Source organism: Arachis ipaensis, chromosome B1 (genome assembly GCF_059453495.1).
Source record: "Arachis ipaensis isolate K30076 ecotype BB chromosome B1, ASM5945349v1, whole genome shotgun sequence".
Classification (NCBI taxonomy): Eukaryota; Viridiplantae; Streptophyta; class Magnoliopsida; order Fabales; family Fabaceae; genus Arachis; species Arachis ipaensis.
In genome coordinates this window covers 8,327,853-8,390,899 of record NC_142436.1, presented here as the reverse complement: position 1 = coordinate 8,390,899, position 63,047 = coordinate 8,327,853, and the positions used below count along the sequence as shown (strand labels likewise).

General features: G+C 38.1%; 3 protein-coding genes and 1 pseudogene across 3 annotated transcripts; all 4 read left to right on the top strand.

Annotated features, from left to right (window-relative positions):
• The first annotated feature begins 19,505 nt into the window (after positions 1 to 19,505).
• Positions 19,506 to 21,055, top strand: LOC107645575 (uncharacterized). The gene is made up of 2 exons (XM_016349631.1): positions 19,506 to 20,180; positions 20,228 to 21,055. Exons 1-2 carry the CDS (start codon positions 19,506 to 19,508, stop codon positions 21,053 to 21,055), a joined length of 1,503 nt encoding a protein of 500 aa, XP_016205117.1.
• A 5,951-nt stretch (positions 21,056 to 27,006) lies between these two features.
• LOC110265093 (uncharacterized) lies at positions 27,007 to 35,117 on the top strand (annotated as a pseudogene).
• Positions 35,118 to 36,294: 1,177 nt separating this feature from the next.
• LOC107616938 (RNA-binding (RRM/RBD/RNP motifs) family protein) lies at positions 36,295 to 40,965 on the top strand. The gene is made up of 3 exons (XM_021116976.2): positions 36,295 to 36,429; positions 36,554 to 38,945; positions 40,533 to 40,965. Exon 2 carries the CDS (start codon positions 36,573 to 36,575, stop codon positions 38,748 to 38,750), a length of 2,178 nt encoding a protein of 725 aa, XP_020972635.1. The 5' UTR covers positions 36,295 to 36,429; positions 36,554 to 36,572; the 3' UTR covers positions 38,751 to 38,945; positions 40,533 to 40,965.
• A 1,889-nt stretch (positions 40,966 to 42,854) lies between these two features.
• LOC107617084 (uncharacterized) lies at positions 42,855 to 43,756 on the top strand. The gene has a single exon (XM_016318913.3). The coding sequence runs from the start codon at positions 42,987 to 42,989 to the stop codon at positions 43,635 to 43,637; it is 651 nt and encodes a 216-aa protein (XP_016174399.1). The 5' UTR covers positions 42,855 to 42,986; the 3' UTR covers positions 43,638 to 43,756.
• The last annotated feature ends 19,291 nt before the right edge of the window (positions 43,757 to 63,047 follow it).

Sequence of the window (63,047 nt, the reverse complement as noted above, 5' to 3'; positions counted from 1 at the left end):
GTGTTCAGAATTTTTTGTTATCCTCTAATTCTCTATTTTCATCTCCATCAAAACTCCAACCACCCCCCCCCCCTTTTGCACCATACCGTACCATACCAGCTCTTTCCTAGCAATTCCATCGAAGACCACTGACTTCTCTTTTCATTGAGTTTCAGTTTCTGTTCAACCCAGCTCAAATATTTGTGTTGCTTCAATCCATATCACCACCTCCACTTCCCGTAACCACCGTTCTTGTTAAATGGTTTACGTTCTTACTTTGTTGAGTAAAAATTCAATTCAATTCTTGTCAAAAACAAAGACTTTTTGGCCTTCAAATTTTTTTATTTTAAGACAATATGATTTTCTGTTGAAAAAATTTGTTAAATTTTAGGATAATATGATTTTTCTGTTGAAAAAATTTGTTAAATAGTAACAAAAGTTATTTTTAAATTTTTGTAAATTATTAATAAGTTTATTTTTGAAAAATTCATTCACTGGTGGTAGTTAAGTGAAGAAAAAAGTAATTATAGTACTAGTACGGAGACCTTTTAAAGGAAAAAAATAGTATCGAACAAGAACAAGAAATGAAATAAGATAATATTAATGATGATATTTATATTGGTGATGATGATAGTAGAGGAGATAATGATGGTAATAAAGTATGATTTGACAATAGAAATAGTAGAGGTAGAAGTGAGAATGATGAGAATGACAAAGGTGGTCGTAGAAGTGATCAAAGTTGGTTATATTGGTGAAAAAAATTTTGTGGGGTTTAAAATTCTACAAATTATAAATAAAATTTTCACAAATTTTTTTTTTTGTTACTATTTAAGTTGAGAGGCGAAGTTCCTTTTTTTTTTGGACAAAGACGTCTTATCCTGAGTAAATCCTTAAAATGGCCCCCCAGATTGGGACCGTGCACCAATGTTACCATTCAGTTTCTAAATGCTCTAAATGCACCCTCCAATTTGAGCTTCGTGCGAAATCTTAGTCTTTTCACCCAATTCCGGCATGACTCAGTAGCCGGAGCACTGAGCTGGCGGTTCCAACGAAGCCACTACCCTTCTCTCTTCTTCCAATCCTCCTTCCCTTTCTCCCTTCCTCAAGCATTGTAGCCCTTTCCTTCTCTCAGTTCACCAGCCTTCAGACCTCAGAACCACCACCGTAACCCTTTCTCTTTTCTTCTTCCTCTCTTCTTTTCTCTTCTCCTTTTTCCATTGGCCTAAAGCTGAACCACCACCGCGAGCCACCATAGCCTCCACCATCTGTGACCACCGCATCCAACCTCCTCCCTCTACCCTCTCCTTCCCCGTCAGGTCCAGAGACATCGAACTTTCTTCTTGGCGAACCACCTCCATCGGGCCCAAGCTTACTGTCGCCGCCAATCAGCCATCTTCATCACCCTCTTCCACGCACCGAACCCTAGCCCTATCGCAGCTTCCAGCATCTCCATCGCCACCACCATCACCTCCGGCCTTTACCTAGCGTCGCCACATCTTCCTCCCCCATTTCCTCTTCTCAGCTAAAGAGTCGGGTACCTTCATCTTTGTTCCTCATCACCGAACTACTGCTATCGCAATAGCCGCTGCAACCACTACTCTGCCGGTGTCCTCCCCTCGTCTGCTTCTCCTTGTCATTTCCATCACCCACGATGACTAACCCTCCTCTCCTTCCTCACGTTTCAGTTTGCCTTCTTTCCCTATCTGACCACCCCAACTTTCCCTATTAGTTTAGGTTTATTTAGAATTTAGTTTTAATTTTCACCAGTTTTAGGCTTAGTTTAGTTTGATTTTTTGTTTTAATTGATTTTAGGTGGTTATGATAGGTTAATTTAGTTTGTTGGATTCTGCTTGTTGCTGAAAGTGTATGGAAATATTCTCCAAGCAACCGTTCTGATTCATCCACCCCCTCCAATGGACAGAGGAGAAGAGAAAAGAAGAGAGGAAGAAGAAAAGAGAAAGGGTTGCGACAGTGGTTTTGAGGTAGTGATCTGAAGGCTGGTGAAATAAGAGAAGGAAATGGCTACAATGCTTGAGGAAGGGAGAAAGGAAAAGGAGGATTGGAAGAAGAGAGAAGGGTAGTGGCTCTGTTGGGAGAAGAGGAGGAACGATGGTGATGATGGAGGGTGATGAAGCCTACGTGGAGGTGGAACCGCCAGCTCAGCACTCCGGCTGCTGAGTCATGCCGGAATTGGGTGGAAGGACCAAGATTTCGCACGGAGCTCAAATTGGAGGGTGCATTTAAAGCATTTAGAAACTGAGGGGCAACATTGGTGCACGGGCCCAATTTGAGAGACCATTTTGGGAATTTACTCGTCTTATCCTTTATGAAAATAGAGAATGACTGAGTTAGGTCTTTACTCTACTTTATTTATTATTCCCTTGGCTCCTTTTGATGCATTGTTTTGGGGCATAGAACTTTTTCAATTTTTCATGTGCCAAGTTTTTGTTGACATATAGATTTAAAAATAAATTATTAAAATAGTATTCAAAAATTCATATAGCTAACAAAAATAATTTTGAACGATAAGAATAAAAAAAATAAGTTTTCGAATAATTTAAAAACATGATAAAAATAAAAAATATTATATTATTTTTATAAGTGGTAAATAACATTTGTATTTAATACATAATTTGTCTATTTGATTTAAATTTTTGTGTACACATTTGGATAATTAATTTAAAATGTGCATATAAAAATTGGAACAAAATTCAACTTATAGATTTTTTAAAATTTTTTTTAAAGCATTCCAATGATTAAAAGATAAAGTTAACTACTAATTCGGTATTTAAAAGATTTTGTCGCTTACAAAAAAGTTTCTAAAAGATGTTATCGACCTAAATGTCCCAAAAATATTTAAAAATATAACAAAAAGAATTAATAAATATTATAATTTTTGTAAATAATAAAAAAAATTATATTTAGCAAAATTTTATATTAAAAAATATTTACTTTGTGTAAAGTCACCAAATTTTAAATAAAAATGTTTCATTGACTTCAAATTAAGAGCAAATCAGATAGGATATGAATACTTCATTGGTGTCATTTTGTCCCAATTTACAGTTAAAAGGTTTTCCTAATAATATTTGTTACCAAAATATATACTTTTTTACATACTTGTCTAATTTTACATTCTTCTATTTGAATTCTAAAATATTATTATAATATAAGCCTTATGAATCTTATAATGGTGATTCTTTGACATGACAAGATTAGTATAATTGTTAACCCAAATAAAATTATTGATACTGCAAGCATAAACTTTAATATCACTCAATCAGTTCGATGATAAGATAAATAAGTTATTTACTTAAAAATAAGGGCAAAGCAAATTAATAAACTCTTTAAATCATAAAATTACATAGATCTCCTAAAATAAAAAACGTTACGTGTATGTTCTCATAGATATTTTTATATAAATCGAATTGATTAAAATTGACTTAGCCATTATAGTAGTAAATCGAATCAATTAAATTCGAACTATTAAGATTTTGTATAGATCGAATGAACTATATTCGATTTAGTTAATTTTAAAGTCCATCCATAGTAAATCGAAACTATTAGTTTCGAATTACACACAGTTTTTTACTTAGTAATTCGAATTAAGTGAATTCGAATTAAGCACTAGTAAATCAAATGAACTTATTTTGATTTACATTGAACGAAATCTAGTAGTAAATCGAATTCACTAGCTTCGATTTAATGTTTATATACCTATATAAAGAATTCGAATCCACTTGCTTCGAATTACATTTCACCAAACCCCACCGCCCAAAAATGAATTCCAGAAAAAGTTTACGCCCAAAAAATCGTAGGATTGAAACTGTGGAAATGAAAGACGACCCGAACCATATCTATCGGTTAGATGGCGTCGCCTATATTACTGGTTCCATCCATGAAGAGGTTTGTTTTTTGAAATTGAATATCTGTAAAAAATAAGTAATAGTCTGTGATGTTAAGTCGCTTAGAATTTTGTTATATGCGCTACTGAAATTTTTAAACTACAAATAGTATTTAGAGTAGTGGTTTAGTGTTTTGCTAGAATTTTAAAAGTACAAATATACGGTGGAATAGTTATTAACAATACTTAATTAAAATAGTGATTAACTAGATTAGAAATTTTTTAGAAGTCTAGGTAAATCTAATTTAGGATTTTAATGTTAAATTAAATATGCAGTAGAAGTTTGGCAAAGATGTAAATTAGTTTAATTTTTATATTTAATATAATTCCTAAATATTAGGTTAACAAGCCAGTAATTTAGTTTATTTTTAATTTATTAAAAATTAATTTAGTTTGGGTTGTTTAAAATTTTTATTAATTTAATTTAGTTTAATTTATCTAAAATTAATGTAATTTAATCCATAAATGTTAATGATTAAATTAATGCAATTTAATTTAGTTTAATTTTATACTCTATACTTTAGTGTAATCGAATTTTGTTGAATGCAATTTAATTAACTTATTGAATGTTAGGTAGACTATGTCCTAGGATGCAACATAATTTACATTAAAGTTTATTCATAGTAGAGTTATCTGTTTTAGGTGATTTTTGGTATAACTCGAATATGATTTTGTTAAAGGGTCTGCATTATTTAATGGTCTTTTGGTGAATTAGTTTGTTACTTGTAATGGTTCTAAAATTTTTTTTTATCGTGCTGCAGCCACATCGATGTATCACCAGCATGAGAAGGTAGCATGGTATGTTTCTGGATGACAGGATCATACCACACCTGCAGATGGCCGGCTTAGCTCACCTTGCGAGACTCAATGACCACTGGTTTAGGTTGGATGAGCCACTGGTTAGTGCATTTGTGGAGCGGTGACAGCTCGGGACTCATACTTTTCATATGTCATTCGGGGAGTGCAAGATCACGCTTCAGGATGTTGCGTACCATTTAGGCCTTCCCATCGACGGACATTATGTCAGCGGATGCCTGACGAATTTCCAGCGGTTCATTGATGGCGAGCATCTTGCATGGAGTTGGTTCCAGGAGTTGTTGGGTGTGTTGCCTCCGAGGGACTGCATCGACAAGTTCACGGTGAAGTCCACTTGGATGCAGGAGACGTTCAGTCACCTTCCTCATGACGTAGAGGAGGAGACAGTTAGGAGGTACATGAGTGACATCAGATGGATAGGGTGCTACCACAACTTGGTGGAGTACAGCATTGCCCACAGGCCGCACTCGAACATTGATTTTTTGATGTCGAAGGATGGCAAAGGCAGGGTCCGATGGTTTCCGGACACTCTACAAAGTTGGCACGAACATTGGACCAGGTGTCAGATGTTCCTGACGGACATCGAGTGCAGCAGAGATGTCATGTTGGTACACGAGCCAGTGATTGTGATTGGAGGTTGCTCGATGATGTGATTGATGCCATAGAGGGGGAGGGGTCGAGGTCGTCGACGAGGTAGAGGGAGCAGTCGAGAGGGAGAGATGGGTTGACATTGAGGTAGAGGTCGACGTATTATGAGAGGCGAGTATAAGGTGGTGATGTTGGGGATGATGGTGGGGATTGTAACACCTTACCACACAGAGCTTTATGAATAAGTCGTAAAACAGAAGTGGTGAGGTATTACGACATCTAAAATAAAATATACATACATAATATACTTGAAGGAATATAATATTCGAGGAGTCTTGAATGGTGGTTAAGTAAAAAATTGCGAAAAGAAAAGCGCATTACACTCAAAGACGTAAAACCGGAAAAAAGATAAGGGTAAGACATGAGTATATATAAAGAGTCGAGTACCAAAATACAGAATATCAGGCTCCAGACGCAACTTACGAATCTAAGGTTGGCCGGAGTATAAATACATACATGAGCATAAGTATATATCCCAAAATAACCCAACATGCATAAAGAAAACACCTAGTTCTCCAAAAAGCCTCTAAGAGGATTAAACATCATTTATTTATATATATACATAGGAGAATCTATGAATAAAAAATACATAATAGATAACTCCAAAAATATAATTTCTCAATTTCGCTTGCCAGAGAAACTTCCAGATGCTCACTGAGGCACATCTTGACCTGCATCTGAAAACAACAACATAGATATGGAATATGAACCGGAGGTTCTCAGCATAGTAATGGTGTCCACATACATAATATATAAGGTCCCAGAAAAGTCAGAGGCGATCCTAGGACTCCAACACTCAGATTTAAATCTTAAAATTTATAAATGGAGAACCATAAACAGGGTAGGTTATCTAAGATTCTTGTTTCTAATTCCTTTCTAACTTAAGCCATAATTTCTGCCTTCCTCCAATCCTCCAAAACTCCGGTGCACAACAAGCAATACAGACAAAGCAAACACAAGTAGGATACAGATACAGTAGATAGCAAATATAGAAGGTAAGCATAATATTCACATAGGCAAGCCCAATTAATGCACAATCAAATAAAATACAGATATGCATATGATGTATGTTTGCCCTAAGACTGATGAGTCTCATCTGTCGGTTATAAAGCCAACCCAACATATTTGGTAGCTAACCCGAATATCATTCTCTTAAAAACTGGTGAGCGATACAGCACCACGATCTTCACCATCTGCGGGCGGTAAACCACCTCGATCCCCACAGACATTTTCAATTGGAAAATAGCACACACGTGGGCGGTAAATAACCACGATCCCTACAAAATAATTTCTTATCAAATCTGATAGGCGGTAAATAAACACAATCCCCACAAAACAATTCTATATCAAATTCATTCTCATCATCATTCAATTCATTCAATAATTATCATCATCACACCTCCCATTCCGTTCATCAATAATTCACACTGAAAATATAATTCTCTTCTTAACTAAATAAAACTCAAAACATAATACTTTTCTTGATAAACTGAAACTCCAACATAATACTTTTCTTAATAGATCAAGTTCCAAAACATAATGCATTTCTTTTCATTATAAATCGAAGTCAAATAATATAATTTTTTTTATCTATATTTGTCTAAATAATACTTCAAACCAAATCTTCAATTTTTATAAAAATTTCAACAGTATCTCCTTTAAAATTTGGACTTTGCCACCCTTCTTGGGTCCCAACAAAACCACCTTTCAAACCCTTTTCAAATTATTTTCAATAAGCCAAACCAATTCCAATATCAAAATTATTTCAACTCTCAATTCATTCATTATTCAGTAAACACATAACTCAATCTTTCATCATATACATAACTCAACCAATCCTCAATCTTTCATCATAAATACTCACATTCATCAATAATCATTCATCAACTCCCATCAACAACTTTAATTAACACAATTCCTACAACCAACTCAACAAAATTATCATTCATCAGCTCATTCCCAATATAATTTCAAATTTCCATCAATGTTACTAGCATTAATATATTTCCACATTTCCAACCTATCCTGTGGTTATCTAGCCTATATTTTCACAAAACATTATATATTATCTATGAGAAACCAAAATCATACCTTGGTCGATTCCTCCCTAAACTCGGAACACCTCAAAAACTTTTTCTTTCACAAGCTCCAAGCTTCCAAACATCAATTCCTCAAGTTTAATCACCCGGATTTCGTTTTAGACCGCCCAATTGAACTCCAAATCAACAAGAACATAATCTAATTCACACAATATCACTATAATCATTATAAGGTTCACTCATTCAATAATTCACAAGGGTTCAATAGCTTCTTACCTTATCCATGGATTAAATGGACAAAGTCCAATACTATCCACGAGAATTCGACCCTAGAAAATCAAAACCACATAATATCTCAAAATCAAAACCTAAAATTTCGAAATTAGGGAAGAGTGGATGAGTAAAAAATTGATAGATTCTTACCAAATTGATTCATGGGTTTTGTAGAGAATTTCAAGATGAGCACGTGGCCGCTGATGGCTCGTTAATCGGAGCTCTGAATTGAAAGTTATGAACGACGGAAGCTAACGGTGAATATCGTTTCCGTTTCCTCCAAAACCCGCGTACTTCATGTTTTAAGAATGGGAAGAAGAGAGAAGCTCTTAAGGGAGGTGAAAATGGGTTGGACCTTGGGCTTGGTTTGGATTCAGTCTAACCGGTTTGGCCTGTTGGTCCGTTTGTTGGCCAAAACCTTTAAAATTAGTGTCAAAATTCGTATTTTAATTATTTCCTCCATTCTAAACTATTAAATTTAATTTTCTAATTTCTTTAAATAATAATTAATTTATTAGCTAATTATTTATTAATTTCGCGAATTTTATATCCTACCTACCTAATTGGAAATTTTGTCCCTAAAATTCAAGTTCAGTTACCTGATAAAAGTTATGCATAGTCACTTCTCATTCCGGATTTCAAGCTCTCAAGTGTGTTCCTCAATTCCAGATCGACTCCAAGAGACCTTTACTAATGGTACTACTCTTCCGCGTAGTCACTCAACACTGGTTTTGTTCATTCTAACCGAAAGTACTTGAAACGTTAAATCTTCTTCTAATTGAACTGATACGGTAGTAAAACTATTTGATATGTCGCCGGCCACCAACCCGTCTTAATACTTCAAACGGCTCGATATACCTCGGTTTCATCCCTTTAGTCTTGATTGCCCCTCGATTCCAACCTATTGAAGCAACCTCGAAGAATGCGTAACTTCTTTCCTTAAACTATCTAGTATTCTCTCCCGGTCCGCATAACTTTCTTATCGGCTTTGAAGCTCAACTTGAATTCGCTTAGTTTTTCTCCGTTGTCTTGGCTTTCGATTTAGGACCTAGGACGCTTGAGCTTCAAAGAAATAGATTTCCCTATAACCTGTCAAACGTTGAGTTATGTGCACCGCTACTTCATCTTTCGTGATATATCTTAGTAACTTTAAGGTGAATCAAAGGTTCGCTCATGTGTGCTTTGGACAATAGTTTACGTGTCTACTTTCGACATTCGGCACACTAAGTCTTTTTTTATACATTTAAATTCCATTCTTGTTTTCTATTGTTCTCTTCTTGATTCCCTTACCCAACAAGCTTCGATATTCTTGGTAGCTCCTTATCCTCTTACTGCGCTCTACGAATCCTAGCCTCACAATTGTCTAACATTTGCAATTGATCTAGTCTGACACCTCCATTCACTTTTTCATCTTCCAACCTAATATTCAAAACTTACTTAATGGTTCATTCTCCTTAATTGTCCTCCAAATAATACTCAAAGACTTCCTGCTCAGGGCATCCACCAATATATCATAACATTGCATCTGCATGTCTCCTAAGCCCTTTGGAAATATATCGTAGTAAGCCTTAAACGGTTCGTCAGGTTCAGGTAATCGCGAGTACTGGCGTTGTAGTTAATTCCTTTCTCTCATGGTTCGAAAGCTTCATTCGCATTCAGGCATCCATACAAACGGTGTATCCTTACGGTTCAATCTGCGAAAATTAAACTTCAAAATTCCCCATGATCCTGCACACTCTTAAGCTTCATCTTCTGCGTCCACCAATCATGTTCTAAGGAACTAAAGCTCCGAGGGTTTTATCTAAGAATTGTGCGCGATATAAAATCAAGCTTGAGTTGATTTCCGAAAAGATTCTAAGCTCAAAAGACGAGCGAACAACCCAAACGGTGTTCGCAAGAAATCATAAGGATGGCTTGTGTTCTGATTAAACAAAGTTGTAGAAAATTTTTACGAAATGCACAGGATAAGAATTAAGATGTTTCTCAAAGAAGGAAGCCAAATTGAACACTCTGATTAGAAAGAAGCAAGGCATATTGAATTAAGTAAGTCTCCGTCGATTTTGAAGAAACACAAGTTCACGGAGAAAAGCAATTCAACTGCAACTTCAAGAATCGCATGGTTGTACCAAAACAAAATTAGGCTCACCTTGGAAGGTACAAAGTTCATGCACGATTACGTGAGAGTAAGAAATAAAATTGGGGAGACAATTAAATCTTTTGCAAACAAAGAATTCGAGACAAAACCTCGAGCAAGTTATAAGGGAAAAAGAATCGATCGGGTCACGAAGGTCCATGAATACTAATCCTATTGCACAATCAATCTCTCTCCATTATAGCTCACTATCATAGAATTCAAACACTACCCCTTGCGACCATCATCTTTTTTAGACCCTTCGGACATAAATCGATTTGTATATTCAAAGTAATCCAGCAACATGTGTTGCATTGATAACCAGTCCAATCCTATCAGCGGCAAGCAAGAAGAAACCTCGAGTCTAAGTATTAAAAGTTGAGAAGTTGGTATATGCACACTAGAGTCACAACTAAGTCTTAACACTTTCAGCTCTAAATCCTCACCTCCGTCATACACTATGTCTAAATGCGACACTTCCAATATCATATAATGCAATTAGAATTCTATTAACATTTTTCAGGATTACCTCCACCTTGTGGTCACGATTGATCGGCGTTCTGAGCCTTTCTCCGGGAGCAATTTCTAGAGATATGACCCGGCACCCCGCACTAATAACACATACCTAAACACTTTCGTCACAGCCTATTCCCATGAAAACTTTTGCACCTTTGGCACCTTCCATCCTCCGGGTAGGGCACCACTTGCTTCCTTTTATCATTCCCCTGGTGACTGTCACTCCTTTTGAACTTTTGGCCCCTCGGTGTGAAATTCTGGTTATGTGGTCCCTTCGACGGAACTCCCAGCTTTCACCCCTGCCACAACAGCCTTCTTTAAATATTCTTCCACGACCCTGCTCTTGTTTACCAAGTCTGAGAAAACTCTGATTTCCATCGAGCCCACAGAACTCAACATATCAATTCAAAGTCCTCCTTCGTATTTGATGCACTTTTACTCCTCAAAGTCTCCTGGAGCTCCCTGACAAATCCTAAAAAATCGGCACAATTCCTCAAACTTGTTCGTGTATTCAACGATCGACATCTGACCTTGTTTCAATTGCAGAAGTTCAAGCTCCATAGCTGTTTTGACCGAGTTGGGGAAATATTTCTTATAAAATTCAGTTCGGAATGCATCTCAGGATATAGCAGCATCACCCTACTGCAAAAGGCGTCGCGTCCCTTGCCACCAATATTGGGCTTCACCCGCTAACTGATAAGTTACAAACTCAACACGTTGATCTTCAGGGACTTGCTATGCTTGTAAAGCCCGCTCGATTGCTTGAAACCAGTTGTCCGCCTCAGTGGGGTTCGTGGTTCCTCCGAAGATTGGTCCGTTATCCCCATTAGCGCCATTCCCATTTCCAGCTTGATTCCCTAGCGCTTCGGCTGTTGCCTGCATAGCCGCAACCATATTTTCCAGGACAGCCATAAAGTTCACAGGGTCGTTTCCCATTGTTTCAGGGTCTGCAGTACCTATTCTACCTCTGCCTCGCCTGCGACCGCGTCCACGATCCTCACAAAATAATTTCTTATCAAATCTGGTGGGTGATAAATAACCACGATCCCCACAAAATAATTTTCTTTAAAATCTGATGGGTGGTAAAAAACCACAGTCTCCACAAAACAATTCCATATCAAATTCATTCTCATCATCATTCAGTTCATTCAACAATTATCATTATCACACCTCTCATTCCGTTCATCAATAATTCACACTCAAAGCATGATTCTCTTCTTAACTAAATAAAACTCAAAACATAATACTTTTCTTGATAAATTGAAACTCCAACATAATACTTTTTTTAATAGATCAAGTTCCAAAACATAATGCATTTCTTTTCTTTATAAATCGAAGTCAAATAATATAATTCTTTTATCCATATTTGTCTAAATAATACTTCAAACTAAATCTCCAATTTTTATAAAAATTTTGGCAGCATCTCCTTTAAATTCGGACTTTGCCACCCTTCTCAGGTACCAACCAAACCACCTTTCAAACCTTTTTCAAATTATTTCCAATAAGCCAAACCAATTCCAATATCAAAATCATTTCCAACTCTCAATTCATTCATTATCCAATATATATATATACATAACTCAATCAATCCTCAATCTTTCATCATCAATACTCACATTCATCAATAATTATTCATCAACTCCCATCAACAACTTTAATTAACACAATTCCTATAACCAACTCAACAAAATCATCATTCATAAACTCATTCGCAATATAATTTCACATTTCCATCAAGGTTACTAGCATTAACATATTCCCACATTTCTAACCTATCCTATGGTCATCTAGCCTATGTTTTCAGAAAATATTATATATTATCTACAAGAAACCAAAATCATACCTTGGCCGATTTCTTCCCAAGCTTGGAACACTTCAAAAACCTCTCCTTTCACAAGTTTTAAGCTTTTAAACATCAATTTCTCAAGTTTAATCACCCGGATTTCGTTCCAAACCATCCAATCGAATGCCAAATCAACAAGAACACAGTCTAATTCACACAATATCACTATAATCATCATAGGATTCACTAATTCAATAATTCACAAGGGTTCAACAGTTTCTTACCTTACCCATGGATGAAATGGACAAAGGCAACACTATCCACGAGCTAATTTGACCTTAGAACATCAAAACCACATAATCTCTCAAAATTAAGCTTAAATTTTGAAATTAGGGAAGAGTGGCTGAGTAAGAAATTGTTATATTCTTACTAAATTAATTGTGGATTTTGTAGAGAATTTCGAGACAAACACGTGGTCATTGACAGTTCGTCAATCGGAGTTCCAGATTGAAAGTTATGAACGACAGAAATTAACGGTGAATATCATTTCCGTTTCCCCCACCTGCGTACTTCATGTTTTAAGAACGGGAAGAATAAAGAAGCTCTTAAGGGAGGTGAAAAAGGGTTGGACCTTGAGTCCGGTCCAACCGGTTCGGTTTGTTAGCCTGTTTTTAGGTCAAAATTTTTAAAATTAGTGTCAAAATTTGTATTTTAATTATTTCTTCCATTCTAAACTATTAAATTTAATTTTCTATTTTTTTTAAATAATAATTAATTTATTCACTAATTATTTACTAATTTCGCAGATTTTACAGGTATGACAGCAGTGGAGGTGATGATGAGGGTGGACCTGGAGGTGGTGGCGGAGGCGATGATAGTGGGGGCGGTGGAGGTGATTTAGGGTTTGGATCTGATGCCGATGGAGGTCATGGGATTTATGGAGGTGGTGGTGGAGATCACGAGAATGCCCGACTGAGAAGTGACGTATTGCCATAAATGAGACAAGAAAAAAGACAATGACTCCGCATGTTCTCCCTCCACTAGGACAAATGCAATAGGAACGATATTATAATTTCCATCCTGAGCTATCGCAACCAACAAAGTTTTCCCATATTTGCCATACAAGTAGATCCCGTCAATACTGGCCAACGACTTACAATACTTGAATTCCTTAATGCATGGTGGAAATAACCATCAAAGTTAGTGAAAAATTGTTAACTCTCGTCAACCTGGCCTCCAACTCACACAGAACTCGTCTTTAGAACTGCGACACTGTCTGTCATTGTTATCTGCACACCAAGCACCTATCTTGGGAGCTCATTGTAGGCCTCCTCCCAATCCCCATATATCTGTGCGATGACCTTCTGCTTAGCCAACCACGCCCTCCTGTACATAGATCTGAATCCAAAATGTGCCTCAGTTGCATTCTGCAGAACCTTAACGGACATAGCCGCATCAGCTCTGATCATAGGAAGGATGAAAGCAGATAGATATCATATGATAGTCAAGCTTCCTGTGATCACTTGAGATCGAGGTCGCTAAACATGTATGAGGTCCGTTATACGGTTTGACCTCCCAGATACCCTCCCGCCGCCGTAGAATGATCTAAATCAACCATCTGCAACTATTTTCAAACTCGTTGCACTTGTCATAGTAATGTCATGGTCCGATTCCATCACTTTATACTCAACCCCACGACGGATGCTATAAGTCTTCACACATCAGACGACTTCTTTTTTATTTTGAAACTGCTGACCGACTTAGAACTCATCTAGACCTGCGGTGTCCTGTGAATCTCTAGCGCCAAATCCAGATTCTACATCTGGTAACCCCTCCGTTCTCATCGCATCCAAGTCTAGAGTAGAAAAGTGCAGTGAGTACTGCTGAGTTCCCGACTCGATGCTCCACCAATCCCAACAGGAATACTCTTCCCTATATTATCATTGTTGTCATCATCAATTGTGGCGGACTCGCCATCATCTTCATCCCCAAGGACAACTTCCACCGCATTCGATTCTCCAACCGCCTCCAGAAATTGAAATCATAACATGGGTATTTATGTTAGCACCTAGTTCTGCGGTCTCATCGCGGTGTAGATCACCTGCAAAAGATGGAGATGCCACCAAATATTCCACAGATGCAATTACAGAAAAAGATGAAGACGCAACAATAGAAGTTGAACTGGAGGCCGCTGGAATTGGTATTGATTGATGATTCCCTTTCGATCTTCCTGAGTTAGAGACGACATCCACAACCTTGGCCAATAGTTCAGGGATTCTCACATAAGAAAACTGGCGATGATAGTGAAATAAAACTTATAGATTCTCGTCACTATCTATCACAAACAAGTCGTACTTCATCCCTTCGCGAACTACAGAAATCAAACTTCTGTAATATAACTTCTCTATCCGTTTCATTTTCTGCAGACCCAATTTTTGTAGAACGGTATTCTGAAAATCAACAAAACTCATAGAAACTCTAATAAAGACACTTAACGGATCTTTATCAGTAAATTTTATACCCGATCATGTTTTTTTTAATGGTGCCTTTGTAGTGCACAAGAACTAGAAAATTCTCTTCACTAACTATTGTGAATTTACCTCAATTCAACACTCTGATTCTATTTATATAGCACACGCTCCTTAAGTAAATCGAATTAAATCAGTTCGATTTAATCATATGCATTGCTTTCTTAGTAAATTAAGGCTAATAGCTACGATTTTCCATGAGGAACTCTTTGTGTAGATCGATTCATATAGATTCAAATTACATGTATTGGCCTTCCACAATGTAGATCGAATCATGTTGTTTTGAATTGCATTATACCCTAGTAAATCGAATTATATTGTTTCGATTTATATGAAGTGAGTGTAAATCGAAATAACTTATTTCGATTTACATAGAAATAGGGTATGCAATATTTTTTACTTTAGGAGATCCATGTAATTTTCTCCACCAATTCATTTGTTTAAGTGATTTGTCCTAAAAATGACAAATGAATTTTTGGTCAATGATATAAGAAGTCTTCAAAGGACCATAAGTTAAGAAATTTTTTAATAACTTCTAAGTGGTTAAAAATTTTCATGTGTCACGATTATGATATTTATTGTGTCATGGTTAAAAAGTTTTAGTATTATTGGCTAGACCTCTTGTATATGAGTTCAATTAACACTGAGACGTCGTTTGTCTCACTAACCTTGGCGAGGTTAACAACCCCACTGTGGTTAACCCCACTGTGGTGAAAAACTGAAAATAGCCATGAACCTACCTTGCTTGGCCAAGCCAAGAATGCACCTCTCTCAAAGAATCTTGAGAAAAATAAGTACACAGTTTATTTCATATTCAAATCAACTTCAACTTCATTTTACAAACAAATGGTACATGAGTTATTTATACTAGTGAGAAAAGGAAAAACCTTCATGACTTAAGCAATGTGGGACTAATAGATAACACAAAGTTCACTATCCTAAATAATATGGAACTTGTATTCCCTTATTACAAGTAACTAATATAATTAACTTACTAACTCTACTTGCTCCCGCGTCATTTTTCCTGGGTTGGAAAGAACTTTTGCGAAAAAAGACTTGTGACAGTAGATGATCTCATTGGTAAATCCACACCAAAAGATCCTATTGGTGACTCCACACTAAAAATTTGCATTCACAAATCAGATAAAATTTTACAAGACCTGTGGCAGCAGACGATCTCATTGACGAATCCACACCAAAAGATCCCATTAGCAAATCCACGCCAAAAACCTACACCCACAAATCAAATCAAATTCTACTAAAGCAAGGTGAAGGCCGCGAGAACAGACCTTGCTTTGATACAAAATTGACTCCAGGACGTCGTTTGAGTCATCAATCTTGACGAGGTTAACAATCCACTATGGTGAAAATAGCTATAAACTCACTTCGGATAACCAAATGATACATGAGTTATTTATACTATGTGAGAAAAAAAAAAACTTGTATGACTTAAGCAATATGGGACTAATAAATAACATAAAATTCACTATCCTAAGTGTTAGAAACAAGAGACTAAACTGGAAAAAAGATTTGTATATTATTGAGTGTGTTCAAGTTGCCTATTCAAGTTGTGTGGAATGATACAATATAAAAGGATATTTATAGGGGCTAAGAGAATCGTAATAATAAAGACGTAATATTCTATAATAAATATTCAAATATACTAAATAATTCTAATTGATCCTAATTATATTCTAACATCCCCCCTCAAACTCAAGTGACAACTTGAGTTTGAAACTTATTTAAAATAACAAAATAAAGAGAAAAAAACTGCATAAACTGATAAAACAGGTGCAGACGGAACTGCCGGAAAGAAGCGCAGATGAAACTGCCGCTTGTCTGAAGGAAGCGCAGGTGGAACTGCCGCTAGTCTGAAGGAAGCAAAGACGGAACTGCTGCTAGTCTGAAGGAAGCGCACACAGAACTGTCGCTTGTCTGAAGGAAGCGCAAACGGAACTGCCGCTTTTCTGAAGAAAGTGCAGACGGATCTGCCGCTTGTCTGAAGGAAGCGCAGACGGAACTGCCGCTTGTCTAAAGGAACTGCAGACGAAACTGCTAGAAAGAAATGCAGACAAAACTACCACAAGAAAACACAGACGAAACATAGACGGAACTGCCACGAGAGAACACAAACGGAACTGCCACGAGAGAACGCAGACAGAACTGCCACGAGAGAATATAGACGGAACTGCCAAAAGAGAGCGAAAACTATATGATTTCTTCATGAGAATAGGTAAGTAGCGGATGACAATGGCGTTTGATCATTCGACTCGAAAAAACACAAGACAGAGAAAATAGGCTAGTTGGTGAGGTGAAAAAGCATCAAAGGAGTGACAAAAGAGAAAGAAAAATGGCATAGAAAAAAATGCAAAAACTACGGTGATTTCACTGCAAGAAAAACAACCTATCATCTTCAAGGAGGATACCATGGCTCTGATACCATGTTAGAAACAAGAGACTAAACTAGAGAAAGGATTTGTGTATTATTGAGTGTGTTCAAGTTGCCTATTCAAATTGTGTGGAATGATACAATACAGAAGGATATTTATAGGGGTTAAGAGAATCGTAATAATAAAGACGTAATATTCTATAATAAATATTTAGATATACTAAATAATTCTAATTGATCCTAATTGATCTTAATTATATTCTAACACTAAGCAATATAGGACTTATATTCCCTTATTACAAGTAACTAATATAATTAACCTATTAACTCTACTTGCTCATAGGTCATCAATACTACATAACTAGTTCAATGAAAAGAAAAGCATATAATTTAATTGGAAATGACACATGAATTTTTAGTGAATAATATAAGAAGTGCTTAAAGTTGCGTTTGGTTTTGAGAACATGACAATACAAGACACTGAGAATATGACACAAGGCAGAGATACAAAAATTAGTATTTTTATATTTTGTTTAGTGAACTGAATATAAGATAGAACAAATAATAAAAAATATATTTTATTTTATTTTTTTACAAAAAATTTAGAATAAAAAATAAAATGATAAAAAATATAATTATGAAAATTTAATAATGATAATAAAAAAAATAAGTTATGTCTCTATTCAATGTCTCCGTGTCCTTCCTATTAAAAATGACACAAAATATAATAATTCAGTGTCTCATAACACAATATCTTTTTTCATGTCTCACATGTCAAACACAATTTTGTATTCTAAGTCCATATCTCAGTGTCCTGTTCTTATAAACAAACATAGCCTAAAAAATCACAGATTAAGAAATTTTTTCATAACTTCTAATTGGTTAAGAAATTTTATATGTCACAATTAAAAAATTTCTTGTGCCACAGGTTAAGAAATTTTAGTGTTATTTTTGTTTCACATAACTTCTAATTGATTAAGAAATTTTTTATGTCACCACTAAGAAATTTTTTATATCAAAATTAAAATTTTTTTTGTGTTACAGTTAAAATATTTTGGGAGTATTTTTTGATAAATTTTATACGATTCAAAATTTTTTCTTTTTTTATTCTTCTCCTTCTTATTTATTTTTTATAATTCTTATTGTTTCACAAAAATAATAAAAATAGAAGAAAATATAATAATAATAATACTAAAAAGAAGAAGAAGAAAAAAATAAAAGAAAAACACAATAACATATATAACAACAGAATGTCTAGAAAGAGAAAATACGGAAAGAATTTTTTTTAATTTCTCTACTATTATAAACAAACTTTTTTTAATTTTATTTTATGTATCATTTTGATAAGTCCCTTATTTATCATATTCATTGTCTTATGAAAGGTTTTCTTTTGGTTATTTGGAGTGAAAATCAACTGATTTGTAGTGTAATATATTTTAAGTTGTGAAATTTTTGGATGATTGTAACAGAGTATGCTTTCAAGGCTGCTGGGATCACATCAATTGGTCTACGAGGAAATAAATAACTTTTTAAATGATATATTCTATGACCAAAAAGAAAAAAAAAGGAAGATGTTCACATATGTCACTCTATTTGTTTGGAATATGGTATTTCAATTTCTACAACCATTGAGATATATATTAAATAATTCATGTGGTCAAGATTTAATGAATAAAAATATTGTGCATATCAATCACAAAAGGTCTACAAAAAACCTGCAACGGATTTTTTCTTTTTTCAGTTTGGAATGGATGAAAATGTCCAACTTACCCAACTTCTACCGTTTCATTGTAATATACAATGAGTCCATCTGTCAATGATTTATATGAATTATGTCTAGCCATTTTTTTCTAAGCCATTTTTAACAATAAAACTGTTACGGCCTGGCCCAAGTAATTTACGGGCCGGTCCGATCCGGGCAGCACCCGATCCAAACGGTCGGGAGTGAGACGCTCAGATGCCGACTCGGACAGCATCCCTAACAGCTTCGCCACAGCTGTGCGAGGAAGGCCTCGAAGAAGGTGGGCCTGTCCCTGCATGGCCCACCTCTAACACGATATATATAGGGAATGACCTACCCTTCCCCAAAAAGGTACGTTACATACCACTCAACCCTTACTCGCCTGCACATTTCACTGACTTGAGCGTTGGAGTGTCTTTGCAGGTGACTCCCCTCACACAAAGTGCTCGGGACATCATCCACTCATCCTCGGCAGACCAGAACCAGGCGAACCCCATCTAATCAATCGAAGCACCAACCCGAACCGTCCGGTACCCGACTTACCGAACATTGGCGCCGTCTGTGGGGACCGCCTGAATGGAAGTAATACAAAGCCTTCGAGGAGCAGGGCGAGAAGCCGGGCAGAGAGGGGAACCCATCGTGGCGTCCTCCGAGGAGCGCACAAGATCCCCTCCTCGACGAACCACACGATCCCTTGAAAGGCGCCCCTTCGGGGAACCGGCGACAACAGCGCCAGGATAATGCAAGAGCTACGTCACATAATGCAGGATCTAGAGCACCGATTGGCAGCTCGAGAGCATCGCCAGCAAACACCCGAGTCGAGCGACTCCCGTTCTCCGCTGAGAAGCCGCTCCCGACGCGCGGCTAGCCAAAGGTCCGAATCTGAAAGCCCCTGGGAGGAAGGACGCATAAGGAGGCGCCACAACCCCCTCATATATATCAGGAACAGGAGGCAGCGTGCCACAAACCACGCCGCTGATCGTGACCGGGAAGATGGTCGTCGGGAAGATGAAAGGAGAACACGGCGAGCAAGCGGACCTATCATAGTAGGCGCGACCCCTTTTCATCGTTCCATCCTCGAAGTCCGGCTGCCAAAGCACTTTGACAAACCTACGGACATGAGGTATGACAGAATGCAAGACCCGCAAGAGCACCTCACGGCCTTCGAGGCCAGGATGAACTTGGAAGGAGTGGGGGACGAGGTAAGGTGCCGCGCTTTCCCGATCACCCTCGCTGGACCTGCGATACGGTGGTTTAATAACCTCCCGCAGGGCTCGATGGCCAAGTTCTCGGATATAAGCCACGCCTTCTTAGCCCAATTCACTACCAGGATAGCCAAAGCAAAGCACCCAATCAACTTGCCCGGAGAACCGACAAGAAAATATCTGGATCGTTTTAACGACGAGTGCCTAGAGATCGATGGACTGACCGACTCAGTTGCCAGCTTATGTCTAACGAACGGACTCCTAAACGAAGACTTCAGAAAGCACCTCACGACAAAGCCGGTGTGGACGATGCAGGAGATCCAATCGTAGCCAGAGAATACATCAATGACGAAGAAGTCAGCCAGGTAGTGGCTGCCAATAAACGGCAACCCTCCTACAGTCAAAACCGGCACCACCAAAGCGGAAAAAGGCAGAAGGAACTCGCTAGAGACGGCGGTCCGAGTAAAAATCCCAGGCCGTTCCCTCGCGTTGGGAAGTTCACCAACTACACTCCCCTCACCGCGCCGATTGTGGAAGTTTACCAACAAATAGCCGAGAAGGGGATCCTGTCAAAGCCCCGACCACTGAAGGAGCGAACAGGGGGGAACCAGAGCCTCTACTGTGACTATCACAAGGGCTACGGACACAAAACTCAGGACTGTTTCGACTTGAAGGACGCGCTAGAGCAGGAAATTAGAGATGGAAAGCTAGCTGAGTTCACCCACCACATTAGGGAGCCGAGGAGACGGAACCGCGGCCACGAAAGCGAGGACGGAACACAGGCAGCAAAGTGGCGCCAAGAGCCGGAAGAGAACGATCACGGCCTCACCATAGTAAACGTGGTAACAGCAAGAAACGCGGCTCCCAGGTTGAAGTCGGCACATAAGAAGGACGCCAAGGTCCTCGCGGTTTCCTCATCCTCTGCGCGAAGCACCAAGAAACTCCCATCCATCTCATTCGGCCTGGAGGACCAATGGTTTGACGAGATCGGGGAAAGCCCTCCCATGGTCATAACGGCCAGAGTAGGAACCGGTCTTGTCAAGCGAATCCTTATAGATACGGGGCAGACTCGAACATCATGTTCCGCAATGTGTTCGACGCTTTAGGCCTAAGGGACGCCGACCTACAGACTCACCAGCACGGCGTCGTAGGGCTCGGCGACCATTTCATCAAGCCAGATGGCATAATCACCATGCCGACCTCACTGGGACAAGGCCAGGGGAGAAGAACGATAATGGCCGAGTTCGTGATCTTACGAGACTCCACCACTTACAACATCATCCTGGGGAGAAAGACCATCAACGACCTAGGAGGAGTCATCAGCACAAGGATGCTGGTGATGAAGTTCATAACTGAAGAAGGGTCAGTAGGGTCTGTGAGGGGAGACCTGGAAACGGCAGTCGCTTGCGACAACGCCAGTCTTTCGTTGAGAAGGAAGTCTAAAGAGGCATCGGGAGTATTTCTCTCCGACTTGGATGCCAGAATTGACGACAAACCCAGACCCGAACCCAAAGGGGACCTGGAAAAGTTTAGGGTCAGGAACTCGGAGGAAAAGTTCACGTTCGTGAATAGAAACCTCCCCCATGAGTTGAAAGAGCCTTTGATGGAAATGATCAGAGCCAACGGCGATTTATTCGCCTGGACACCTGCCGACATGCCGGGGATAGATTCCGGTCTCATGTCACACCACCTAGCCATCAAGCCGGAAGCCAAACCAGTGGCCCAAAGGAGGAGGAAAATGTCTCAGGAAAGGGCAGAGGAAGTGGCCAAGCAAACGGCCAGCCTCCTCGAAGCGGGGTTCATCCGGGAGCTGGACTATTCGACCTGGTTGTAAAACGTGGTCCTGGTAAAAAAGCACAATGGGAGATGGAGGATGTGCGTGGACTACTCCGATCTCAACAAGGCATGTCCCTAAGACTGCTATCCCCTCCCCAACATTGATGCACTCGTCGACGCGGCTGCAGGATACCGGTATCTGAACTTCATGGATGCCTACTCCGGCTACAATCAGATACCGATGTACCGGCCAGACGAGGATAAAACGGCGTTCATAACGCCAGGGGGGACTTACTGCTACAGGGTGATGCCCTTTGGCCTGAAGAACGCGGGGGCAACATACCAGAAGATGATGAACAAAATATTCAGCGATCTCATTGGCAAGACGGTGGAAGTCTACGTGGATGATATCCTTGCAAAGACCACCCGGCTCGACGATCTCATAAGCGATCTGGAGAATGTGTTCGCATCCCTCCGACAACACGGCATGAGGCTTAACCCGCTCAAGTGCGCCTTTGCCATGGAGGCCGGAAAGTTCCTGGGGTTCATGATAACCCAGAGGGGAGTGGAGGCCAACCCTGAAAAGTGCCAAGCAATACTCCAGATGAGGAGCCCGGGCTGCATCAAAGACGTTCAGCGACTGACGGGAAGGCTCACCGCGTTGTCCCGATTCCTTGGTGCATCGGCAGCAAAAACCTTACCCTTCTTCAACTTGATGAAGAAGGGAATAGCATTTGAATGGACCCCTACGTGCGAAGAAGCGTTCAACCACTTCAAAGAGATTCTAGCAACACCCCCGGTGCTCGGTAAGCCCAAAGCCGGAGAACCACTCTATATGTACCTAGCCATAACAGAAGGGGCGCTTGCGGCGGTGCTGGTGCGGGAAGAAGGGAAAACCCAGCAACCGATCTACTTTGTGAGTAGAGCACTGCAGGGGCAGAACTTAGATACAGCAAGCTGGAGAAGCTGGCACTAGCACTCCTGGTCTCCTCTCGCCGACTACGACAATACTTCCAGGGTCACCAGGTGGTCGTGAGAACGGATCAGGGGATTCGTCAGGTACTCCAAAAACCTGATCTGGCGGAAAGGATGATGACCTGGGCCATCGAATTGTCCCAATACGATTTAAGCTACGAACCCCGACATGCTATTAAGGCGCAAGCAATGGTAGACTTCCTAGTGGAAGTAACCGGGAATCCAATCGAAGACGCGGACACACGGTGGAAGCTCCATGTGGACGGAGCCTCCAACCAGACATCCGGGGGTGCCGGGATCATTCTAGAAAGCTCGACCGGAGTCACCTATGAACAATCGGTTAAGTTCGAGTTTCCCGTATCAAACAACCAAGCAGAATACGAAGCCCTCCTGGGGGGCTTGGTCCTAGCTCGGGAAGTCGGGGCAACGAGGTTGGAAGTATGCAGCGACTCGCAGGTCGTCACCGCGCAGGTAAATGGAAGCTACCAAGCCAGAGACTCGCTGCTACAGAAATACTTAGAAAGGGTCAAAGAGCTGAGCAAACAATTTGAGGAGGTCACGATCCAACACGTTCCAAGGGAAAGGAACACGCGGGCAGACCTCATATCCAAGCTCACAAGCACAAAACCTGGAACCGGCAACTGCTCCCTCATTCAAGGCATCACGAAAGAGTCGGCAGTCACCCTCCACCTGACCAAGATAAGCCCTTCTTGGATGGATCACATCACCGACTTCTTGGAAAATGGAAAACTCCCTGAGGACGAGAAGAAAGCCAAAGTGTTAAGAAGGGAAGCTGCCAAGTATACGGTCATACGGGACCAGCTATTCAAGAAGGGACTCAGCCAACCTTTGCTGAAGTGCCTGCACCCCGATCAGACGGACTACGTGCTCAGAGAAGTCCACGAGGGATGCTGCGGCCATCATATCGAGGGCAAAGCCCTAGCTAGGAAACTCATCCGAGCTGGATACTACTGGCCGACAATGATGAATGACTCCAGAGGATTCGTGAAAAAATGCACGAAGTGTCAGCAGAACGCCAACTTCCACAAAGCGCCAGCTTCCGAGTTGAGCCTACTGACGTCTACCCGACCTTTCACACAATGGGGAGTCGACCTCTTGGGACCCTTCCCGGTTGGTCCAGGGCAAGTCAAGTATCTCATAGTCGCCATCGACTACTACACCAAATGGATAGAGGCTAAATCATTGGCCAGCATATCCTCATCCAATTGTAGAAAGTTCATGTGGAGGCAGGTAATAACCTGGTTTGGAATCCCGGAGGTCGTCATTTCGGATAATGGGACACAGTTCACTGACAAGAAGTTCGCAGAGTTTCTCACCGGCTTGGGGATAAAATAGAAGTTCTCCTCGGTTGAACATCTCCAGAAAAATGGACAAGTGGAGTCCGCAAATAAGGTCATCTTATTAGGTCTCAAGAAACGTCTAGACAGCAAAAAAGGCGTATGGGCCGACGAGCTCGCCTCGGTCCTCTGGTCCTACCGAGCAACCGAGCAAAGCTCCACGGGGGAAACCCCCTTCCACCTAACATACGGGGTTGATGCGGTGATACCTGTGGAGATCGGCGAGCCGAGCCCGCGGTTACTTCTCGCGAGAGTAGAAGAAGCGGTGGACAAAGACCTGGTAGACGAGGTCAGAGAAACGGCCCACTTGTTAGAGGTAGCGCTGAAACAAAGAATAGCCCTACGCTACAACACCAAGGTTCTCAGAAGGGAATTTGAGGAAAGAGACCTCGTCCTGCGACGCAACGACGTCGGGCTACCAACCCCAGAAGAAGGAAAGCTGGCGGTAAACTGGGAAGGTCCCTACAGAATCAGAGAAGTGCTTGGCAAAGGCGCCTACAAGTTGGAGAGACTCGATGGCAAAGAAATCCCAAGAACATGGAATGCAGGTAACCTGAGGAGATTTTACTCGTAGCTCGAGCACACCAGCCGAGCGGCCTGACGAGCTAGATAATCTACTTTTAAGTTCCACAATAATTTATTTTTACTAAGTATCTACCATGTTCACGAATTTGTTTAGCTAACGACTAATGTTTACTTATCTGAATTCTTCAATCTACTAATCCCCAATACGTATCCCACACAATCGCGTTCTTCAACGGCAATCCCGGACTAATCACCCCGGGAGCCAGTCGGATCATAGCCATAACTAACGGCCGCGATAATAAGACCAAGACGGTTTCAACCACGTTACCAACGTAGACGGCAAAATGGACACAAGCAATAAGTCCACACCGAAAAAATGGTAACAAAAACAAAATGCTGTTAAACAAAGTTTCAACAAGTGTTCACAACAAAATCACAAAATCCAGGCAAAAAACAGAAGGCGCAAGAACTAATTTCTTCGGCAAATCGACAATCTTGCCATCCTTGATCGTCTTGAAAACCCCAATCGCTAATGTGTCGAAGTCGGGAGCCACAATCTTCACCTGAGCCTTGAGAGCCTCCTCAGTCATGAAGATCGTGTTCTTCCCTTGTTCTTTGGTCGCCTTATGCTTCCTCTTGAGATCTTCAACTTCGGCTTGGACAGCTTTGGCCAACGAAACAGCCTGGTCGCGCTCCTTCTTCATAGCGACCGCCCGACCTTGCGCGGCGCTAAGCTGGCTCTCCAGAGTCATCTCTCGCTCGATTAAACGGGAGACGGTGGCATCGGAGACCTTCATTTTTTCCTCAAAGGACGTGGCCTTCTCCTCGGCATCCTTGCGCCCCTGCTCCGCCGCGGGCAGTTGTTCTTGAAGCTTCTCGACCTGAACCTTGAACTCGGTGTTGGCCTGGGCAGCAGTATCGAGCTTCCTTCTCAACGCTTGCATGCCCGACAACTCGAACTCAGCCTTCCGAGCTATCACCGCTCCGCGGAGAAGCGTGCGATACATCCACCTCGCTTGCCCCGCGAGCTCGGTACCAATAAAATGATCCTCCGTACCAGGGATCAGCTGATTGTCAATAAAGGCCCCAGCATCGAAATTCCTTTCCATCACGGTCAGAGTTCCTTCCGGGCTGGAGGATGCCCTCTGCCTCTTGGGAGTAGGGACAAGCTTCAGATCATCATACTCCCGATTGATAGAGAACGACTGCCCAATACCGGCCGTCTCCTCGGGAATAGGAGAAGCCTTCACCCCGGCAGAGTTCTTGTCAGACATCTCGGCGTCCTGAGGCGAAGGTATGGCCTGATCCCCCTTCTCCTCGGTAGGGCCTTCCGACTTCCCAGTAGCCTGCTCGTCAGCCTTCTCCTCATCACTGTCCTCCAAGAAGGTCTTGACTAAACCTTCAAGCCCGGTTACCGAAGCAGATATCTCCACTACAACAGAGAAACGAATACGTCAGTCGCAAAGTCGGCAATAGCAAATTAAATGATAAACAATACAAAAGTACAAGACAAAACAGCTCACAAATATAACTCCTGACGGCCTCCCGTTCACCCATAAGAAGGTGGGGGTTCACGTAATTCTTCCCAAAGACCGCCCACAACACGTCGGCAATTCTCTTATTTAAGGGGGACATCCCCTTATAGGTCACCTTAATGAAGGTGTTGGACCCCGCCCCGAAACTCCAATATGTCGGGATGAGGCGTTCCCCCTCCAATGACAACCAAAATGGATGGCGACCTTTGACGGGGCGGACCTTGAAATACTTATCCTTGAACCCATGATAGGAGTCCTCGAACAAGCTGAATATCTTCCGACCTTGGGCAGATCGAAAAGACAAGAACCCTTTCCTCGCTTTCCCCTCTTTGGGGGGGGGGGTTAGTAAGGTTGAAGAAAAAGAGAAAGACGTCCACAGACACCGGCAGCTCAAGATATTCACAAACTATCTCGAAACAGCGAATAGCGGCCCAGCTATTCGGATGAAGCTGCGACAGTGACACGGATATCCAATTAAGAAGCGACATCTGGAAGTCGGAAAACGGTATGCGAACGCCCACCTGGGTGAACATGGCTTTGTAAAAAAAAATCCAGTCGGCAACCCGGGGGGAGTGAAAATTAATCTCGTATAGCCGTTCATGGGGAGCAGGGATGAAGACGTCATAATTGGCTTCCTCGTCTATCCCACCGCACAGATACTCGGCTTGCCGAAACTCCGTCAACTCCTCCAGGTCCATCTGATTTGGCGAATCCTTCAAATCCTTAGTCACCCAGGCGTAGATGTCATAGTTCGCGGCGGAAGAAGAAGCCCGGGAAACGATGCGAGGCATACCTACAGTGGGGGTACCACTCCGTTAGTCTATGAGGTCGGGAATCCAGGAAAAACCCAGAAACTATGTCCATCCTATCCGACAGTTAAGATCAAGCATGGCTAAAGTCATCTATCATGCAAGCTACCTAAAAGCCTACCCTGGAATGGTACCCCTCCCCTAAAGCATCTACTTGGCACTAGAAAGTCATCTAGCAACAAAAACCAAACGAAAACAGCAAGAACACGGAGAAATGCAAACAGCAAACATGCAACAATGAAGCAGAAAAGAGAAAGGATCAAAGATTACCCGAATCGGTTGCGAAAACTGAGAAGGAAGAAGGAAAGATGCACGGAGATGCTAGAACGAAGCTCTGAGATTTTCTGAGTGAAGAAGAAGGAGATAGTAGGGAGATAGTAGTAGCAAGAGTGTAAAGGGAAAGATCAAAGCAAAAACTGTTTAAAACTGCCACACAGGAAGCGCAAAAGACCTGGGGGCAAAATAGTCTTTGCATACGGGATTTTCCAGCCCATTATGAGCATTAAATACCCTGCACGAAGAACGAGGCGACAAACGGTCGTTCCAACAACGAACAGACACGCGCACAAGAGGCACGTCCACCCCACGGACGGCCGACCTGACGACAACGCACGAGAGGGGAGATGACGCGCCACCAACGATCCTCACGGTCGTTGCTAGCGCGTCGGGGGCACTGTTACGGCCTGGCCCAAACAATTTACGGGCCGGCCTGACCCGGGCAGCACCCGACCCGAACGGTCGGGAGTGAGATGCTCAGATGCCGACTCGGACACGCGTCCTTGACAGCTTCGCCACAGCTGTGCGAGGGAGGCTTCGAAGAAGGTGGGCCTGTCCCTACAGGGCCCACCTCTGACACGATATATATAGGGAAGGACCTACCCTTCCCCAAAAAGGTACGTTACATACCATTCAACCCTTACTCGCTTGCACACTTCACTGACTTGAGCGTTAGAGTGTCTTTGCAGGTGACCCCCCTCACACAAAGTGCTCGGGACATCGTCCACTCATCCTCAGCAGACCAGAACCAGGCGAACCCCATCTAATCAATCGAAGCACCAACCCGAACCGTCCGGTACCCGACTTACCGAACAAAAACTTTATTTTTTATTTTTTTAAATTAACTCTTAAATACATATGTTATCATGAATTTTATAGAATTAAAAGTTTATTAAAAAATCATTGGAAAATAATGTTAGAATATTTAATTTTGCTCCTTTTTTTATTTCTCTAAAAATTTTTTAATTTGTGAAAAATCTTAAAATTTATTATTTTATATATCATTTTCATATTTCACTAACAAAATAACAAAATATATATTAAAAATTTTAGTCATATTTTGCAATTTTATATATGAAAAATATGTAAAAATATTTTACTTAAATATTTCACTTATATAAGTGAAATATACACAAACTGAACCAAAGAAAAAAAAATATTTTGGATCCTACTACAAAAAATTGTATTTTACGTTAAATATATTTTTTATATTTTATTTTTATCTGAACTATTTTTCAAACGCTACATTAAATAGTTTAAATGTGTTGTTTTTTGCACTTTAAATTAAATTAATTAAGTTATTCTTTTTACCTTGTAAATCTCAACTCTTTCTCACAATTTTTATTAATTATTAAGATTTTTTTACAAGTTTAAAACTATTTTCAATATATATAGTGTAATATATGTTTTTTTATTTTTGTTTTTAGTATATAAATTTGTTCACTATAAATAAAGAGTCTATCTTAATTAAAGTATGTATTTAATATTAACAATTAAATAATATTATTTTCATATATCATTTTGTTAATCTTTTATCTTTTGAGACTAAATTGATAATTTTTTTTGTAAATTTTGATTTAATATATTCTTAATTTGCTTTTACGGATTTTATTTTTTAAAAAGTAAAATTGTTAAATTCTCGAGTTAACTTTTAAATTCTTACAAGTTTATGAATTTAGATTAATAAAATAAATAAATTTAATAATTAATAATTTAAATTTAAATAAGTTAAGATGAATTTGAGTAAATTTCATAAATTCACATAAATATGTATAAATTGAATAACCCTCGAATATATTATATATTTTAAACATATTTTGGCCTCTTAAGTATTAAAAGTTGTAATTTTATAAAAAAAAATTACCTTCAAATTAAAATTTTAAAATAAAAAATATGATATCTAACTATATCTAATAAATTTTAGTTTTTAATATTGCACGATTTATAATTTGTTGAAAGATAGATAATCAGGAGAGAGAAAAAATATTTAATAAAATAAAGTAAAATTTTATATATTGAGTTTTGATTGCTTGATTGATGTGAAAAAAATAAATTATAAAAGGCTTGAAATTTTTTTATAGCAAAATATCTATTACTTATTATATATCTCTAATTTTATAACCAAAATGTGTCACATATCACTCTCTCATTACAATTAGAATCAAATCTTTCCCTCCAAAATTAAGAAATTTTTCTCTTCTCCTTATTAATTTTACAACCAATCTCATTGCAATTGAATTCAAATCTTTGCCTCCAAAATTAAAGAATTCTCCTATCCTCCCTCTTCCATTCCTCTATTTATCTTCTTCCTTCAACCACTCTATCTATTTTATATATCATTATCAATATAAATGACTAATTACTAATTTGACAATTAAAATGTGCAACATGACATTCTTTAATTGCATTAAAATTAAAATTAAAATATACCTATATTATGTATCATATATTAGTATTACTATCTAATTTAACAATCAAATGTGTCACATGACACTCTCTTATTACAATTGAGAGAAAACATTTTTTTCAAAATTAATAAACTCCCTTTCTAAATTCTCTCATCTACCTCTCTCCATTTTTCTATTTCTCTCTACTATTTTTATTCTATATATAATTTATATTTTATATTAATAATTTGACAAATCAAAATATGTCATTGGATATTTTTTTATAATTAAAATAAATATTTTTTCTTTCAAAATTAACAAACTCTCACTTTCACTCTCATTTTTCATCTTTATTTTCCTCTCTCTTTTCTCTCATTCTCTATTTTTTCTATTTTTCTCTTCTACAGAAAATAAAATGAACAAAATAATATAATTTAAATAAAAATATTATTATTAGTGTTATTATATACATATATAGTTTTTTAGTTTTTTATTTAGTTTTAAATTTTCACCGCTTATTTTTTAATCTATATATTCATTTCTCTTCTTTCAAATATTTATTTCTTTCAAATATTTATTACATATAATTTGGAGAGAATACTAATGTTATAATTAAAAGTTAAAATCAAGATTCATCAATTGTTTTAAAAATATTAATTTTGAGTTAATTTTATAACTATCAATATAACTTTTTTATACTAATATCTAATTATATTTTTATATACATAGAGAGAAAAAATATTATTTTTAAATAGCAAATATAAAAATTAATTATTTTTATTTGTGCAACAAACTTAATAATTAACACCTAATTAAATGTAAAAGCATACATGTTAAATTATTTTAAATTTTAGATAACGAATGTTAAAATTAATTATTAATAAAAAATTAGACTTTTCATATAAAAATAATAACTAAAAATCTTATTATTTGATTTTTTATCTACAGATACCTTGGTGTACTTAGCCAGAGACTTTTGTTGACCTAGGACTTTTTTTCGTAAAAGTAGTTTGATTTTATAAATCTTTTGTGCTATGCATAATCTGTACTGTCAGAATAAAATGTACCGTAATTTTAAAAAATTTATATTCCCATAATGTTATCACGAGTAAAAATATTAGTTGATATATAAGCAAAAATATTTGCATGTTTTAACTTTCAAGTAATCTTTAAAATAAATTCAAATTTCATTTAGATGATTTATTTGATCAAATCAAACTTTATAATTTAATTATCAAAATAATAATTAAATAATACTTTAAAATATATTAAAATACTTGTTAGTATATGAACTTATAAATTTTAAACACTAAACGAGTAGTAAACAAATCAAACTAAATTTGCCAATTAAAATTATTATTTAACAAAAATTCTCAAAGACATGATAACATGAAGTAATTATCATAATAGTTGGATGCCAAAAAAAATTTCAGTATTATTTTTTTATTAAATATTCTATTATTGACAAATGTTAATAATTATAACCATAAATAATAATCATATTGTGAGTCAATTTAATAATCATATTTATATGTGTTTTAATTTAATAAATAAGATACATTAAATTTTTTTCAATGAAAATTATTATTATTATTATTAATCTATCTAAATTATTAATATTTATTTTTCATCTTATTATCCATATCATAATGATAAAATCCACGTGAAATAATTACATAAATTATTAAAATATGTTTAATAGATAATATAGGTATATATTCGCAATATATAATTATATATATAAAAATATATGAAAAATACGTATCTATTTAGCATATTTTTTTTTAGCCACGGTACACTTTCTTTATCATCTAACACATTTTCCGTTCATTAAAAAGGTTAGTTTTTTCCTTCAAATTTCACTACATGACAAATTTGTCTAAGGCTACTTGTTAGCAGTGTTGTCAGAACTGGACCGACCCGGCCAATCGGACCGGAAAACCAACGAACCGGTGCTATAACCGGTCCGGGTGAGGCATCGAACCGAAGAAGGAGTTGAACCGGCGAGACCTGTATTGAACCGGCCGGGTTTTATCAGAACCGATGAACCGGCGGGTTTCGTTTAACCCAGACCGGTTCAAATTTTTTTTTCTGCGATGGAAAACGACGTCATTTCTTTAAAAAAAAAACAAAAAACAAAAGCGCAGAGCTGCTGCGTTTCAACGATGTAACCCTAGCCTCCATCCCCTTCCCCTGTTTCCCACTTTCCCTTCCCAAGTTCCCATACCCAAACGGTTTGAGTTGAGAGACCACCATCATCATCACTATGGCGCCATGACTCCATCCCCTGCTATTCGCCTACTCTGGTTCAGCTTCAGGCTTTCAGCCACTTCGTCGCCCCGTCGCCCCGTCAGCTTCAAGCCTTCAACCACGCGGCACTCACCTCACCACCGCATCCAGAGCAGTGCGCCACTCACCCCGTCCATCGAAGATTGAACATTGAAGTCGCCTCCTCGTCGCTCCTCGCTCCAGGTCTCCCTCTTCTCTGCTCGACGCTCGTCGCTCCATCCCTCCAGGTCCAGGGTCCAGCCGTGCAGGTAAGTATTTTTAATTTTTTAATTTTTTGAAGTTAATTGATTAATGATTATGGTATGCGGGCAGATGAGAACATGTTTGATAGTTTACATATGTTTGAAGTTAATTTTTTAATTGGTGGTTCACATATGTTTGATAGTTTGATTTCTGTTTGATTTTGGTATGTGGGCAGATGAGAACATGAACACTTCCACATGTTTTTTCTGTTTGATCTCTCATGTTTCTTGATTTTTTTTTATTTCTGTTCAGTACTTCAGTTTGTTGATTGTGATTTGTGAATTGTTGGTTGCTGTTGGATATTATTCTTAGTAGTTAGTGGATTGTTGTTGTGTATTGTTAGTCATTTAGTCCTGGACCCTGGTTGATTAGGAATTTAGGATGGCTTCATCAAATACACCATCAGAAACACCAACACCAACTTCTCAGGAACAAGGATCAACTCCTGATCCAACAATTGGAACCCAAAAAAATAGTAACAGAGGAAAAACTGATCCTGCATGGGGCCATTGTAAACAAGTTTTGGATAAAGGAAAAACTGCTCTGGTATTTATTTATTGCGAGAAGCTTATTAGGGGTGGAGGAATTGATCGGGTTAAGCATCATTTGGCTGAAAAAGGTGGAGATATTGAGGCATGTCGAAAGGTGCCAGCTGCGGTGAGACACCAATTCTCCCAAAATATTGAAGATCTTCGAACCAAGAAAAGGAAAACTCAAGAAGAATATGCAGAAAGTTATGGTGCTTGTGATGACGTTGAAAGGGAATTTGATGAGATTGAACGTAATGAGATGCGACAACAACAAGCATCAAGAATTCCAGCACCTAGCTCTAGAAAGGGAGTTGGAAAACAACTCAAGGGACTACAATCCTTTTTTCCACCAGCAGCAACACCTGGAGCTCAACCAAGTATTAAAAGTGTTCTCAAAAGCAAAGAAATTGTGGAGAAGTGTGATATTGCTATTGCAAGATGGATGATGGATGCCTCTGTGCCATTCAATGCGGTTAATTCAGCTTATTATCAGCCGATGATCGATGCTATCGCAAATATGGGTGCAGGGTATAAAGGGCCAAATTACCAAAGAGTTCGTGGATATTTGTTGAGTAAATTGGTTGAAGATGTAAAGAAGATGATTGAAGGTTATCGTGTGATTTGGAAACAAACTGGATGTACTATCATGGCTGATGGATGGACTGATCGTTGTAGGCGTACTTTAATTAATTTCTTGGTTTATTGCCCTAAAGGAACTGTTTTCCTAAAGTCAGTTGATGCTTCTCATATCTCGAAAACTGCTGAGGCTTTGTTTAAGTTGCTTAGGGATGTTGTGTTATTTGTTGGTCCTGAGAATGTTGTACATGTAGTGACGGATAATGCTGCAAATTACGTTGCTGCTAGAAGGTTGTTGGAATCAGAGTTTCCTAGATTGTATTGGTCTCCTTGTGCGGCACATTGTATTAATCTGATGTTGCAGGATATTGGAAAGTTTGTGGAAGTGACTGAAACTGTGTCACAAGCTTCAATGATTACGAAGTATATCTATAATCACTGCCATCCTTTGTACTTGATGAGGCAGTTCACAGGCGGCCGAGAAATACTTCGTCCAGCTCCAACTCGATTCGCCACTAATTTCATTGCTTTGCAAAGTATTTTAGCTCAAAAGGATGCATTGAGAGCTATGGTGACATCTAGAGAATAGACAAGTTCAGCTTACTCTAAAGAAGCCAAAGCAAAAAAGTTTGTGGATCAAGTCTTAGATTCTAAATTTTGGAATCAATGCACTGATATTGTTAAGCTTACGGAGCCACTTGTTCATGTATTGCGTATTGTGGATAGTGAAGATAGAGCTGCAATGGGTTTCCTTTATCAAGCTATGTATAAGGCTAGGGAAGACATGGTGAAGAGGTTTCAAAAAAGAAAGAGGGTTGTTGAACCTTATTTGAAGATTTTAGATTCACGTTGGGATTTACAACTTAAAAGAAACCTTCATGCTGCTGGTTATTGGTTAAATCCAGCTTTTCAATTTAATTCTGCAGAATTTGACAAGCACAAAGAAACAATTTCTGGCCTATTAGATGTGATTGAGAGATATGCTTACGGTGATGCTGATTTGATTACTAAATTGACAAGTGAGAAGAGAATCTTTAAGAATGCTGAAGGAGACTTTGGGAGACAGTCTGCAATACGTGAGCGAAGCACAGTGATGCCTGATAAATTTTGTATTAAAATTAGTTTTTTATGATTGTGATATGTTTAAGATTTGATTTTTATGATTGTGATTGTTTTCTTTTTATGTTAAGATCAATGGTGGGAATTTTATGGATGTGGAGCACCAAACCTGCAAAAGTTAGCAATTTGTGTTTTGAGTCAAACTTGCAGTTCTTCAGGTTGTGAGCGTAACTGGAGCATTTTCGAACACATTCACTCAAAGAAAAGGAATCGGTTAGAGCATCAAAAACTTAATGATCTTGTTTATGTTCATTACAACTTAAGGCTACAACAAAGGTACTTTTTATTATTCTTTCTTGAAGGCATTATTTAAAATTTTTAGTCATAATAAGAATAATCAAGTTAATTGATAACATAGGAACCGAATGAGAAAGCAAAGTTATGATCCAATTTGTCTTGATGCATTTGAGGATCATTCGGAATGGATAATGGAAGATTCACCACCATTTTTAACTCCTGAAGAAGTTGATGCTTTACGGAATGATCTTGCAAATATGTCTCTTCAATCAGCTTTAGATGATTTGGGTATGTTGTTGTTAGGGATGATTTTGTAATGCTTTAACCAAATATTTTGCCTTATTATTGATTATGATTTGTGAAACATTATTGAAATGCTAGATGAATTGAATCTGGAAGACAATCGAGATGATGGTGAAGCTAATAATACTTCTGTGGAAAATGCAAATCAGAATGAAACCAATCAACATGTAGCTCCAGATTTGTCAGATGAAGAAAGATATCCAGACTTTGAAGTTACTCCTTGGATATAATCCATGAATTGTTATTTTCATTATGTTAAATTGAGTTGTTCATGTAATAGACTAATAGTACTAAATTTTATGTTTATTCTCATATTACTACTTATTTTTAGGATTTGAGATTTAATATTTATTAAAATGTTATTGGAGATATATTTTTTAACTGTTAATTTTTAAGTTTTTAGCTATTTTATACATTTTACTTATGTGGAATCGGGTTAACCGGTTCAACCAGTGACCCACCGATTGAACCAGTAATCCAATGATCCAGTAACCTGACCGGTTTGATCACCGGTTCGATTCTGACAACTATACTTGTTAGTACAAAGAAATATCATATTCCACTATTTCGAGTGCCATACGGGATAATTTTCCAAAAAAAAATGATATATTCTGAAGTTCACTTTTACTTTATCTTATTGGAATAGCTTTATCAGCAGATGCTAGGATATTAGTTTAGCAAACAAGAAATGAAACTGCCGAGTTTCGATTTAGATATGAATATGAGATGCCAGCAGATATATTGGCTAAATGGTAAGTAGTACAGTTTTAAAAAGAATATTCAGCCACTAAAATAAATTATTAGCTACTTATTTCTTTGTTATATTTGTAATTAAAAATGTTAGTATTCTATTATGAAATTGTCAGCTTTCAAATTATTAAATTATTTTTTAATTTTGATATTTAATTTTTATTAATATGCATGTAAATATAACAATATTTTTAATGTTAGATTTAATTTTAATTTTATTTTAGGTTTTATAAAATAATACATAAATATTTGTGAACTATATGTCATAAATAATAATTTAAAATAAAAAATAAAATTTATTTTTTCAATGTTTAATTTTAGTTTAATTAAAATTTTATATTATTTTTAATTATTTCATTATATAAGTTGTAAAATTTTATTAATTCTTCATCCAAATGATATTGTATTTTTAAGATGATACTCATTTTATTTTATTAATTAATTTTAATATAAGTTTTAATTCTAAATAATTTATTTTTTAAAAATATTAAAAATAATATTTTAAAAATATTTTATTAAAATATTCTAAAAATTAATATTTAATTTTTATTAATATATTTATAAAACCATACATTTTAATTTTTAATTTTAATTTTATTTTTCTTTAATTATGATCAGCTCAATTACGGTTCGAAAAACTATGATGTTCAGTTGTTCGCTCTTTGGACCGGAAAAAACATTAAAAAAGGGATTAGATTAGTTGACAACTTTCCAGATTAGGGTTTGAGTCTCCCCGACTCTTCTCTTCTTCTTCAACACACTGCGCATGCTCTCTCTTCTTTGCACTCTCTGGTAAGATCTCTTTCTCTCTCTATCAATACGTGCGTTTTGATCTCATTCCTTTTTTTTCCACTCTCAACCCTAACAATAATCTCTCTCTCTCTCTCTCTCTCTCTCTCTCTCTCTCTCTCGACAGATTGCAAGATAACTCAAGAATGGAGGAAGGCGAAGGCGGGGATCCCATGGATCAGTTCCACCGTAACGAGGCTATATCCGCCGTCGCCGACGAGGGTTTCTTGGGCGAGGAAGACGACGATTACGAGGACCTTTACAACGACGTCAATGTCGGTGAGGGCTTCCTCCAATCGCTGCGTAAAAACGACGATCTAGCGTTTCGAAACGACGATGCCGTTCAGGACAACAGCAAGAAGCCCCAACAAGAAGCTGTCGCTGGGGTTTCGATTCCTGGTGTAGGTGGTGGTGGTGAGGGACCCGGTGGTGGTGGTGGTGGTGGGGCTGTGGATGGTGGTTCTAGGGTTTCTGGGTTTCAGAATCAGGGGTTTAGAGGGAATGATTTGGGTGCAAAACAGGGTACTGGTGGATCTGGAATTAGGGTTGAGTTGGGTCAGCCATCTGGGAAAGTGAGTGAAATTGAGGATCGGAGTGGAAATGGTGCTGGTGTTGGTGGTGGTGGTGCTTCTGCGGTGCAAGGGATTGGACAGCAGCCTCATGGTGGTGGTGGTGGTGTTGTTGGCTCCGTTGGGAATGAGGGTTTGGCCAGGCAAAGTGGTGGTGGCGGTGTTGGAGTTGCAGCTGGAGGAGATGTTAATAGGATTGGTGGGAATGGGATCGGGAACAGTGTGGGTGTAGTTAATACTATTAACACTGGTGGACCTGGACCTGGACCTGGACCTGGTGGCCCGGTGGGTGCTGGAAGTGCTGTTGCTGCTGGTGGTGGCGGCGGCGGTGGAGGTACCATATTGTTTGTGGGTGATTTGCATTGGTGGACTACCGATGCTGAACTGGAGGCTGAGCTCTGTAAGTACGGCCCTCTCAAGGAGGTGAAGTTTTTCGATGAGAAAGCTAGTGGGAAATCTAAAGGGTATTGCCAGGTTGAATTTTATGATCCTGCAGCTGCCACTGCCTGTAAGGAAGGCATGAATGGGCATATGTTTAATGGAAGGCCTTGTGTTGTTGCCTATGCTTCGCCTTTTACAGTTAAGAAAATGGGTGAGGCTCAGGTGAATAGGAACCAGCAGATGAACCAAACAGCAGCTCCTCAGGGAAGGAGGGGGCCTGCTGAGGCAGGGGCTAAGCCTGCTGGGAGTAATATTACAACTGGCGGTAACTACCAAGGGGGAGATGCAAATAGAGGTTATGGAAGGGGTAACTGGAGAGGGAATAATCCTGGGATGGGTAATAGGGGGCCTGTTAATCCTATGAGGAATCGAGGAGGTGGTATGGGTGGTAGAGGTATAATGGGAAATGGTGGGAATGGATTTGGACAGGGCATGGGTGCTACGCCTCCTATGATGCATCCTCAGTCAATGATGAATCAGGGATTTGATCCTGCATTTGGTGGTCCCATGGGTAGAATGGGTACCTATGGAGGCTTTCCTGGTGCTCCAACACCTCCATTCTCTGGCATTTTGCCTTCATTCCCTGGTGTTGGAGGTGTTGGTTTGCCTGCACCCCATGTTAATCCTGCCTTTTTTGGAAGAGGGATGCCTGTGAATGGCATGGGGATGATGCCTGGAGCTGGTATGGATGGACCTAATATGGGAATGTGGTCTGATCCCAATATGGGTGGATGGGGTGGTGAAGAGCCTGGTGGTGGCAGGGCCGGAGAGTCAAGTTATGGGGAGGAAGCTGCATCGGATCATCAGTATGGTGAGGCAAGTCATGATAGAAGTAACTGGCCTAATTCTATGAGGGAAAAAGATAGAGGTTCGGAAAGGGACTGGTCTGGCACATCTGAGAGGAGGTACAGGGATGATAGAGATCAAGGATATGAGAGAGATGCACCCAGAGAAAAAGATGTGGGACATGATCATGAATGGTCCGAAAGAAGGCATCGTGATGACAGGGACATTGGTCGAGAAAGATCTCGAGACCGTGATAGGGAAAAGTCTAGAGACCGCGATCGTGACCGTGATCGTGACCGCGAAAGGGATCGTGAACGAGATCGTGATCGTGACAGGTACAGGGAAGACAGGGACAAATATGCAGATCATCATAGGTATCGTGATCGTGAAGCAGAGCATGATGATGAATGGGAAAGGGGGCGGTCATCGAGGACACACAGCAAATCACGGTTATCTCAAGAGGAGGAACATCATTCTAGGCCCAGAGATGCTGATTATGGGAAGCGGAGGCGGATGACCTCCGAGTAGTTTTATATGCTGCCTTATTATTTTTCCATTGCAGAAGGAAAGAATAGTAACTGAGAAGTAATGGTTTGACGTGCCTTTTTGGGATTCTTCGGTTGTGCTCCTCTGGTCCAGAAGTTGTTGAGCATCTGTTCCATTTCAATCACTTGTTCTGATTGCTTCTTGTTAGGAGCATGGCTTTGGTTATCTTCGAGGAAGGTTAGTTTTGGTACTATAATTCTTTATATGCCTGAGGTATTTTAGCTTGTGACATATGTGGTTGATTTGCGTTTTTTAACTACTAGTAGTTTAGTGCTAATGTCCTTTACAGACTTGATACGGTCTACTTTTTCTTCAACTCAACTAATTGTCTGCCAAGACTTGGTTTTAACTGTAGATGACTATAGACTAGAGAGGTGTTGAGTATTCTGTTGAATAAGCATCTGTAAGATTAACTCATTGAAATGTAGGTCAATTATCAATAAAAGCCCAGGAAACCTAGAAATGAAGTGGTAACATCCAAACGAGAAGCCTAACAAATTCTTATTTGTAGGTTCTATTGGAATCAAGTATTAATTTTCAATTTAAAGTTTCATGTATTGCATTCTCTAGTTAAAATTGCATTGCATTATTTCTTTTGTTCATCTGTGCTCTTCTTTATTCACATAATCCCCCCTATGCCTTTCTGTAAGCTATATTCTCAATAAATCTTTCTAGTACTATTCCGGATATGTTCTCCAGTCCCGTGTATAAGGCTGTAGTGTTTGATTCTCTCCCTGAATCTATGTGCTCTTGTGATGCCATGTAAACTTGATTGTTTGTCATGATAAGTTAATGATCAAGCATGTCTCCTCTTCAAGACCAGGATGCTTAATTTCTGGATTAATTGTAAATTTGTATTTCATCTGCTAAAAACACTCTGATTCTCATGTTTTCATTTATTAGTTAATTTCTGCAAACTACAGGAATTTATGATAACTTGCAAGCATATAATCATTCTGGTTAGGAGCATATATACATGCATGTTGGTAACAAGCTTGCTATAGGAACATACATACAGTATGCTTGAATATGTGGTCGATTTTTCATTTTTTGATTATGTGATCACATGGTATCAAGCTAGCCAAGCAATTCACTATAGTTATCCTTTCTCCTATTTTTGATTGGTTGGCTGGGTAAAAAATAATGCTAGATATGTGGTTAGTGGAACATGTGTATGTATATTTGATTTCAGTGGAAGACATCTGATATTGTGTTAAGTAGATTATATATATACAAACACTAATGCTTTAAAATAATCGGCAATATTATAGGTTCTTAGAGTTGGTGAACCCTGTTTTTCTTTTCGTGAGATGCTCTCTTGAGAAATACACAAGGCAAAAGGATCTTTGGGACATGGATATGAGAGAATGGTTGAAAAATGTCTTCATATGGTCACACATTCATGTGTCAAATAATGGAGCATTAAATTCTTGGCTTAGATTTTTGAATTGTTTTATTTATTTATTTGTTTCAAGAATGATAGTCATTTAGCATTTCCAGAAATTTTGAAGTTATTTGCATTTCTGTGGCAAAAAATTCTTGGGTTGCAGCTGTCTGAAACTGAAAGGTGTAGTTTGTTTGTGGATTTAGAGGGCAAAACTTGACATAACATAAAGGTTATTGCTTTGGTGGAACTGCACTGCCTACTTTTTTTTTGTTTTGTTGTGGTTTTTAATCACTTGATAAGAATTAAACTTGTATTTTGCTGCTTCATGTTAATGCCTTCTGAATTTCGATTATTTTTTATTATCCTATGTTATGTAGGAACAAATGTGTTGAGAAAGGAAACTGGTCATTCAAACTCTGGGTTGCTGTGGGGGATCAACAATCAAGCCTTCAGTATTGCTCCTTTTTATTACAAAGAGAAGTGGAACATTTACTATGAACTTTTTAGCTTTTGATTTGAGTTTATGTTTTAGTTATTAGCACATGAAAAGAAAAACCGAAGTTGTTGATGTAATGGGTTTAACTTGCTGAAGTCTGTAATGTAGAAGACTGCTTAGAACTTATGTTTGATTGATGTATTAGGATTTAGCACAGGATGTTGCTATTGTGCCCCGTTTCTGATTGGCTCGCTGTTGTATCATTTTTTTCCCACTTTTTTGTTTTGGGTGTTTTGTTTCCCTAACATATTGTTAGTATACTAGTTGAGCATGCAAATATTGTGTATGATGTAGAGAGCTAACCATTCTATTAAGGTAATCACTCAAAGCTGTAGAAGTTGTATATAATCCTGTCTTGTAGATTTTTTATTTTTTGGGTGGGGTTTAGTCATGTTTTGTATTTCATGATGTTATGTAAATATTTTTTTTTTGGGGGGTTTTGATTCATGTAAATATTGATATTTACTTGTGTTTTTTAAATAAAGGTCCAATCCAGCTCAAGTTCTGATTTGTTTTCTTATCTTGTTATTTAGTTAGTGAAATGGAATCCATATGTTTAGATTTTGAGGGCTTCATTGTGTTTATGTCTGTTGTCACACTCACTTCCTGACTTTTCAGGAATTATAGTTAGTAAGAAAGTCCATTAACTTTTGATTATTTTTTTCTCATCTATTTTGTACCCCCATCTTAAAGCATTAGAGATTTAGAGTTGTAAATCTTGTTTTCATATGTCCCTTTTCATGAAATATATTATTTGTAGAGTCCATTTAAATTCATTCAGATGATTGCCTCTGGCTCATGTTCTTTCCTAATTCATTGTTTTTCTCCCCCTTTTAAAAGAAATCCTATTTCAAACAGTTACATTTATTAATTTTGCTTTGCTTTTTTCCATCAGAAATGTGGGTTGAATTTTCCTCTTAAAAGTAGAAAGTATAAACCATTAAAGGAAGTGAATTTACACCTCTGCTTGTTATCCTATGTGCTCTGTTATGTTTTCTATTGAACTGATGTGTTTTTATGCCAGTGGGTTTATGTTATTTCAATGCTAGATATTTTATTTAACCTTATTTTTTGGCTGTAGGCCTGTGGCACTGAGTTGCTTGACAGTTTTTAAGTTGATAATTCTTAACCTTGCAATCAAGTAACATACTCTCCACAATATTTGTTCTTATTCCATACATATGATTCTGTTATCATAAAAATATCTTGTGGCACCGTGGGAAACTCTCAATTATCCATGGGGGAGACTTTGGAGAGAAACTAAGAGAGAATACAAGATAAAAAATACCATATTCAATTCAAAATCTTAAAATGTCAAGTTAATAAGCTTTATATTTTATAATTTGTTCACTTATTTTTCTTCGATGTGAGGCTAATTCTTCATATTCCCTCACACTTGTTTTCTTAACAAAATAATATTGACTATAAAAAGATCTAATATATGTATATAGCATGTTTTATCATTTGATACTCTATTGACTATCAATTTTAAGACATAAAATTAAGTTACTCATACATGAGGGTAAAAGATTATTTTATATGTGATATATTAACATTTCTTATTCTCATCTTTTCTTCAAAACATCCATAGTCTAAAACCTTTTTTTGGTAACACCAATATCCACACCATAATAAGTGTTCAATTGTTTAGGGAAGAAACTGGACTTAAAACGATACAAACAAGTGACATCACATCTCAAGTTGCAACTAGTGTTAACAAAAATTTGTTATACTACTTAATCCAATACTAACAAGTTATTGCTTTATTTGTTTTTTAATTTCTAGAAATATTTCGTAAGTCATAAATCCCCAATTTGTTGACATTTGCATTAGTTTTAATTTAAATATCATTACATAATTTCCATGTTAAATTTTTGCCCCTCCAAAAGTTTCTTTCAAGCTCCCTTACTGGATAATTGACACTGTTATAATAACATTATGAATAGGTATAATCCAATTCATTTCATTCCTGGAAATGTAATTCGAAGACGACAAAATCTCTTATATGTTAATAAACAGACACATCCAGTCATCGATTGGCGAGTGGCGATTAACCCTGTAAGGCTGTAACCCAGCAGGTCATATCCCTCCACTACTCAACGGCTATGTTACCGGCTATAGCCAGTGAACCATCACAACGGTAACATTTTACTTAGTTTGCTAACACTATATATACATTTCTCACTTCATCAAATGTACTTTCAAGTCTCAACTCAACACAAAAATAAAAAACAAACAAGAACACTTTCCAACTTCCACTCTCACCACAGATTCATATTCATATTCATTCATCCTTGTACTTCTCGAAAGGGTGAATCTCAAAAGGAATCCAAAGATGTTGAGTAAGAGATTGTTGTTGCTTCCACTGTTCCTTCTTTCTGTCTTGTTGTTTGCCGGTTCCGTTTCGGTTCTCGCAGAAAATAATGCTCCTTCTCCTTCGCCGAACTCGTCTTCCGCAAATTCTCCAGCGTCTCCTGCTCCGGCACATTCACCGGCGAAGCCACCATCTGCATCGTCACCAACTTCGCAGTCTCCGGCAGTTTCACCATCCGGATCATCATCTTCTTCTTCTTTGTCGCCGGCAGCGGCACCTACTTCGAAGTCTCCGGCGCCGTCATCGGTTTCTCCGGCTCCAAGCCCTTCCAAGAACGGGTCTCCGCCACCAGTACCGTCTCCGGCTACTCCTCCACCGACTGCTCAGACTCCGGCGGTGACTCCTGTGAGTGCTCCACCGGTGACAGAGGTTCCGGCAAGTTCTCCAGCAGCGACACCAGAGTCTTCCGCGGGAATTCCTTCGAGTTCGGCCGCTCCAGCAGATTCACCAGTGACAATACCGTCTAGCAGTGCCGGGCCAGTGACGGCGCCGGCGAGTTCTTCGCCCGAAACTTCGCAGGGTCCGGCCAGCGATGATTCGGGTTCAATTTCAAGTTTCAGGGCTCCGATTGTGTTGGGTGGCATTGCCGTTTGGATCGGTTTGGTTATCTAAGGCAGAAAGAGGAAGATGTGTTGCTATTTTTGTAATATTTGTGGTTTCTTTTAGCAATTATTTTTTTTCATTATTTGCCTCATTGTTGGATAAATAATTCCTTCATTTTTGTTGTTCAATTCCTTGAACTTGGTTATTCAACGGAGAATGCATTATGCATATTAAAGCGTACGTTTTTTTTTTTTTAACGAATGAAATTTAAAAAACAACACAAAAGTGCAAATCCTAAAAGCATGCAAATTTTTTTATCTTTTCAAGAAAATGTTTATTTTATTAACATTTTAAATAGATTAAACACAACTTTTTATTCAACAACAACAACAAACAACAACAAAGTCTTGTCCCACTAAGTGGGGTCGACTACATGAATCAAACGATGCCATTGTGCTCTGTCATGTATACAGAGAGACTGTTTACATGTAGATCTTGTTTGACCACCTCATGGATGGTCTTCTTAGGTCTTTCTTTACCTTTCGCTCTTTGTCCATCTTCCATCTCATCCACCCTCCTCCAAAACACATGAGACGCGATTCAACCATCTTTTCCACAATGAGTGCTACTCCAACTCTCTCCCTTATATCTTCATTTCTTATTTTATCCAATCGCATATGACCACTCATCCATCTCAACATCTTCATCTCTGTCACACTCAGCTTATGTTCGTGTTCCCCTTTAGCCGCCCAACACTCCGTACCATACAGTATAGCCGGTCTTATAGCGGTACGATAGAATTTACCTTTTAAGTTTTAAAGGCACTTTTTTGTCGCATATAAAGCCAGATGCACTCCGCCATTTTGACCAACCTGCTTGAATCCTATGATTTACATCCTGTTCAATCTCTCCATTATCCTGTATGATGCACCCAAGATACTTAAAACTTTTAACTTTTCGTAGGATGTTTTCTCCAATCTTCACCTCTATATTGGGGTTTTCCCTTCTCAGACTGAACTTACATTCCATATATTCCGTCTTGCTACGGCTTATGCGCAGACCATACACTTCTAGAGCTTCTCTCCATAACTCCAACTTCTTATTTAGGTCTTCCCTTGACTCTCCCATAAGGACGATATCATCGACAAAAAGCATGCACCATGGCACAGGCTCTTGGATGTGCTCTGTGAGTACTTCCAAGACTAATGTGAAAATGTATGGACTTAAGGATGATCCCTGGTGTAATCCTATACCAATAGGGAATTCCTCTGTCACACCACCTTGAGTCTTCACACTAGTTATGGCCCATCATACATGTCTTTAATTGCCCGAATATATGCGATCCTTACTCTCCTCTTTTCTAAAACCTTCCATAAGACTTCCCTTGGTACCCTATCATACGCTTTTTCCAAATCAATAAACACCATATGTAGATCCTTTTTATTAATACGATACCTCTCCATCATCCTTCTTAATAGGTATACCGCTTCAGTGGTAGATCTGCCTGGCATAAATCCAAATTGGTTCTCTGTTACTTGTGTCTCTTTTCTCAACCTCCGTTCTATCACCATTTCCCATAACTTCATAGTATGACTCATAAGCTTAATCCCTCTATAATTTCCGCAACTTTGTATATCCCCCTTATTCTTGTAGATAGGTACCAAGGTGCTCTTTCTCCACTCATCAGGCATCTTCTTTGACCTTAAAATCTCATTAAAAAGCTTGGTTAACCAACTTTTTATTCCATTCACAAAAATGCTTCTTCATTGTAAAATTCAGAATAATTATGTAATTCAAAACGAAACTTTTAACAAATACAAAAAAACATGATGAAGGAAAATTCTTGATAGCTTTGATTTACTTGAGGACATTGAAAACATTAAAAAAGTAAAAAAAAAAAAAAATAAGAAGAGTTAGAACATTAATTATTTTTTGGGTAAATATCCTTTTCTGCCTTTGACTTTTTTCTCGTGAGACAAAGTACACTTTAATAATTTTTAAATTTGAGGCCTTTTTTTTTCGTGAGACATACCCTTATCCATTAAAATGGACAAATCAACTTCTATTATCGGTTGACAAACGATTACAAGGGTGATATTGGTTGAAGCTGATGTGTAACTCCAAATGGTTATTCAGACTAAAAACCTCTTTCCTGAAGGGAAAAAAAACTCCTCTTCTTCCCCCTTTCTACTTCATCTTCTTCTCCTTCCTTTTTAGCCAGTCACAATCATCTCCATCTCCATCACCACCATCATCGAGCTTCACCTTCACCACCATCATTGCGGCACCACCATCATCGAATCTGCCTCTCTTTTCTTCTTCCTCTTCCTTTTCTATTCCTACGCCGTGCCCTGCTTCTTCCCCAGTCCCCATTGTTGTTGCCTTCGCCGATTTGAGGATGAGACTTCGCTGCTGCTTTCGCCTCTTTGCACTGTAACAGTCTCTGCCACATGTGCTTTTGTCGTTGTTCTTCTGCTTACATTTGATCTGTCTTGTTCTATTGTGGTTGTCATTCTAACTCCATGGAACTGATGCTGCCGGAGTTGCCAATGTCATTGCTGCTGCCGCCATCCCTGCATCTTGCTTTCCTTGTCTATGTCGCAGTCTCTGAGTGTCAAATTGCCACTACCGCCATCTTGTCGCTGCTGCTGTTGGTCGCTGAAGCTGCACCAGAGAAACCGCCAGCCACCATTACCCAACCTCACAATTTCTTCCAGCTAATTACTTTGAGGTAGCGAATCTTTAGTGAAATTAAGTATTATTCTCTCAAACCCTAGGTTATGCGATTATGATGAAATTGGTGAACTTAATTGTGTTTGTTCTGTTGATTATTGATTGTATGATTATCATAATCGTAAGTGAATATGGTTGAGATTTATGTTAACCACAAGGGTATGGTTGTAACACCCTACCACACGGAGTTTTACACCTAGGATGTAAAACAGAGGTAGTGAGGCGCTACGACCTCTATAAATAAAAATATATATAATAATATTGAAAATGATACCGTATACGAGGAGCTTTAAAAAAAACAGATAAAACAAATATCGTAAAATAGAAAGCGCAACGCTCCGGAAACAAGATTACTTGCGTGTGAAGAAACTAAGGTTCAAAGGCATAAATAAACAGAAAATAGGAATGGAGGGTTAAGAATACAAAATAACAAGCCCCTAACTCATCCTGCGAAGCTAAGGTTGGCCGGAGAATATTTACATACAAAATATACAGCCCATAGCCCAAAAATACATGTTTAAAACCCTAGTTCTCCATAAACCTCTAGAGGGTACAAATATATATGAGGAGAGTCTATGTACATATAGCAAAAGACCAAAAGTAAAATCCCAAGATTAAACCACTTAGCTGCAGAAGCTCCAGACGCCTACCGAGGTGCCTCTTGACCTGCATCCGAAAAATAACAACATAGTATGGGATAAGAACCGGAGGTTCTCAACATGGTAAAGGTGCCACGCACATAAGATATAAGGTCCTGGGAATGCCAAAGGCAATCCTAGAATACCGACACTCAGATTATAAACCTTAAAGAATTAAAACAGAATCCATGAATCAAGGTGGTTCTCTAAGCCTTTCTAAACTAAACTAATTTCTTAAATCTAACTAAAACTGAACTAGAATCCTAAATATCTCTGCCTTTCCTCTGTTCCTCCATCTCCTGGTGAAATTACAAAGACAAACAAGTAGATAATGACAATCACAGGTAGAATACAAGTAACACAGATAACAAATATAACAAATAGCATATTATAATCACTTAGGCAATCCCAATTAATGCACAAGCAAGCAATTCAAACAATATGCGTATGATGCATGCATGTCCTATGGTTGATGAGTCTCATCTGTCGGTTATCAAGCCAACCCGACAAGTCCGGCTGCTAAACCCTGGACTGTCCCCCGACACGCATCCCCAAGAGTCTATGCATAACTTTTTCTCATCATATATATAAAATTGCTCAATGGTGGTTAACCTTCCCACAAATTTATAAGTGTCCGGTCACTCTTACATCGTAGGGTCAATAGAGTATCGAGTCTCAACCTGAAACATGTGGTGGCAAGCCACGGTACTTTACCCAGGAAAACGCGTATCTCAAATAATCATTTCACATTCATTCTTTAACATTTCATAAACATTCATATGGCCATATCATCATATAATTGCATTTTTACACATAACACATCATAACTCAGAGCAAGTGGCGCGAAACCATAACCCTTGCGTCTACCCGAAGAGCCTCTATACAAACCAACCTGTAGCAAGTGGGGCAAGACCACAACCCTTGCATCTACCCAAGAGGTACGTTCTCATATACACAGGAGGAATAAAGGAGGGGATCCTAACCTCCCACCATCTCGCTGGGGGAGATTTTACAATACCAGGAGGAAGAAGGAACGGGATCCTCACCTTCCACCATCTTTTGGGGTCGCACTTTCGAGAAAGAGTACTCAGATGTAACATTCATTCCTTTCTTTAGCCAGTTTTATAATTCAAGTAGTATATATATATATATATATATATATATATATATATATATATATATATATATATATATATATATATATATACACATTTTCACCCTACCTTCTCATACCTAAAACATCACTTCACAAACTTTCTTCATCTCCAAGTTACCACTTATTCCTAGTTCCATCTCACTACTAGGCATACTATTAAGATATAGGGTTAATAGAGTGAAAATAGAGGTTTAGAGGTTTAAAATTATGTTTAAAACACAAAAATATCATTTGCTAAAAACAGGGGTTACGCGACGCGTACGTGGGGGAGTGCATTTACTGAAAGGTCACGCATACGCGTGGGCGTACAATTCTCTATGCTGCATATGCTGATGCGTGAGCATCCTTTCTATCTTTTCCTAGTAAATTTGCATTCAAATTGTTGAGTTTAATCAAGATTTAATTATCTTTAGCCATTATGAATGCTACTTTGAGTTTTTTACAATTTCTGTTTATTTCAGGTAGCATTTGGATGGATTTGACGGAGTTTTTTAGCAGAAAAGGAAGAAAGCGAATGTTGCTGTCAACCCCGACCTCCTTGCACTCAAACAAGAATAACTTGAGTTATAGAGGTTCAATTGACGTGATTTTAGCGGCATTGGAAAGCTAACTTTCAGAACTTTCCAATGATATATAATAGTATACCCTTTTCTTCCATTTCATACGTACAACCCCACACTGAACTTGAGGATCTCCAAGTTTAGCGCCAGATCAAAAGCTCCAAAGAAAGTTTGCGCGCATCACTCCACGCTGAACTTAGGTTAATCCAAGTTCAGCGTGGACTCAAGAAAAAAGCACGAGTTTAGCCACTGCCTCCTCCATGCTGAACTTGGGAATTCTCAAGTTCAGCGTGGACCTTAATGAAGGAGTGGTCCCCAATGCATTCTAAAGGCTACGAGAATCAATTAATTTATTTTGATTAAAATTTTATTTTATTTATAATTAGAAAAAGATATTATTTTAGTTTTAGGAAATATATTTTAAATTAATTAGGATTAGATATAAAAGGGAAAAGAATCAGCCCTTCGGGCTAGAATCTCTTCTCAGACCTCATTCTGCACTTTACAGTTTTTCAGAATTCTAGTTTTCTCTCTGAACTATGAGCAACTAAACCTCCACTGTTAAGGTTAGAAGCTCTGTCTATTATATGGATTGATACTATTATTTTTCTATTTTAATTCATGTACTGATTTATAATTCAAGAATTATTTTCGTTGTTTATCTTATGAATTTGGGTGGAACGGAAGTATGACCCTTGTTCTAATTGAGTTCTTGTATAACTTGGAAAAGCTTTTTACTTGAACAACAGCTTGAAAACATATTCTCTTAAATTTCTAATTATCTGGACTTAACGGGATACGTGACATATAATCCTCTTATATTTGGGTAATTAGGATTTCTGTGGTATATAACTAGAATTGAACTTCACCCTCTAATTGGAATTAAGTGACCAAGGAATTGGCGGTTAATGAGAGTTAGAGGAGACTAAAAAGGTCTAAGAAATTAGGGTTTAGTCACATATAGTTTGCCATGAATTGAATCTTGCATGATTAAAATAGTTAGTAAGAAAAGTCAATCTGGAAAATAGATAACTCCGAAGCCTTAACTGTTTCTCCATATATTATTCACAACTCCATTACTGCTTGCTTTCTGATATTCTGAATTTACTATTTAATGTATTTGAACTCAAAACACCATTTTCTGTTAGTCTAACTAGGTAAATCATTTAACCATTATTGCTTAGTCCATCAATCCTTGTGGGATCGACCCTCATTCACCTGAGGTATTACTTGGTACGACCCGATGCACTTGCCGGTTAGTTTGTGGGTTATAAATTTTGCACCATATGCAAGCACCCTGCTCGCGTACACGAGATACCCAACCCAAATAGGTTGGTCACGTTGCGTGCAGTGGTCGCGTACGCAAGTTATGCAGAACATAAAAAATGATTAATGCTACAGAATTTTCAGCTTTGCACTCCAAATTTCCGACGTGCATAACTTTTTCGTTTTAAAATATTTTTTAAACTTCGCGGACCCAATTTTCATTTAAAATAAGTTTGGAATGATTTGGTTGTTCGGAACCTAAGTTATGGCTTACCGAAGTTTGGCAAAAAATTAGTTTTACATAAAAACCTTCAAACCTCAATTTTCATTAAAACCAAACTCACATCCAAACTTCTATACCAACAATCAACTCAACAATATATCAAAGCACACCAACACCATACTAAATTGTTCATATCACAACACCTTCAATCATACTTCGTTACTACACAATTTCAACCTAATTTCATCATTTTTCATCAACAACATTAACATATATCCACGTACTCAATATATGACTTCATATCTTCCTATCATTCACCACCAACTCACCAATTAACATAATATTACCAATATACACAACAATCATCCAACACATATTCAATTCACATCATAATAATCATCAAGGGTGCTAAGCATCGAACATTTTCATGTATTCCAACCTATCATGCGGTCATCTAGCCTAAGTTTTCACAGAATATTATATATTAAATACGTGAAACCTAAATCATACATTGATCAATTTTTATGTATAATCTGAAACACCACCAAAGAGGCACCAACACAGTTCCAAGGATCTAAAATCTCCAAAGTAATGGCACCCAATACCACCAAACCACCAATGTATACAATCAAGCTCCAATTTACTTATACACAAACCTAATTCACATATATCACACATACATACCCAAAATTCAATACCTAACATACTCAATTAAGGAATTAGCTAAGGTTCTAGAATTCTCACCTTACACAAGCACCAAGGAAGCAAGATTAAGCGTTTCTCTCAAGCTAATTCGAACATAAACACCAAAATTTAACAATTTTTAATACCTTTGTTCATAAATTTCGAAACTGAAGGTGAAAAAATTGTGGAAGAAAACGTGGCTTTCTTACCTCACAATATTTCGGGCTTTGTAGAGCTCGATGCCGCAGACGCGTGGCTACAAATGGTGCGACAATCGGAGTTTTGGATCAAAAGTTATGTAGATTTGAATCTATGCCAAGAGTTTAGAACCTTGGAAATGTTTTTCCCCTCTTCCTTGGCTGTGCATCTGCATTTCTTGCATGTGGGAGAGAAAGAATGAGCTGAGGCTCACTTTATTTAATGAGTCGGTTGGGCCCACGGGACCGGTTCGACTGGTTTGGTCCAATCTTGGGCCGAATTCTTCGAAATTAGTGTCAAAATTCTTGTTTTAATTAGCTCTATCCAATTAAACTATAAAATTCATATTTTTAATTTTTTTTATTAAAATTTAATTTATTAATTAATTATTTGCTGATTTTGCGGAGTTTACAATGGTAAGCTTGGCTATATTATAGGTTGGAATTTTGAAAAAGAGGAGGAGGAGAAACCGGAGGAGGAGGAGGAGAAACCAGAGAAGAAGAAGAAGGGACAAGGAGGAATTTTTAGTCCTTGTAAGTATTTAGGAGTGACACGTGGCACTGTTACCTGACACGTCAGCGGTAACCTTTTGTCATCCGGTAGCAGGGGTCAATCTGTCCATTTTTCTTAAGGATGGGGCCTGGTTGAGATTTAAGTATGATTAAGATGCGCGTCGTCCCTCGGGTAAAAAGTCAGGGGCCGAAAAGGGTATTTACTTTTTTGTTAAAAGCCCCTTAATCATACTTCTAGAGCCCAAAAGTATTATGCTAAATGTCCTCAAAATATTTTAAAATCAAACAAAAATATTAATCATTAAATATATATTCTCCAAAAATATTTTAGGAATTAGATTTTAGTTTTTTTTTTCAAATAAGATTAGAAAAATAAGACAATTTTATCGTTAAAATTTGCAATTTTGTGCTAAGGAGATATTTTTCATGATTTTTTTATGAAAAAGTCTAAAAAACCAACTAGGATATAACTAACTTGGAGCCAACTAGTTAAAAATTAGTTTTTATTTTTAATTTTAAAATTCAAAAATTAATATAGTGGAGTTTTTTTTATAATGAACCTATTTTTTAACTAGTTGGCTCCAAGTTGGCTACACCCTAGTTGGTTTCCTAGCGAAATCATTTTCTATTAATAACCAAAAATACTTTTGAAATTAAAAAGTATAGAGACTATGAGGTCCAATTCAAAAACAAAAGAGAGTAGTTATGCAACAAGACAACAGAGTTGTGGTCCAAGTTAGCTAGAGTTGATTATCAAGGTTTGTTGAGTTAGTTAGATGCTATATTATGAGTTGATTAAGAGGGTTTGTTGAGTTAGTTAGGAACTGTATTATAAATAGATAGCCTGAGGTTAATTGTGCAGTGAGCCTTAATATTCTAGTTTTCAATTCTACAAGCGTGAATTCAATATACTCTCTTCCTTTCTTCTCGTTCTCTCTTAATTTTTCTGATTTATCCTTTTCAGAATTCTATTATGGTATCTAGAACCCTAGGGTTTGATTGATCCATGGCATTTTCTTTTATTGATTTTGCAACCTCAACAAACATGACAACTAATTCAACTAACAACATCAATAGTGTATTGTCAACACAAATTCTTGCACGGAGGCCTTTCAATCCAATTCAAGATAAACTGGAGGAAAACAATCATAAGATCCAGTGTGACAAAGATTGCAAAATTATCTACACAAAGAGAAGATACCAAAATAGATTGCCAATAAAAAAATCAAAGAGCTGGTATTGAATTTGATCAATACACTCAATGGATTCAAGATTATAAGAATCTTATTTCATGGCTATTAGCTTGAATCGATTCGAATTTCAAGCCAAAAATGATAGGATATTTTACAACGATTAAATTTGGCAGAGGATCGAAAGCTATTTTGCAGAATCCACAAAATTTAGGATTAAACAGTTGAAAGCTCAACTCAAGATAATAATAAAACAAGGTCTTACAGCTTCTGATTACATCATAAGATTAAGACCATTGCAGATACTTTAGCTGCATTGGAAAATCCTCTTAAACTGAAAAAAGAGATTCAAGCTATTTTGGATGGATTGCCAAAAGAGTATCAAATGCTACTTACCACCATTAATTTTCAAAGCCAGAAATATATACCTTATATGAGGTAGAAACAATTCTTTTGATACATGATGACATGTTAGATAAATATCGAAAATTTAAAACTGCTATGGTCCAAGCAAATCTGATAAATCACACCACATATTCCACCATACCCAACTTCAACAGAGATACTGGTGGTCGAAGAGAAAGAAGTGGAGGAAGAATGCTCAAAGGAGGTAGAACCATTGTTGTCAAACTCGCGAGTTAACTCATAAACGCGTACGAATTTAGGTAGTGAAATCGAGTTAATTCAGATACAAACTCATTTCTGGATAGACTCAAATAGACTCGCATAACTCGGTCAAAATCATGAGTTTAAGAGCGAGCCAGCGAATTTGTGTTGGGTGCCCATTTTCACCAAAACGGGCGTCGTTCTGGGCACCCAAGACAAAAAAGAAGAAAGAGAGAAACATGACCCTAAACCTCACTTTGCTCGTCACTCACTCTCATTCTCCAAACCCTCTTCGCATTTCATCCGTCCCTCACCGCTGTTCGCCGCTTGCCGCTCACCGTCGATCCGGCTTCCCCAAACAGCTCGTCACTGTCTCCCTCTCCGTCGTTCTCTCACTCTCACTCTCTCATACTGCTCTCTATTGAGTCTGTTCTACATCAAAGCATGTGGACTCGTGGACCCTCTGCCGTCCACCATGCTGCCGTCATTCGTTGTGTCCTCTGCTGGTTGTCGTGCTTCCGCCGTTCGTTCTGCCAGCCTGTCACTTGTCTGCCTGCACAGCACAACAATGCCTGGTTTCTCAGCTGAGCCTACTCTATTTATCCATTCAGATTTAGGTATGTTTTAAAAAAATTATTTATTAAATTACTACATTTTGTAGTTGTTACTTGTTAGTGTTTGTTTAGTTGTTATTAAATCTGAATGTTTGAAACTCTGAAATCTAAATTTATCAAATTTGTTAATTCATTTTTCATAATTTCTAATCATTTAGAGATGGGTAAGGATAAGTGGATAACTTTGCTAAATTAATTATTTGGTTTGTTGATTTGTTGATTTAGGGACAAAAATACAAAATATCTGAGAATGTTGGTTCAGGGACAAGGTCTTCAGTTCTTACTATTCCTAGACCTACTATTTCTGAGAGAAAAAATACAACTTGAAATAGAAGTGATATAGGATGAAAACATGGGATTGATGTTCAAGGCAATGGTAAAAAAGTGAAGTGTAATTATTGCTCAAAGACTTAAGTGGAGGAATATATAGGTTCAAGCTTCATCTTGCCGGTACTAAAGAGGATTTAGAACCTTGTGCTTCAGTACCTGAAGAAGTTAAGGCTGTGATGTTGAAAGTCTTTGTGGAGGCTAAAGAAACATCATTGAGAAAGAAGATTTGGTGATGATGAGGATTATCCTGAGTAAACAGGAAAAAAAAGAGAAGGACAATTCTGGACAGAAAAGCATCATTGGAGGATTTTAGTTTTAAACTTTTAGTTTATTAGAATATTTAATTATTACTTTGTTGTTTTCTTTTTTTTTTCAGCTGTGTTCTATGAAGCTTTGATTGTGTGATTGTGTATTTTATGTTGAACTAGATGCATACTTGTGAAGGATTTGAATGTGTGTTCTAGAGTACCTGTTATAATTGTAGTATTATGTTAATTTATTATGTATTTTGATGTTGAAATTGTTAATTTTGAATGCCTATATTTGAATAAATATATATGTTATATACGATATATATATATATATATATATATATATATATATTTGACAAAAAAATTATAATAGGTAAACTCGTACAAGTCTCGAGTCGAATCTAGAATAGCTCCACGAGTTTACCTAGACTTACGAGTTTGACAACCTTGGATAGAACCTTCGACACATCTCCAAGGCCACAATGCGAGGTATGTGGACGTCTAGGTCGTATAGCTTGGCATTGTTTTCACAAGTTTAATCAAGAAGTGCTTCTACCCTGTCAATCTCAGATGCAATCAAGAACCAACAATTTTTCGCAAACATCATAGGCTCCTCAATCAAATTCAACTTTGATATCTCTTCCTCCTCCTACAAATTTTCATTTCATAATCCTTCAGCATATTTGGCAGCTCCATCAAACATATCTGATCCATCTTGGTACCCAGATTCAGATGCCTCACACCATGTGACACCTGATCAAAATAACATGTTGACTACAGCAGAATATCATGGTCCAGATAAGGTTCAGATTGGTAATGGTGCAGGTATTTTCATTCAACATATAGGCAATATTTATTCTATACACTCTAAAATATGGTTTTCTTTGCAAAAATGGCTTCATAATCCTGAAATCACCAAGAACTTAATTAGTGTATCAAAATTTACTAAAGATAATAAGGTTTATTTTTAGTTTCATGCATCATATTGTGTTGTTAAATGTTAAATGTGGATTATACAAATTCATTAACATTACTGTTCCACAAGCTAGTCCTGGGAATCTGTCTCCATTCTTACATTCTATACGTTACTTTTCTTTTGATTTGTGGCACCAAAGATTAGGACATTCTGCTTATAATGCTATAAAACTGATCTTATCACAATGTAATATCAAACGTCAAGAATCTAATACAAATTCAAAATTTTCTTTCAAATTGTGTGAAAATTGTGCTAATGCAAAAATGCATAAAATTTCCTTTTCTAGTTCTATTACTGCATTTGCTACTCCCTTACAACTTGTGTACTTTGATGTTTGGGGATCAGCTTTCATCATCTCTCATTTAGGATATAGATATTATGAGACATTCATAGATACCTTTACTAGGTATACCTGTACTTTTTTACTTACTGCTAAATCACAAGTCTATAAGGCTTTTAGACAATACAAAGCATGTATAGAGAACTTAACAAATTGTAACATAAAAGAACTCCAAACTGATAATGGAACTGAATACATCTCTCACCGATTCTCTGAATACTTGATAGAGAAAGACATTCATCACAGATTCTCATGTCCTTATACACCCAGAACAACATGGATTAGCTAAAAGAAAGTATAGACACGTAATAGAGATTAGTCTAGCTATGCTTTCCACAATCGTGGATGAGGTTGTGATCATTGCTACCTTTCAAATCAATCGATTACCATAAAAAATGTCAAATAAATTGCCTTTTGAACTAGTTTTCTCACAACAACAAGCTTATATTATGTTAAGAGTTTTTGGCAGTGCTTGTTGTTGCCCTTGGCTTAGACCTTACAATAAACACAAACTAGAAAGTATGTCACATAAGTCCGTTTTATTGGATATTCTGCATATTACAAGGGTTATAAATGTTTATCACCTAATAGTATGGTTTATATGTTGAGACATGTACAATTTGATGAGTCTGATTTTTCCTATCATCAATCATTTACTGCATCATCTCATCAAATTATTGACAAATCTAATCTATGAATTATGATTATGCTCTTATCTTCTCTAATACATATTTTTCTTCAACCACATTACCATTTAGTTTAGTTCAGACATTTCTTCCCAGACACAAAATGAAACAAATCACTCTTCACAAGTTTCACATATCTCTATTGCTCCAGACACTCAAAGAGAAACTTCTCTCAATGCAGTAAAACCATAGAATAATCAATCTCTGTAGCCTATTGATACTGCTATTCCTCATTTTAATATATCACCTAATACTAGTATACTTCCTTCTACTAATACTCATCCTATGTTAACTAGGTCTATAACACAAGGTGACAAACCAAAAGCTTTCTCTGCTTTTGTTGCTATCACTAACAGTAAAGAACAGATTCCAAAGTCAGCCACTACTGCTTTACAATTTCCTCATTGGTAGCAAGCAATGGTTGAAGAGTATAAAGCCTTGATGAGAAATAACACATGGACAGTGGTTGCTATGCCTCAAGAGGCTAAAGTTATAGGTTGCAAGTAGATATTTACTATTAAAAGACAACTTGATGGCACTATACAAAAGTATAAGGCCAGACTTGTAGCTCAATGCATCCATCAAGAAGAAGGATTTGACTTTGAACAAGTCTTTAGTCTTGTAATAAGGCCAACTGCAATTAGATTAGTCTTAAGCATAGTTGTTTCAAAGAATTGGACATTGAGAAAGTTTTATTTTGATAATGCATTCCTCAATGGGAATTGCATCAAATCATACATATGAAATAACTAATGGGGTTTGAAAAACAGTCCTCAAATTATGTTTGCAGATTGAATAAGTCCTTATATGGCCTAAAGCAGACACCGAGAGAGTGATTTATGAAATTAAGCACTACTTTGAACAGTTTTGGGTTTAAAGCCACAAAATTTGACACTTCCTTATTTGTTAAACAAAGCTCTACTTCTGTTATGCATATACTTTGTTATGTAGATGATATAATTATAACTGGTAGCTCACCAAATGATATAGAGTCCATGGTACAACAATTGGATAATGTATTCTCTCTGAAAGATTTAGGAGAATTGAATTATTTTCTAGGCATCGAAGTACAAAATAGATATTGGCAGTTTACATCTATCACAAACTAAGTACATTAATATTCTTTTGTCTAAATTTGGCATGTCAGAGGCTAGTCCAATGCCAACACCAATGGTCTCTTCCCTTCATTTTCTTTCTTCTGGGTCTAAAAATTCGAGGACCGAAGCTATATAAAAATGTGGTTGGTTCACTTTAGTATGTGACTATAACTAGACCTAATTTATCTTATGCTGTGAGTAAAATTAGTCAGTTTATGCACTATCCTTTGGTTGCTTATTGGAAGGTAGCTAAATGTGTGCTTCGATATCTTCAAGATATAAAAGAACATGGTCTATTGATTAAAAAATGCAGTGACTACAGGCTTTATGGGTTCAGTGATTCAGATTGGGCTGCGGATCTTGAAGACAAAAGGTCAGTATCTGATTTTTGTGTATTCTTGGGCACTAATCTTATGTCTTGGTCTTGTAGGAAGCAAACCACTTTCAGGAAGTCTTCCACTGAAGCGAAGTTCAGGAGTCTAGCATCGTGTGAAGCAGAATTGTATGGCCGCAAAATTTGCTTGAAGAATTGAGTCCCTTTGAAGACAACACCAACAATCTATTGTGATAACATGAGTACTGTACTTCTTATAGCAAATCAAGTGCTTCATGATATCACAAAACACTTTCAACTGGATATTCAGGTTGTTAGAGACAAACTGAGGACAAATTTCCTTCATATAGTGCATATCCCTGGTGTGGATCAAGTTGCTGATTGATAAACCCATATTTCATAAGTTATTTTGTGCTTAGTTTGAGTGATTTATTCAATCCTTCACCCACTTATTCATATTAATTGCATGGTTTTACTTTCCCTTCCTTATTATGTGATATATGTAAAAAACATGTTTCCTAAGCTTTAAAATTAATTATTTTAATTACCTTTATTTCCATTCGATGCCGTGATTAGTGTGTTGAGTAGTTTCAGATTTTCTAAGGCAGAATGACTTAAAGGATGGAAAAGGGAACGTACAAAAATGGAAGGAAAGTGCGAAACGGAGTTTTGCAGAAACTGGTATCCACGCGATTGCATGGACGACGCGATCGCGTGCCAGAAGCAAAGAAGCAGCGATGCGGCCGCATGACTAACGCGACCGCGCACCTTAAGTAGAACACATACGACACGGACGCGTGACTGACGCGACCGCATGGCAAGGAAAAACTCCAGACGACGCGACCGCGTGACCCACGCGGACGCGTGACAGAGGCCACGTATCAGAATTTACAGATTACGCCCCCAGCGATTTCTGAAGCCCTTTTGGCCCAGATCCAAGTACATAATACACAGACTAGAGGCTATAAAGTGGGGGAATGCATCCATTCATAGAGAGCTCACCAATTTTCACTTTCCATGATTTAGATTTAGTTTGAGAGGGAGATTCTCTCCTCTCTCTCTTAGGATTAGGATTAGGATTTAGGACTTCTCTTAGTTTTTAAGAGTGACTCTCGATCCAGGTTTAATATTTACTTTAATTCATGTTTCTATGCTACTTTCACTTTAATGCTTTTATTCGTATCTATAAATGTTGCCAACTTGACTTATGAACCCTTTCCATGTTATGATTTGAATTAATGATTATTTGAGGTATTTCAGTTATTGATTGCTCTCTCTTTAGTTTGTGTTACCATTGCTTTCCATCTAAGGACATTTTTATTCTAGCAATTTTACTTTTTCCCCTTTTGGTCTTGGTTAAGAAATCAGTAACTCAACATTATCAAACTCAACATAACTGATAATCGCTATCTTGCTAATTGAACTGAACTTCAATAATCCCAACTTTTTCTTAGGAATTAAATAGGATTTGAAGGTCAAACTAATTAGTCCCTTGACTTTCCTTTGCTTTAGTAAAGGTTAACTAAGTGGAATTTCGATTCAACTTTCATTATTGTTGAGAGAGATAACTAAGTTGGACTTCTAATTTTTCTTATCTTGCAAAAAGTTGCTTTACAGTATTTATTTATTTCAATTGCCATCTACTTTACTTGTCATTTAAATCACTTGCTTCTCACCTTCTAAACCCCGATTACAACCTTTATAGCCAATAATAAGAACATACTTCCCTGCAGTTCTTTGAGAAGACGACCCGATGTTTGAATACTTGGTTAACAATTTTAAAAGGGGTTTGTTACTTGTGACACCCAAAACGTTTGTACGAAGGAATTTTTGTTGGTTTAGAGACTATACCTACAACACGACTATTTTTATGAACTTCTTTACTGGCAAAAATTCTAACGTCAAAAATGGCGCCGTTGCCGGGGAACTGCTAACGTGTGCCTTATTATTGGTTATTGTAAATATTTTTCTTTTGCTTGTTTCTTTATTTTTGTTTTTCCTTTTTATCTTTATTTGCTACCATGAACTCTCACCCCTCTCGCTTTGAGTTTGGTTCTAACTTTGTTGAAGGAAATAGAAGTTACAGCAGGAATATGCATCAAGGTCAGACCAATCAAGGATGGATGGAGCCAAGAGGATCTAATCAACCCTTTAGGCAGCAACACCCTCCAAGATATCTTGGACAAAGACCATTCTACAATGCATACCCAGCTGAAAGATATGGTGGACAACCTTGTAACTACCAATAAGCCCCACCCCGTGCATATAAACCATCCTTTCAACATAACCTCGAACCACCATACTCACAAGCTTCTCTTCACCATTCGCCACCATATGATCCTTCCTTACCCCAGTACTAATCCAATCACTCCCAATCACCACCATTTTCCTATGTATCATGTCCAAGTCCGGCAACCCGAGAAGCAGAGGCTCGCCTAAAGGAAACAGTAAATAAACTTCAAACAACCATTCGACAACTGGAGCAAACAATAATTCAATGGGTTTCTAGGCGCTCAAATACACAAGAATCAGCCACGGCCCCATGTGAACAGACTAACGAAGAGCGTAGCATGAAGGATATACCAGAAACTCCAGTGGACAAGACAGAGAATGAATTCGTACTAGAACAAGTAGAAGAAGCTGTCATTGTTCAAGAAGAAGAGTTGGTTGAAGATCTAGGAGATGCTGAACCTCCATGGAAATCCAGAACTGAGGAGAACTCTGTCAAGGACGCTACAGTTGATGCTAAGGAAGATATTGTACAATCTCCAAGGTAAGTTGTTTATGAAGAATCAGACGGGATAACCCAGGACACAAATTCCCTTGATGATGATAGTCACAAGTCAAATTCTCTTAGTAATGAATTTGCATCTACAAGTGAATTCTCTGAGATCGAAGAATCTTCCCCAAGTGAATACGAAGACGATGCGGAGGTAGATTTCTCTCAACCTCCAATCTATGACTCAAGTGATGAGGAAGACATAGAAGACTTTGACCAGGACGCAGATACAATTGTAGAACCTTGCAAGGAAGTGGAGAAATTCACAGAAGAGCACAAGGGAGTAGAACTTACAGAACCACCGGAAACACCTATCCCAAGGCCATTACTACCTAATACAAGCTTCAAGTGGGTACAATCCTTAACCTATAACTTTACTTATTCACTTGAATATGGTTTGCTTGAAACAGATGGCCAGCTTAGAGCTCTCTGCGGCTTTAAGAGTAAGAGGAAAATGGCTCGTACTCAGAGTTGGTGCACAAGGTTCAATAAGGTTCCACGCTTCACCTCGAAGTACATAGATTGGTATCATGCTCAATTGCATGGATCACGGAGAACGTTTGGTCACCATGGTGAGATTCTACTTTTTAAACCGCCCGGATGGAAACATATAGATCAAGACGGAGGCGGATTTAAAAGTAAGGCTTGGGACCCTGGAGTTTATTCTGACGTTTGTCACCCCGGGAGCCTAACAATCTGTTTGAAGCTGCTCAGAAGCTTTACATGCCTAGTATGGGACCCCGGAGGCTATTGGCATTCCAAGCACTGGTGGAGATTTTTGGACGAATTTAAACATAAACCGCCATAGCAGGAAGCTCCTACAATGTCCAACTTAAGGACTTGAACTAAAAGTGCTAGGTGGGAGACAACCCACCATGGTATGGTCGCTTCTTTTTCAATTTATTTCTTGTTAATTGCTTTCATTTTTATTTCCTTTTCATTTTACTTCATTGAACCTGGAATCATGCATAGCATTCATGTTAATCATTGCATTCTGCATTTATCATACATATAAAAAAAGGGGATGCACGACGCGACCGCATGCCCCATGCGATCGCGTCATATGGCGAAAACACTATCCACGCGACCGCGTCATCCACGCGGCCGCGTGACCTGGAGATCGGCGTAAACATCCAACGTCCAGAAAGTTAGGCTGGAATCGTGCGGCCCTTGTGCGTTTTGCACAAATTGGCCCACGCGATCGCATGCCCCATGCGATCGCGTCACTTGCACAATACCAATCCCACGCGACCGCGTGAGCGATGCGATCGCGTTGCATGGATTGCACATCACCCCAGAAGGAGACAGAGAGTTGCGCTGAAACGGTGCTGGAGTCATGCGTTTAGCACAATTTCCAGCGACGCGATCGCGCGACCCACGCGATCGCGTCATCCCCTCTTCCACCCCTTTCATGCGATCGCGCGACCCACGCGATCGCGTCACCCCATTATCACCCCCACCACGCGACTGCGTCCCCCACGCGATCGCGTGGATTTGAAAATATAACCCTCCAGCCACGCGAACCCTATCAGTCGCACAGCCCCCAACCCTCTTCTCCCTTTCTTCTTCTTCTTCTCCCAACCACCACCCAGCCACCACCAAGCAACCACCCACCCACCACCGGAAACCATCGACCACCCACCGCCGTCGCCCGCCCCCAGCCGCACCCAACCCCTTCTTCTTTCTTCCTCTTTCTTCTTCCTCCCTCCTCCTCCGCCACTGCCCACCTCACACCGCCGCACCCAACCCAGCCGCGCCCCCTCCGCCACCCACACGCAACCCCCTCCCTTCCTCTATCAAGTACCCTAAACCCTATCCCCATTACCCCCTTCTCCACTGCCCCCTCAGCCGCCACCGCGCCGCTGTACCCCTCCACCGCGCCGGACGCCGCCGCAGCCACCACCCAGCCGCTTTCTTACCCCGTTCTACTCCTCACGCCTACCAGGTTCTGATGAACGCCGCCTTTCTGTCCTTTGCAGTTATTTTACAATTTTTTTCTGTTTCTGTTCATAATTAGGATAGATAGATATGCATGCTGTAGTGGATTTTTAGGTTGTTAGGTAGCTTAGGCTGTGGTTAGTGGATCTAGGTCTGTTTACTTGCACTGTTCATGCTTCTATTTTATCAAAACTGCAATTCTGCTATTCCTGTGACCTTGTTCATATGCTGTGATTTCCTGCATTTGCTGCTTGTTACTCTGAATTTTTCTGTTTCTATTAATTATAGGTAACTGCAGCAAGTTTTTTTAATTCATATGAACTGCCTTGTTTGCTATTTATTTTCCGGGACAATCCAACTTTAGCCGG

Excerpts from the sequence above, each read along its gene's own strand:
- LOC107645575 (XM_016349631.1), top strand. The coding sequence starts at position 19,506 with ATGCAGGATCTAGAGCACCGATTGGCAGCTCGAGAGCATCGCCAGCAA. Across the intron at positions 20,181-20,227 it reads TCGATGGACTGACCGACTCA|AAAGCACCTCACGACAAAGC; the intron begins GTTGCCAGCTTA and ends CGAAGACTTCAG.
- LOC107616938 (XM_021116976.2), top strand. The coding sequence starts at position 36,573 with ATGGAGGAAGGCGAAGGCGGGGATCCCATGGATCAGTTCCACCGTAAC.
- LOC107617084 (XM_016318913.3), top strand. The coding sequence starts at position 42,987 with ATGTTGAGTAAGAGATTGTTGTTGCTTCCACTGTTCCTTCTTTCTGTC.